Consider the following 72,089-nt stretch of genomic DNA (forward strand, 5'->3'; position numbering starts at 1 on the left):
GACAAGTAAAATGAACCGAAAAAATAATTCATATTTGGAATCATTAGGAATGTTCATAATTATAGCTTCAAATTCGACAAAAACTCACAGCTTTTAATTCGACCTTATACATACATGAAAATAGATACAAAAACAAACAAATCAATATTTAACTTAGACTTCACAATATTAAAATCCTAAATGTGTCACTAGTTATAATCAATTTCGCCAACAATAAGACCTTAACCAAATCAAAAAGGGAAAAAAGGTATCTTATTTGTAGATTTGGTGAAGTTGCTGTTTTGTCATGACCTTGAGAAAGTGGTAAATGGCATCCCAGAAAGCTTGACACTTGTCATCCACAACAAAGGATAACAATAAAATGTGGAAAAGAGTATCTCGTGGTTTAATTAACAAATATAATAATAATAATAATAATAATAATAATAATAATAATAATAATAATAACAACAACAACAATACAAAAATAATACTTCCTCTCTCTCAATTTAAGTGTCTTACTATCATTTTTGATTTGTCTCTTAAAACTTCAATATTTTATATAGAACCCTACTTATATATGTGCGATTAATAAGGTAGACTCAATACATCAAGGATAAGAAAATCTTTGGATTGCCATTTTAGTGGTTGAAAAGTGCTCGAACGCCATTTTTGTTTGAAGGCTTGGTGTCATTAGCTTTAAGGTCTTCACGAATACTTAAACTTGTTCATTAATAATAAACCAAGAGTAGTAAAAATACAATCATCAAAAAAAAAAAAAACCTAAAATACATTCATCAATTCATGCCCTTGAGTTGATTCTTCAAAATAACAACATCATCATAAATTAAACTTAAAACTAAAATCACAACATTCTTAATCATCATCAAAATAGAAGTCCTCAATATCGTCCTCAGAAAAATATTAGTGGTTTCTTAAGACACATCTTTTTTCAGTAGATGTTAGTTCTCTACCGGTTGATGATGTTTGTTCTTCGGCCAACTTTAGCATGTAAAATCTACATCGTCTTGCCAGCATTCTGTTGTTTTCTTTTCATCCTTTGCACGGCAAGCTCGCAAGTTTCTGGACCTACTTGAGGCAGGGATATGGAGTACCTTGTTGGGATTGGAGCGTTGAGATTTTCCAAGTCACGAACAAGACGTTCTGATTCGGCAAGCCGATGTGCCCATTCTCGGCGTAAACCGCAATAATATTCTCGCGGATCTGAATATTTCACACTGCAGAAATCATCATTACGCTCTATAAGAAGGTGGGGATTTAGCTCATCTAGTTTGAAATCACTGGTATCGCTCGAAAAACTGCTATGATTTGAACTCTCATCATCACTACTATTTGGTTCTTTTGGAAGGAGTACAGACCAAGCTGAGTTTCTACTACTCGACATTGAATACGTTGTAGTCTAATAACAAAAGAAAGTGCTACTTATATAGTTGCAAAACCCCATGTACTCCTAGTTGGGGGTGGTCTTTATGACACTACCTACTTACTTTATATAAAAAAAATATTAATCTTCATCGGACATCTCACAGTCCGAATCCCACTTGGATCTAAATCTTGTGCTACCTTGTACACCATATTCTACCCTAAGGTAACGTATTTGCATCGGATTGTTCTCTTCGCGAAAACGGTTAAGAGCAAAATTATACACCTGTGGAGTTCCACGAGGCATTGACATAGCACGTTTTTTTGGGCGTTTAAGCCCTACTGACGCTAACTTTTGCTCCAGTGCTGCAGCCTCCCTAACACGCCAATTTCATTCCTCTGTCATCATATTGTTGTAACGTTGGTTGCATCTCTCGTTCGGGTTGTTTAAGTATTCAAAATCTTCACCCAATTCTCATGTCCTACCCATTGCGTCGAATATGTTTTCTGGAGTGAACGATATAACACGACTAATATCTCTAAATTGGTCAAAAAATGACATATGAACTCAATTTTGTGTGGAATTTTGTGTGGTTGGTAACTATTCGTCAAATTACGTTATATAACACTTAAAGTTTGATTCGAATTATGACGTTTTTCTGTATAACAGTTGAGGTGACAACATATTGCAGGGGTATAGCACAATAAAATACTGCGTAATGACAGAATAACGCAGTAATTTACTGCGTTATACATATATAACGTAGTAATTTACTGCGTTATTCTGACATAGCGCAGTATTTTACTGCGCTATTCTGCCAGGGTCTGACATAGCGCAGCTAATTCATGTGTTATGCAACACTCCGTACTTAATTTGATTTGACGTAACACTGCAAGACACACTAATTTCATGCATGCGTTGGTTCAATATTCAAACTTCAAATCTTATTAATACAGATTTCGAATGAGAGAAAAAATTCTAAGTTTCATCCAATTTTTAACACAAATTCTAAGTTTCATCCAGTTTTTGCATTTTGTATTCCTCCTAAATTAGTCAAGAAAAATGGAACATGTTCCAAAAAGTAGAGTTTCTTTATCCTGGGACGGACAAATTATATTCGAGGAAAATAATTTGCGCTATGATTCTTCCCCAAAATACCATGTTAAGTTTTCACTTGACTTAAAATTCTCAAAACTACTCCAAGCCTTGTATAATAGACTACAAGTTAGTAGGAGTGATTTTGATTTAAATATAATTGGAAAATATCCAATGTCATTTACGCCGCAAGGTGTAACTAGTTATGGACAGTGGTACATTCAAGACGATGGTTCTTTGATGGATTATTTGAAGGCGCCTTATGATTATAAGGAATGCATAATTTTAAACGTCCTTGAAATGTACATAGAGAAGGTCCCCATTAATCGACTGGAATTCATGGGTAGGGCTCCTCGGGAAGCCCGAAATAGACCTCGCCGGGAAGCCCCGTCTAGAATTCAGCCCGAAGTCACTCAAGCGGAACCTACTTATGAACACAATTACCCTGACATAAGTACTTATGAAGGTATTTTGACGAGTCAAATGCCTCTGGATAGATTAAGTCATCAATTTGATGGACAGTGGTAAATATTCATTTTTTATATTATTATTATTATTATTATTATGTGTAGTGGCACTTGAATGCTACTAATGATATCAATTATATTATTTAGGGGTTATACACCTGATATGGATCATATTGGATGGTCCCCTCAATCGGGATGGATGAATCAGGTTGGAACATCCTCAGCCTATCCAACTATTCAAAACGATGGTCCTTCCTCAAGTTTCAGTGCAGTTGATTACTATCGGTACATCTATTTTTTTTAACATCAAAAGTATTATTTGATGTGTAGTAGTTAAAATACTCTACTTTCTTATGTAGGGAGAATGTGGTGGTTGCACCAAATTATAGGAAAAGACCTGCTATGGATGGTCCGGATTATCCGAATTATGTAGTGACATCATCGAGCGATAGTGAGGAAATACCTAATGCAGAGGAAAGTGACAATGAGAAAAGTGAGGATGGGGTTGAGGTTGGAACTAATCCTCAATATCAAGTAGAACTGTTGCAAGACATGATGAATAATCTAGCACACCAAGAGGAACTGAATTCACAACAACCATTTGAACAGCAAGAGTCGACTCCGGTTCAGCCGCAAAGCCAATTTCAACAGCAAGAGTCGACCCCGATTCAGAGGAATTCCGATGAGATCCCCTGTCTTGATCATCTTCAAGATCGCCCAGATGCCTTTGTCTTTACTAGGTATGATGATCATATTCGGTGAAGTTTGTGGAAAGAGCCAGTGGATCTTTTAAAACAAAAGGCTCATATTGAAAAAGGCATGATTTTCAGCTCGAAAAAATCATTGCAAAGGGTTGTTAAGATTTATTGCATCCAGGGGATGAGGGAGTTTAAAGTTGATAATTCCACACGAAAACTTTGGCGATTGATCTGCAAGCGAAAATATCAAGGCTGCGAATGGATGCTCCATGGTAAGGAAACTGCTGAAAAGATGTGAACTATTTCAAAGTTCTACACAAAGCACACTTGTGATATGGGTGACCTCCCAGATGATCATTGCAATCTAGATACCAATATGATTGCTCGTGTGTTAGTTGGCGACATTGGAAAAAGCCTAAGTTATCCCCTTCGCCTATGTTTATTTTATTTTTGGTGTTAATATAATGTTCCTCGTTGTTGTATGCTGATATTTCAACTTGTTCAGGTTCTCTATTAAAGATTGTATTACAGCCGTCCTGAAAGTATATAGCAAAACTGTTAGTAGGAGGAAGGCATATCTTGGGTGTAGGCGTGCACATGAGATAGTCTACCGCAATTGGGAGGGCTCTTTCAAGAAGTTACCGAGATACATGGCGGATCTACAACACTTCAATCATGGTACTGTTGTTGAATGGAAGCTCAAATCGAAGCCTGGTGTGCCCGGTAATATTTTTGAGTTTGTGTTTTAGGCATTCAAACCATGCATTGATGGTTTTGCTCATTGTCGACCTGTAATATCAATATATGGAACACATGTGTACGGGGTATACGACATAAAGCTGCTAATTGCAGTTGGAATGGATGCAAATGGAGTTATATTCCTTCTAGCTTTTGCAATTGCAGCTAATGAGAGCATTAGTACGTGGGGTATGTTTTTGGACTACTTAAGGCAACACGTTATTAAGGATCGCATGGGAATATGTGTGATCTCAGACAGAAATGCTGGCATAGTGCACAATATGTTCAATTTGCAAAGGTGGCAGCCGCTCATCGTTATCGTTTAAGACATTTGAAGGCAAACTTCCAAAAGGCATATCGAATCCCAGCACTTTGTAATTGGATGTGGGTGGCTGCAACAGAGCATCAGGAGAAGAAGTTTAACCTGCAAATGGACATTATTAGGCGGGCGAAAGAGGAATCCTTCCACTAGTTGAATGAAATTAATAAAGATAAATGGACATTACACCAGGATGAAAGTAGGCGATGGGGTATGCTGACAACAAACAGCTCTGAGTCATTCAATGGCTTGTTGAAATCTGCACGAGGACTACCCGTCACCGCAATGGTGAGAATGACTTTTAAGCAGGTTGTGGAGCGGTTCGTCAATAGATCAAAAGAGGCCAAAGCACATGCAGCAGCAGGTCTAAGATGGATGCCAAAACCGTCACAACTGTTCGAGTACCACAAATATAAGGCTCAGAAACATGACCGGATGGAGTACAACTCTGCAGAGCGCATATTTGAACTCACAACAAGTGTGCACCAAGGTAAAGGAGGTAACGTCCACACAATTTGTGAGATTCCAAGAACATGCACATGCGGCAAGTGGCAATCATATCATATGCCATGTTCTCATGCCTTCAAGTGTTTTATCATAATGGGAAAGAACGCCTCCGAGTACATGGCTGAGGAATATACAGTTGAAAATTATATCAGAACGTATGCTGGAAGGTTCTACCCACTTGGCAATGAGAGTTATTGGCCACCGGATCCATTTTCAATGGTTTGCAAATAAAGCATTTATCCGTAAATTCAAAAAGAACGCATACTCCCGTATTCATAATGAAATGGATGTTCCACCGGGGAGATACACTCGAAAATGCTCATTTTGCAATTATGTTGGTCATGATAAGCGCAAGTGTCCCTTACGGCATGGTGGTCAAACTACATCTCGCGGTGGAAGTAACTCTCGTGGTGGAGGAAACTTTCGTGATGGTAGATCTAACAGTAGTGGCACATCTCGCGGTGGTGGCACATCTCGCGGTGGTGGCGGAAGATCAACTCAAGGGCATTAATTGATGAATGTTTTTTAAGTTTTTTTCTTTGTTTGATGATTATATTTTAAAAAGTTTGAATTTCTTATTAATGAACAAGTTTAAGTATTTTCATATTGTTATGAATGATGCAATTTAATTATTTTGAGATTTGTATGAATGCTGCAATTTTGACTAAAAAATAGTAAACTTAAATCTAAACCCAAGTATTCGTGAAGAACTTAAAGCTCATGACACCAAGCCTTCAAACAAAAATGGCGTTCGAGCACTTTTCAACCACTAAAACGGCAATCCGAAGATTTTCTAATCCTTGATGTATTGAGCCTACCTTATTAATCGCACAAAAATAAGTAGGGTTCTATATAAAATATTGAAATTTCGGTGTCCCGAAGCATGATTAACCTATGGTCAAAGTACGTTAAAAAGTGTAATGAAAGAGGGATTAACCAAAAGGGCCAAAAAAAAAAACACGGACCCCTTTAGCGCAGTAATTTACTGCGCTAAAGGCAGTTTTGTAATTTTTTTTTTTTTGTTGGGGTATTTTGGTTCAAAATGTTTTTTTTTTTGGTCATTTTGGTTCCGGGCTCTAAAAAGATCATCTGCTTTATTTACCTTTTTGTCCCTTTTGTGGGCCCTTCTTATTTCCGCTGACATCACATTCTTTCCGTGAGAGACCGCATATACAATAGTACGGTAATCAAAAAGATAAGTACTTGCCACCATCACGAAATCTTTATATTAAAATAGTATTTACTTTGTTTAATTATATTTTTGGACACCTCATAGCTTCTTCTTTTTTTCGGCAAATTGCTCAAGAGTGTCACTGTGGGATGAATGTTTAATTTTTATTCCCGTTTTACATATGTTGTAAAAATAGACATGCTAGAATTTATGACTTTACGAGTAGCAAAGTGAATAATACATTGTTCTTCGATAAAAGTCGACATATTACAAGCTTTTGAACAAGCTATGATTTGAGTCAACAAAAAACTTATGAAGATCCAATATGATTATGAGTATCGTAACAAAACAGATATTGTGAATATAGCGTGAAGTTCTATCAATTTGTCACAATTTTCATGCTACTATCTTGGAAATTCGGATTAGACGACAAAACTTGGATAAATGATGATGAGCAAACGAATGAGGAAAATGCAGTGTATGAACTTTATGTTGTGTCACATCGAGGTCCTTCCACTGCACTGTGCTTCATGAGATGCCAATTATAATTAGTTCTTAATTAGTTTGAATTATAAAATTATATTTCTAGCCGTCATTATAATTTTATTTCTAATCTAGTCAAATATTCCGACAACGTACATGGGAGTGGTTATTTTATGTTGCGTTTGACAAGGACACCCCCATCAACTACAATAGATTTTGTTTGGTAAGGCATATAAAAAATGGAGTATTTGTTTTGTTTAATCTTGCTCTTCACTTTCTTTGGTTGTTTACCAAAATCCAGGGGTCGTTATTTCTTTCTATTTTGTTTTGTTTTCCTTCTCTTTATTGTGGGGAAGGTGAAATGGAATCTACATTCATATTGACCACTCTCTTTGATATTCCTTTTCAGAGGAAAAAAAGGGGATTTCAACGATCCCTACAATAATTAAAAAGTTGTAAAGAAAAAGGGAGGAATTGGGACCTTGACATTAATGGGTTGTTGAGACGAAATTATTGCCTGTATATATGATAAGTCAATTTCTATATGTTGGTTGAGGACCTTTGAGAATTGTAAGAGTTTGCTTCGTAAATAAGAAACCAGAAGTCCCTACTTTTTTGGCGTGTGGTTCTTGAAATATGCTGCAAGCTTCATTATCAAGAATTTCTGGGGTCTACTTTTTTCATTTTTCACTTTGGCAACTAAAAAGTTTCATTTATATCATGTTTTCCATCTTCTTAAATTAACTTCTACAATCATCTCGACAGAAACATGAATTACATAACATTATTTATATCCGACCACAACAGCAGACACTGACAGTGATGTGATTTCAGTTTAGAGCAAAAAAGTTTAGTTAACTATGTATGTATTACAAGGAACATGCCAACTTTTTTTTTTTTTACCAGACACGTTGTGTATTTAAAAGCTAAAGTGGTTAATTTATCCACGAACCACCCACACTTACAACCAGTGTTTATTGAGATTTCTTGGCTAAAACCATAAGATTTCCATAGAAATCAATAGGAGAAGAGTTTTGTGATTTGAGAGAATTCTAAGAGAGAAGGAGAATCTAGAGGATTTTTACCGGTTGAGTGATTTATTTGATCAGGTGGGTTATTGAGTCCGATATTTTAATAGGTTAGTCTTTTTCCTTTATTTTTTGCTTTTAGTTTATCTACGTGGAGCACACATCAACTAAAAATTCTAGCTGGACCGCAAGTGTTTAATACTAGGCATAGTTCAGAAACTAAAGTAATAATTCCCGTCAAGTTTAGGGGTGTTTTAACCACTTAAGCCTTATTTAAAGAACTCGATCACACTTACAGCTTAATTCCCCCTACTGCAATTGGACGTACATTAAATGATCAAACTTCAGATGTCCGAGTGTATCTTGTAAGCTTGTTTAATTAGTTTATAGTTAATCATGGGTTTGGACTCACTGTTGTCACACTCTCCTCTTGTGCATAAAGAATTTTCCTGTTCAAAAGTCAACATTCAAATATCCTTTTTCATGGCACATTCCACAGCAGGAGTTAACCTTGAACACTTCTCATAGAACCACAACAAAACTTAAATGAAAGAACTCTATCACTTCATTTCTCTTCAAGTTCAATATGCAAACAGAGATAAACGACTTGCATCCGTTGAAACACACGTTTAATTTCTTCGTTTTACTGATGACATCAACTCTGTCTATGTGATTTCAAGGCATAGAAGATCCCTAACCCGGATAAAGTACAAAGGTTACAAAAGGTTACAATAAGTTAAGAGTCGAAATAGTTGCCACTTATAAATCCTTTGAATATTGAAAGATAAGATCCATATAATCAACCTCAACTAATGAAGCGCATGTATTAACTATAGATGAAGTTCCATGAGAAATGATGCGTGGTCTCCCACATCATCAGATCTCCAATACTTAAACGTAGGGGTGTAAATGGTATGGTTCGGACGGTTATTTTATAAAATTTATACCATGTTAATTTTTCGGTTATTTGATTTTGTAGAATCAAAATTAGACTTTTGAAACCGTCTCATCATCTCGGTTTCTTTTCGGTATCGATACGGTTCGGTTAATTTTCGATTTTTTTTTAAGAAAAAGAACATGTTATAATCACCAGTGTTTTAAAAGGCGTTTTCGGGGCGAGCTCTGGGGCGGGGCGTACCAAAAATGCCCCGGGGCGATGGGTCGGGGAGAAAGTCCCAAAAGGCGTACGCCCAGCAATTCGGGGCGTACGCCCGGGCATTTGGGGAGAGTTTTTTTTGTTGGGGCGTAAGCCCAGAAAACTTCTTCAAACTAAAATGAAATTTGTTAAATAAGTCCTTAGTATAATGCCCAAATTCTCAAAAGTCAACATGTAATTACTCAAATGTTTTAAAAAGGAACTGAAACATTAAATTTAGGGATAATTTCAGAGACCTCCCCTCACATTTAACCTTATAACACTCACTTCCCTTGTGATTTCGGATATTACACTCACCTCCCTTATTTTGAATATTTTGTAACGAAATTTGTTTTAATGGTAATCTTTCAACAACATTCCAAAAATACCCTTTTGTAGCATTAATATAATTATTTAATACTCTTACATAACTGATAATCCAAACAATATTTTGTTCAAGTTCTTAATACTGTATTTCATTTAGCTTGAATTTGGATTCACAAGATGAATCAACCGATGAAAAAGCTAAATTATGTTTCAAAATCTAAAGAGACCATAAGAAATTATAAGAATATAAATCAAGGGGTAAGTTCTTTTTTTTTTTTGGGATATAAAATGTTACATGCCTATTTGACCTACAAATATTTATATAAACATTACTTGTTCCAACTAACATCATATATACATTTTAGTGTGATAATTTTAATCACGTTCAAATATAAAAAGTATTTTCTACACGTATTCAACAGATAGTATTTTATTTCTCCGATATTAAACTGTGTTTATTTATAATAAATTATTTTTTGTACTTAAACTATTACATATGTAACTGCAAAGACTACGTCTAAAATTTAAAATGTTTAAGCAGTAGCAATTATCACATTGCGTAGTTTATTACCGGAATAAATAAATGCATCCAATACAAAATGGTGCTAAATGGAGCACTGTAGGTGAAAATTTCAAGTCTAAAATTAACTTTGAAGATTTTCATCCAAAATTTAGTATTCAATATAATGCCAAGAAAGGGTAACTTTGGAATATTGAATAAGTTTTATCACTAAGACAAGTTTGGTTACAAAAAAAATTAGAATAAGGGAGGTAAGTGTAATATCCGAAACCACGAGAGAAGTAAGTGTTATAAGGTTAAACGTGAGGGGAAGTCTCTGAAATTATCCCTTAAATTTAAAAGTCAAGACCTTTTTTTATTGCTAGAATGCCTAATATATGTTCTTTTCCAATTATTCATCTTGTCTTCTACTATCTCAAAAAAATAACGAGCAGTCACTTGTACTTATAAGTAGCGTATAATATATATATATATATCACTTATTTATAGTTTTCTTCAATTTTTTACGCTATTTCACCAATTTAAAAGTATTTATTATAATTATATCATTTTATAAAATACTAAAAATTAAAACCCCATGGGGCTTACGCCCCGTGCCTCGGGGCTTACGCCTCACTGAGGCAAACATAAAACGCCCCGCCTTACGCCCTCGCCTTTTAAAACACTAATAATCACTAATAAAAGTTAAAGATACGATATCATGCATACTTTTATAGGACTTTGGTAAAAATTCTCTAGACATTTTTACTATTTAAAGCGTGATGAATCAAGATAACATGAAAGAAGACAAAAATAAAGATTGATTCCACTATTTTACGATAGAGTAAAGCAACGTTAAGCAAAGACAAAAATTATAATTTAGATCGCATGAGGAGAAAAAATCAAGATGGGACTCAAGAACAGAGTCTACTGAGATTAAATATCCAATAAGATAAATTTAAAATCATATGATAAGAAAGATATCTAATGCTTTGTAACTTTCTATGTTGAAATACTTTGTAATTTACAAGCTAATTACTACTCGAGATGGTAGAACTAATTTAATTTCAATAAGAGTAGTATAATAGATTTTAACGTAGGAACTTTATGTGTTAATTATGTTTCCAGCTTGTAGTCGTTTTCATCATCCCGAACTCAAGCCGAAACTTTTAATAGTTTATTATATTTAAATTTAATATATAGAATATATTTTACACATAAACGTATTTGGTACGGTTCGATTTTTTTTCGGTTCATTTTTTTAAAATTAAAAATCAACCTAATTATTCGGTAAAGTTATAAATTTATATAATAACCGTCGATTTTATTAAAAAAACCTAAAAAAAGGATTTTGTACGGTATGATTCAATCGGTTAAGTCGATTTTTTGAAAACCATTGAAACCCTACTTAAACGTATCCTAGACTCTAGAGTACCAACTTGGTGGTGATATTTTAAGGGTAAAGAACAATTTAGTAGAATATATGACCAAACAAGCCTGTGAAAGTAACTGCAATCATGAATAATTAATCCTTACCATCCCTAGCCAAATTCACATTTCAAAATATTTACAACACTTTTGCATCAAGACGTGGAGGCAAAACGTCTATAGCCGGAAAGAATATGAAAACCCTCTTACAGCTAAAGTAGGCAAACTATAGACTTCTCGTCAGAGTTTTCACCCTTTCATTAAGGACACCTGTGCATGAACAAAATGCAGCTAGCCTAACAGCTCATATTATTTCATTAAGCACACACTGATCGTTCCAGTTCTAAATTTTAGACTCCCCCCAAAAAAAAATAGGGAAAAAAAGAAAAACAGACCTGGGAGAATGCCCCGAGGACAATACTTCAGCATCAAAGGAAACAAGTTATACATTCAGCTCTAATCTCACCCTATATACCACCATCATCATTCGACATATGACGTGATTGTTGCCGCGGTAGAGGACCTGTGACAATGGAGATCCTGTGCAATTTGGCAAAATATAGCAGCACGCAATGGGAAGTTTGTATGTGTTCCATGCAGTGACAACCCCAACAAGAGTCCATTCATCCAAGTTGTTTAATTGTTCCTTTCTGCTGATGTTATCCACCCAAGGCTTGAACCACCCGCGAAATACAATCACATAACTGTATAATCCTCATGTATCCAGCTCTAAGGCTTTTGACAGCATCTCTAATTTCACCAAGTAGTGGATCATCTGAATGTTTCGCGGGAACAGCTAGAGCTGCAAACTGGGATGGAACAACTTCTGAAGGATAGACCCCTCTGTCGCAAAAACCTCAGAATTGTCAGTAAATTGTGACACACAATGAAGATGTTATAATCTTATGAAGAATTGATGAAAAACAGAATTCACTACCAATCAACACAACCTATATGATTGATTGAAAAACTACTTCCATTAGAGATAACTGTTCTGACAAAATTACCAATAAGGAGCTCTGAGGTTATAAAATGATAGATGTTCACAACTCCAGTCAAACTTTGGACATGGCAAGATAAGAAATATGTTTCAAAGCAATGTGTTTGTGCTGCCACATGTGGTCACAAGTGAACCTTAATTGCTTGATTTAATTGTATGTGTACCTTCTTGCTTAGAGTAAAGTAGCCTGTGTCTCAAATGCACCGTTATCTGATCTTGATAATTACTAGATGGTTCCAACCATATAGTTTACTACGTCTGAAATACGCTAGCAGTCTAAAAACCACCAGATTAAGGAGAGTGACGAGGCTAATGTTTTTAAGCTCCTCCAAGAAGACAAGAAGACTGTAACTAGTGGAGCATTATTATGTTGGGATGATACTCAAAGCTCCTATTCCAAATAAATGATACATAAACCACTCGTGCTCTCCTTGTCTCTAACTGGGAAAGAGAAACCAGACAAGCAAAATCGAGACCAGATAGATTGGTGTCCAAAACCAGCTTAAAGGATTTCACTGCGCTCATCTTATTGCCATTGGCGGCAACCAACTTATCCAATTAATTTCAACATTGGGTTCATTTTCTTCTGGTTTTTATAACTAAAGGGGCACTTATAATGCACAGTACATATAACTTAGAAACATGACAAATATGAACTAGTTCATACACCATCTTGTAAGAAAGGTGAAAGCAAAAGCTACAAACCTGTAGAAAAAATGAACCGTACCTATTCAAGCATGACATATCTAGTGTCAGTTTCACCTTCTTGCCAGTATTAAAATTCATAAAATGAAGCTGCAACTCAAGTTTTTCAACTGCAAACGGGAAGTCAACTGTTAGTTATAAAGGTGCACCGTGCTTATACCACCAAAATAGTTTAAATTATCTGCCAATAGCAGTGACTACTAAAAAAATACTCCATAAGGGCAAACTGACTGTTTATGCTGAAGACTTTAAATGTAGTGTGAAAGAGGAGAACAACAATTTGAGATCATGAAAAATGACAACAATCATCAAAAATGCATAAATTAAAATACAAAAAGGATGTGTAACAAACAGGTGGCACAGCCTGATGTGAGACTAATAAGACGAGAAGGAAAACTTCTATGGTGGGTGAGAAGAACAATAGCCCCTCGCAAGGAAGGAGACACAGAGAAACAAGGAAAGCAAATGTTAATCTAAAATTCAACTCAAATTAAATAGGACAGAATGAATCTTCCCACAACAGTACCTTTTGTGACCAAACTTGCAAGATAAGAAACCGTGCGACCAAATAAAATAAGAATGAATACAAAATAGAACTAACTACCCCTAATCCAATAAAATATTTTCACAGTTCTGTTTTACGTGAGACTTTTTATTTTGAAAAATCCCAACATGTTAAACCATTCCATTAATGATATACTCTATGTAACTACTGCAAATTTCAGGATTTTGAAGTAATAAAGCTATTCAAATTTTCTCTCGAATTAGCTTTACAAGATTATTTTAATATTTTTTCGCACCATCAATAGAATCCAAAAGAAAAATTAGCATGCTAAAGTTGCATACCTAATCAAATAATGTCAGATAATATAGGGAAGGAGCATTAAACAACCTCAAACAGTAGTTCTAAACTACTGAATCAGTAACACACGACCGTAAAAGAATTGTCAGCAAGTGCCTGATGCTAACAGGCCTAACTGCAAACAGATATCATAAGCGGAATTTAACAGGTGGGATGAGAAATGAAAGAAAGAATCCAACAACAATACCAGTTGGAGTGGAAAAGGAAATATCAGTCAAATTACGAAATTGTGTTTGTGCCTTTTGCACCTCTGCGACCACATCAAGTGAATTGCCTAAAAGAGAACGGGTAACCTGCACATATTATTAATATAGCAGTATCAATCACAAGAAGCTTTAAGTATTTCGGATGAATTCAGTAAGCAACTCAGCGAGATTCACCGTTAAAGGTTTGCTTTTAAAGCACAAGTTGTCAAACTCAAAGTACCATAAGCAAATTAAAATATGTTTATCACATATTCTTGGGCTAAAAGGACAACTTAAAAAACTGTCAATATTTATACATGGGCCTTTAGATCAATTATTTACTCCCTCCGTCCCATTTTATGTGGTCTTGTTTGACTGGGACTCAGATCATGGTAGAAGGCTAGTAGGTAGTCGCGTTTATCCTTTCTTGCGAGTAGTTGCATTGACCTTTAGTTTCTTGTCCCTTGATTTCTGCGAGTATCTGTTTGCACAGAATGGTTTATCATGGCTTATTCACTTTCGTTGTTTTCATTTTCATAATTGCTTTGAATTGTTTACCCGTATCTAACCTTTCCTATGCTATTTCTTGAGCCGAGGGTCTTCCGGAAACAGCCTCCCAGGTAGGGGTAAGGTCTGCGTACAATCTACCCTCCCTAGACCCCACATTGTGGGACTCACTGGGTATGTTGTTGTTGTTGTTTGACTGGGACAGTCTAATAAGGAAGAAAGACTTTTGAAACCTGTGGTTAGAGCAATTCATATGCATTTGTACAGCTATGAATCATCTCATTAAGGTAAAATGAAATTTTTAAAATTAAATTGTTCTGTATTTAGAAGCGTGTCACTATTTCTAGGACAGATTAAAGAGGAGAGTGTCACATAAATTAGGTAATGCAAGTTCTTACATCTAGACTTTCAGAGGGTTATCAAGCAAGTTCCAAACATAATCCTAGCTAGGAGCCATATATTATTAGGTAATGCAAGTTGGCAGTTCATCCTCTACTTTTTTTCTTAGTATAACTATTTTCATTTTCCCTCTTCAGGAAGACAGACAGTTGTTACCTATTCCCTAAAGAAAATGGACACGTGCAACAACCAAAGTGTGTCAGTGGGCTGTGCAGATTACTAGAATGACGCAAGCAGCGCGCTGTACCTTATCAAAACTACTGCAAAGCCATCTACCATTGCTTTGCGGATACATTAGTTGTACATTACCTGCATTTCTTGTGCCGGAGTCCTAGCACCAAGTTTCTTTGATATCTCGGCCTTTAACACAAATCTCAATGCAGCACAAGCATTGATATTTGGGAAATTCTACAGAGCCAAAATGTAGCACATCAACATAAAACCAAGAGTAGGAAAGAAAGTACAAACAGAACTTTGGCATAATCATGACTTTTACCTTAGTAATTAGTAGATCATTTAAATTGTTAGAGATGCTGATGCTGGAGTCTGGACCAACAGTCACCTTCAAACTGGAATTATCAAACAAATAAAAATCCAAAGACATCATGACATAGAGGTAGATCAGAACTTTCTTCCAGAACGTTAATCATGAAGACTCGCAGGAACGTTGTAAGAGAAACCTTTGAACCAGCAAACCGAGATAGTTGAGGATGACATCGTAATGGCCATTCCTTTTCCTCAAATTCTGAATGACACACATCTAAGAAACAATAAATGTTGTATGTTAGCGAAAGAAGATTTAGCTTTAAGTAATCTAACTCAGGACAGAAGAGACCTGCATATCTTGACGTAGGAATCTACAACACGATCTCCTCATTAAATGTTCTTTTACGGAAATGATGGTATCGGCAGGATTCAGTTCTCCCTTAAGTTTCAAGGATGAATGCAAAGATCTAGTCAAATTTACAACTTTTCTTTCTGAAACTTCCAAAGCCTCCTTGATAGTGGCCACTTTATTATGAGGCACCTGCATTACATAAACAGTCTGTATAGTACTCAAATCATACGAAGATCAAGTTGTCTAAGTCACTGGTTAACTGCATACTTAAATTGGTCATAGCAAGTATGATGAGTTGGACAAGAATAGAGGAATATAACAGTATATATTTTTTTTTGAAACCAATGAAATATAGCAGTATATATGTTGACAAACAAAATATACAACAGTTTTTTGCTAACATCAAGCATGTTATCTTTAATTTCTCGAACTTTTGGGTCCTCTCAAAAAAAGAAGGCAAAAACAATTATTAAATGATTTTTACATCATGAGCAATGGGAAAAAAAAAACATGTTTACACCCTCTCTCACACAAAGACATGCACACGCATAGAGAATGATAAACTATAAGACAGCAACAACAACGTACCCAATGAGTCCCACAATGTGGGGTCTGGGGAGGGTAGATTGTACGCAGACCTTACCCCTACCATAGGTAGGGAGGCTGTTTCCGGAAGACCCTCGGCTCAAGAAAAAGCATAGGAAAGGTTAGATATGGGTAAACAATTCAAAGCAATTATGAGAATGAAAACAACGAAAGTGAATAAGCCATGATAAACCATTCTGTGCAAACAGATACTTGCACAAATCAAGGGGCAAGAAACTAAAGATCAATGCAACTACTTGCAAGAAAGGATAAACGCGACTACCTACTAGCCTTCTACCCTAATCTGAGTCCTCCATACCCTCCTATCTAATGATAAACTGTAAGACAGTTGTTCTTAATGTCTTCATTGTCCAAAGACAGAATCTGGAATATGAGAAATTTTCTTGAATATTAGAAGGTATGAAGTGAACTAACTCGTTATTCTAGAAGCATGGTCACAAAGAAAACAAGCTGTTGCATCTTTCCATCTTTCACGTGTACCACAATTAATTCTGATGAATAGACCTGAACTCCAGACGGTACCAGATAAATCAGTAGATAAAGGATTTATGATGATTAGGGACCTCATGCCCTCACAACAGACCTACAGACACAACAGACAGAAGACAAACTTCAACTGGGAAAAAAAAAAGGAACTAAAGCGATGCTTGAGCCCTCATTACTGTAGAGTAACCATGTACACTGACCGGGACAACTTAACAGCATTTGCCACTGTCAAAAATTGGATGTCAAGATACAACTACAGAAAGCATAATAATTTACATATTAAGTCTCTGGAAATTGATCAATAAGTCAAGACATCGAGTTGGCGATGGGTGAAATTCAGTAGTACAATTTACAGTTTATGACATATGCACTCATAACATCAACAAATATAGCCTAGCTACACCTCCAAATTTTTAGCTGAACAAGGAACACCAAGAACGGAGAAAGTAATACCGGTCCAGGCAAATAAAATGATAGATTAAGAAGGGAAGTTTTTTCATGTTAGCTTCATTCCTTATTGAACATTTCCTTCCTCTTTTAGACGGCAAATATAATCAGCAATTGAAAGTGTCCTAGGAAATGATCGGCACACCAGACAGCAGAATGTAATCAAAATTTGATGTCTATAGAGTACCTCCTGTACAGCTTTTTCACAGGCTGATGAGCTCTCACTAGAAATTGCATCACCCAGTGTGCCTCTTGAGACAGTTACAGAATTATGAAGCAAATGATTGATGTTTGACATTTGAGACTTCTGAATTCCAGAATTCAACAGTTGACACTTTTCCTGTATGCCATAGTGAATTATGTCAAAAATTTGACAACGTGATTATGAAATTAGAGATTGAGAATAAATAGTACCAGCAGTTTCTCCTTCTTCACATGCCTCAAGTGAAACTTTGCTTTCTCATGTAGAAGCTGACATAACAACATTATTGCTTCAACAGCTCTGCGTTATCATCACAAATTAGAGAGACGACACACTTTCCAAGCAATCAGATGTCAAAATGAAAATAAAATCTTTTATGTTGGCAAAGTAAAGGTGGAACGATAAATTTACCTTTTCTCCTGAAAATTGGAAACGGACGTTTTCTGAAAAGATGAGGAAATCAATGTCAATAGCTACTAAAACTTCCCGTCTGGGTGTTAAGCTAAGTTACTCGGACTCGGGTGCGGGTGTCCGACACGGGTATGGATCCCAAGGTCGGATCCTTCATGATCAAAATTTTAGAATTCGGGGATACGGATCTAGGTACGGGTACGGGTGCGGGGATTCGGCAAAAATAAATTAAAAATCTAAAAATATAACTATAAGATTATGCATAATTATGAGATATTATGTCGAAATACTAATATGTTAATAATTAATTTAGATATTATCCCTCTTTTCTATGAGAAAGAAAACATTTATAAATAGCATAATTAGGTTAATTAATCAAATTTGTTTACTTAGATCATATACTTATTTGTAATATATATGAAGTTAATTTAAATGAAAAATGTGTGCCTTCAAAGCATATACAGTTATATTTAATTTACAATCAAAAAATTATTTATTATTTAGATTAAAACTCTAATTATTATTGGGCAATTAAAATTAATCTCTAATTATTATTGGTACAATTAAGACTCTAATTATAAACTTAAAACTCTTGAAGAGATAGTACACGTAATGTTTATCTCATAAGCCAACGTGGCAGCATATTAGCAAAGGGTTAATTAACAAATTGGTCAATCGCTAATTAGGCCTCTGCGTCTTCTTCCTCTTCGTTCTTTCTTGCGTCATCTTCTTCGTCGTTCTGTCTGAAACTTCTTCCCCAAAGCTTCTTCCCCAAAACTTCTTCCCCAAAGCTTCTTCCCCATCGTTCTGTCTGAAACTTCTTCCCCAAAGCTTCTTCCCCATCGTTCTGTCTAAAACTCCTTCCCCAAAGCTTCTTCCCCAAATCTTAACTTTGGGAAATCAAATCTCAATTTTTCCCCAAAATTTTGGTCAACACACCCAATCTCGTTTGACCGCATCCGACACATATCCCATACCCTTACCCGTGTCAGTGTCATGTCAACACAGGTACGCCGCCCAAACTGCCTAGTCCGAGTAACTTAGGTGTTAAGAAGAATGCATATAATATTTGATTTATTATTATTTTGCTTTTCATTATTTCTGAAACATGAGTCGGTGTATCCCCAAGCAAAGAAACCTGAGTGAGAATTTGACTGTGCAAAATCTCGTAAGTTTTTGCCTTCTCCATCCGGCTGACAATGTCTTCCACCAAATCAATCTACAACAATTTATAAGCAAATAATAATGATGATAAGACAACATGAACTAATATCTGGTTATTTTATATCTAGGAGCAAATTTTACCAACACAGATATTTCTAAAGCATATATTGAAGAGAAAAGACTATACCGCTGGCATAGTAAGCCTTTCTTTTGGCAACGATATCCACTCATCTGCATCGATCATAAATTTGGAAATAATCTGCAAGGTAAAGAGGAAGCTTTTTCATTTTCTGAGCCCCTTTCTTATGAAAGAAAGAGTGCCATCAAGGCAAGTAATATAGAAAGTCCATAAAGCAATCTTACATCTTTCCTCTGTCTGAGTTCAGGATGAGCTCTGACCATTTCTTGTCCAATATCATCAGGATGTCCCAAGGTTCCTGGATTATTACCAACACCTCTCTGGAGTTTTGGGCTCCTTTGAGACGTGATAATTTCATCTGTGTGTTCCATATCTCCAAATGTCAGCTCTTCTCTGCTTCTTTTATGGGCAGAAGAGTTTTTAGATCTTCCAGCTGATTGATTGAATGTAGGAGATTGCTCTTGAGGATCAATTTCAATTCTAGGGATGCCGGCTTCACTCTGAATATTCCCATCTAGCATTGCTGAAGATAGATGAGAGCTCCCATCCGTGGAGATTCTTGAGTCCTCATTGCTTCTCAGTTCATTCATTTGATCAAGGAGCTTAGCTTCTGTGCTCTCAGTCCCGTCTGGTTGCCTTAACACGTTGCTGCCTTCAACAACTGGTGAAAGTTCTTCAGTTCGTGTGGAGGAAGAATGCCAGTTGCCAGCCGTTCCAGTCGAAGAAGGTCCATCTGTCACATTACCTATTGAAGATGCATTTTTTACAGGGCCAAAGCTTTTCGCATGTTCATCATGCAACTTTGATTCTTTAAAGGGGCTAGACTGATGTTCAGTCCATGTTGATGACTTTGACTGCAAAGACTTTTTTGGAGAAGAAAACAACTTTTGAGCAATAGCAGTCACTTTCTCCTGCCCTAAATTATCAACCAATGGGGAATCAGTTCTAGAAATCAGTGATATCTTGTGCCTGAGGTCATCAGGTGTAAAAGTGTCACTTTTCTTCCCTGACCAAGAAAACCTTGACGAAGATGAGGGGTCTGTAAGCTTGACCAGTTGATCCATGGGGAGAATACAAGCATCAAGCTGATTGAGAGATTTCCCCTGCTTTTCAGGACCATGAGATTGTTCACATTGAATTACACCATCACTACTTGAAAGAGCCTCACTTTTACTGCCACCCGATGTGAAGATTTTTCTTTCTCCCTCCATAAAAGTACCTGAAAATTGCTCCTCTGTACAAGTCCTAGAGGCATCCAGACATTTGACTCCCACATCTAGGCTCCTTTTCTTCAATATAGAATCCAAAGGTGGTGTTTTTGGAAATTCTAAAGCTCTGATGCTCATATTGGGGATTCTGTCACCACGAGAAGAAGAGAGTGCAGAAGCCTTAAGTCTCTCAAGTTTGGAAATGCTCCTCTGGAGGGATGCTGAACCTGTCCAAGTTCCTCTCTTTTCATTGCTCAAAAAGGAAATGGGATCTTCCAGGAAAGACATTGTGATTGAATTCTGTTTGACCGGTGAAGGACTACGCATAATTATTAGTCTTTGCGTAGCTGGTGAGGAGGACACTAAATCCACCAATGGAGATTCCGCGCCACATGGGGACCAACAAAATTCACCAAGCTCACCATTGTTACTACATAGGGTTTCACTATTTCCTACCACAGAATCATCCTTGACAGACTTATTATTCTCACCAAAATCCTGCAATTTATACAACAAAAAGCCATGAAGTCAGCGCCTTGGGAAAAAGAACAGTAGCTTAAGCCTAACTTCCTGACCCACCAAAAACCTAAGTTGCTCAGACTTGGGTGCGGGTGTCTGATACAAGTGCAGATCTAGAAGTCGGATCCTTCATGATCTAAATTTTAAGATTCGGGGATACGGATCCAAGTATGGGTACGGGTGCGGGGATTCGGCTAAAAATAATTCAAATATCTAAAAATAGAGTTATAAAACCTAAATTATGAGATATTACGTGGAAAACTTGAGGAGAATCTCGGAAGGAGATAAAAGGAAAAGAAGTGACATAGAAATTTCTCTATACAAGGTATTCCATTTTCTTCAATTTCACCTTAGCTTTTGTTTAGATTACATAAATCATTGAATATGTCCGGAATTTCTCTGTCGATCTTGGTCAAAGTACCCAAAATCGGTTGACCAGACCTGTTTGACAAATTGACAAGGAATATAGCCCCAATGCAGCATGTATAGGATAGTAGAAAACGCATCCCTAAACAAGACACCAACTAATTGACAATTCAACAAGGACTGTAGCCCCAATATGGCATGTACAAGACTGCAGAACACTGCATCACTAAACAAGACACTAACTACCCATAGATTTAAGTTAATTGATTAAAGCACCCCCGCAGAATTAAGAAACAATACAGAAGCACAATGACCAGGTATTATAAATTCATTTGAAGATACATGGGATTTACCATAGGTAAAATATGACTGACACAGGAATCACTCTAACCATTTTAATCTGTCATATTTTAATCTATGCAATTAGAGAACTAGAGTCAAGAGTCCAATGTACCTTTTGTTCTAAAAGAATCGATGATGGCAAGTAAACGGTCATATCTTATATTTGAAGTCATCTTCTATCACCTATCTTATCATCTCAGCATCTAGAACTTCAAAGCGGGAAACACTAAAGACATGAATATTATGTAAAATGGAAAATGATGAAGTATTTACATAGATGTAAACTAAAGAACAGAGGTATAGACAAGCACCAACCATGCGGTGTACCAAGATTGTGTAAACAAAAGAACTCAACAGGTCGAGGCCATTGATTATGCATTTAAGCAACGGAATTAACAAACTTGGGTACTCACATTACTTAACTGCTTCGGCGACTGATTTACTCTATCAACATAATTATCCGGAGCTGGAACAGTGGATCTAAGCACTGAATCACCATCAACAACATGAGAAGGAAACCTATAACCATCATCTGCGTCGATTTCCTGGCACAAAGGTTCAAGTTGCATATTACGACTAACAACTGCATTTGCTTCTTGTTCTCCATTTCCACCTAAATCTGTCACTGTACTTCTAACCTCCATTTTCTTGCTTGTTGGTGACTTTGAAACAATGGTGTCTCCTGAAACAGAAACTGCATGAGATCTCTCTTGGCCTTCTGCTAAAAGAGCTTCTAAATCCGGAGAGAGTCTCCCGTAATCATATCTTCGCGAGTTTTCTCCAATCAGACTCATGTCACTCGAATCACTAATGCCACTAAAATTGGCAACGGGCATAGAAGATTGAGAAATTGGCTCCTTGGCCATTGTCAGTTCCATGGAACTACGCTGACTGGTCTGTGTTGGTGTTTTCTCTTCGAATGATACTTCTGTTGGGGTCTTCAAGTCTATCCCTGAATCTGATCTAACAAATCTACGGAAGTGCATGGAGAAAGCTGTTGAATCCATAGTAATATCATGATTTTCGTCTGACGCTGCTGAATCTGATAGCCGGCCTGGCCTTATAAAATTGGGAGATACTGGGCCGAAAAAATTATCTTCTGCGCAAAAGAAAGGCCAAACAAAACACTTCTGTCACACACTAAAAGGGTTTAACATTCCAATCAAATCAACATAATTATGTCTAATGGAAGAGACCCCTCAAAACTGAAAATTTTAAACCACTAGACAAAAAGATGCTTCTTTTTCCAGAAGACTACAAATTCCTTCAGGATAACAAATCTATTATCATGTTCACATGCAAAAGCAGCTATCCTGAAATGAGATCCTTTCACAAAATGTGGTCCAATTTAAAAGGGAATTAAAGGATACAGAAAACGGATGAAAATAAAAGGAGCCAAAATCCTAATTATTGAGTCTCTCAAAATAACAAGAATTCAAGCCATAAAGACCATACATAACCTCTTCCTATCTCTCATAGATAACCTCTTCCTTATTTTGAGAAAGACATACATAACCTCTTCCTATCCCCAGCAAGAAGATGATCAACCCTAGGTACACGCATGCTGTAGTTGTACATTGTGCACATAAAGTATGTTCTACAAACAGGGCGGACCCATGTGGATGGGTGGGGGTGCTGTGACACATATAAGCAAGAGCAGATCCACAACACAACATGTGGGTTCACGTGAAGCCAATTGCTTTTGTTCAAACCCCGTATATGTATCAAGAAATCCACTAAATATTTTGACTAGGAACCCAATTATTATTACAGATTCACTTAAGGTCGCTGAAGGAGTCCATAAACTTCAAATCTAGATAAGCCCCTGCCTGTAACTTGGCAAATACTACAGAAAACATGTTGATATTTCTTCAAACTTGACTATATAGTTTGAGTTGACACCCGCATTCAGATAAGAGGAATAGGTGCAGAGGTCAAGCTCCTATTTTCGTTTATCCAGGATTTTGCTTCTTATATTTTTGCATACCTCTTTTTCTTTCTTTTAGATCTTTGCTCCTTTTCTTATACTGTTCTTTGTCCAGACTCCCTATTTTTGTTTCTGTTTGTTTTTTCGTCTTTCCCTTTTCTTCTCATAAACTACTTTCTATGATTGTAACCTTGGACAAAAACACAAAGAAAATGACCTAAAAACACTTGAAATCTCATACGTAAACCGAAGCCCCAACTACTGACCGAATTAGAATTTCCATCTTTCAAGTTTGAAAACTGTTGGTCTCTTTGAGAACTCTAATTTATCAAATTGAAGATTCATTTCTTTTGTTTATTAGATCCAAAAAAAATCTGTTACGGTGTTCAATTTGATTTTGAATTTTTTGGCATTTAAATCATGATGAGAGTTAAACTCTTGAACGAAGAAGGGAACGGAGACATTGTGTTGGGAGATTTGGAGCACTCCAAGAGGTGTTGCGATTTTGGATATTGTAAGAGTATACCGTTGAGGAGCTTAAGGGTGCTATTCGTAGGATGCGCTGGGGAAGAGCGACCGGGCCTAACGAGATCCCGGTGGAATTTTGGAAGAGCGCGGGCATGGCAGGTTTGGAGTGGCTGACTATTGTTTAACGTCATTTTTAAGACGGAGAAAATGCTCGACGAATGGAGGTGGAGCACGATGATTCCTTTGTACAAGAACAAGGGTGACATTCAGAGTTGTAACAACTATAGGGGTATCAAGCTGCTAAGCCACACTATGAAAATTTGGGAGAGTGGTGGAGATGAGAGTGAGGAGTGGTGTGTCTATTTTCGAGAACCAGTTCGGGTTCATGCCGGGGCGCTCGACTGCAGAAGCCATTCATGTTGTACGGAGACTGGTAGAGCAGTATAGGAAGAGGAAGAAGGACCTACATATGGTATTCATCGACTTAGAAAAAGCTTACGACAAAGTCCCTACGGAGGTTCTGTGGAGGTGCTTGGAGGCTAGAGGTGTACCATTGGTGTACACTAGGGCGATTAAGGACATGTACGATGGAGCCAAGACCAGGGTAAGGACAATGGAAGGAGACTCGGAGCACTTTCTAATGATGATGGGGTCGCACCAAGGATCAACTGTTAGCCCATTTTTGTTTGCCTTGGTGATGGATGGACTGACATAGCAAATCAGAGGTGAGGTGCCATGGTGTATGTTATTCGCGGACGATATAGTTCTGATTGACGAGACTCGCAGTGGAGTTAACGCTAAGCTGGAAGTTTGGAGACAGACTTTGGAGTCTAAAAGGTTCAGGTTAAATAGGACCGAGACAGAATAACTGGAGTGCAAGTTCAGTAGCAGGACGCAGGAGGTGGATGGGGAAGTGAAGTTGGGTACTCACGCCATTCAAAAGAAAGGAAGTTTCAAGTATCTTGGATCTATTATTCAATGAAATGGAGAAATTGATGATGATGTCACACATGGTATTGGTGCAGGGTGGATGAAATGAAGGCTCGCATCCGGAGTCTTGCGTGATAAGAAGGTGCCACCTAAACTTAAAAGCAAGTTTTACAGACTGGTGGTCAGACCAACTATGTTGTATGGGGCGAAGTGTTGGCCAGTCAAGAACTCTCACGTTCAGAAGATGAAAGTTGCGGAAATGAGGATGTTGTGATGGATGTGTGGCCATAATAGGAGAGATAGGATAAAAAATGAAGACTTCCGGGACAAGGTGGAAGTGGCCTCTGTGGAGGATAAGATGCGGGAAGCGAGAGTGAGATGGTTCGGGCATATGCAGAGGAGATGCACGGATGCCCCAGTTCGGAGGTGTGAGAGACTGGCTATGGACGGTTTTACGAGGGATAGAGGTAGGCCGAAGAAGTATTGATGAGAGGTGATCAGACAGGACATGGCACAAGTCCGACTTACCGAGGACATGACCTTAAATAGGAAGTTATGGAGGACATGGATTAGGTAGAAGGTTAGTAGTTAGTTGAGTGTGTCATATTAGTAGGCGTAGTATTATTCTTGTAGTCTCCTGTCTTTTGAATTCTGATACTATTTGGTGTTTCTTGGACTTGGATTATTGTATTTTTTATTTCCCTTTTCTCCTTTTCTTTTATAGACATCTTTACCATGCTTTTATATTATTTTTCCATGAATTTTTATACTGCTTTGAATTGCTTGTTCTTGTACCGAGGGTCTACCGGAAACAGCCTCCCTACCTCCCAAGCTAGGGGTAAGGTCTGCGTACATTCTACCCTTTCCAGACCCCACTTTGTGGGATTTCACTGGGTATGTTGTTGTTGTTGTCATCATGATGAGAGTGTTGTAAGAATACAGATAATATGGATTTGTTTTTCAAGATTTGGTTATAATACTATGGGTGTGTTTGGTACGAAGGAAAATGTTTTCCATAGAAAATGTTTTCCATAGAAAGAAGTGGGTTCCTTACTTATTTGCTAGTGTTTGGTAAGTAAGGAAAAAAAAAATCTCAAAAGCATTATACGTAATCTAGCAAAATACTATGGGGGTGGGATAGGGTGGAGAGTGGGGGTTCAGGGGTGGGGTTGGGAGGAGACAATGAACTTGAAATATCACTTGTAGAACTTGTTTCCCTATTTCTATTAGGGAAGTTATTTTGTTCATCTTTAAGGAACTTATTTTCCTAGAGAAAATGATTTTCAAAATATATTGACAGCCTCTCTACCTCACAAGGTTTGCGTACACTCTACCCTCCCCAAACCCCACTTGTGGGATTACACTGAGTATGTTGTTGTTGTTGCCTGACCAACCAAACATGAGAAAATTAGAAAATGTTTTCCTCCATTCAAAAGACACCCAGTATGTTGTTTAAATTAATATTTCGTTCCAGAGAATCGTAACCATTTGCATTATAACATTTTGATCAGAATACATTGAACTCTTTGTGTTGCTTTTTCAATTAATTAATTATTTAATAAGACGGCCTCAAATCATCATAGTTCAAATCTAGCTAAGAGCCCGTTTGGATTGGCTTATAAGTTGGCTTATAAGCTGTTTTCAGCTTTTTTGAGTGTTTGGCTGGCCAGCTTAAAGTCATTTTATGCTTAAAATAAGCTCAAAAAAATAATTGGACCCATTTGACTTAGTTTATCTAAAGCAGCTTATAAGCTGAAAACAGCTTATAAGCCAAAAAAAATAAGTTGGACTACCCCAACTTATTTTTTTCAGCTTATAAGCTGCAAACAGCTTTAAGCTGTAAGCCAATCCAAACGGGCTCTAAGACTGTACACATTGTTCTGAATGCATTCTTCTTCTTTTCATTTGTATGTTTAGTAGACAATTTACGGTGGATAAAATTGCTAAGCAGAGTTAGATTGTACCTGCTAAACTTCATTAATCTTTTTCTAAAACGTTGCTAAGATGTGATATTAAAAAAATGTTAAGGAGATTCCGTTGTTTTATCTATCAATCAGACACCTATTAAGACAATCCAGATTAACCCAAAATAAACGGCCTCAAATCATCATAGCTCAAATCTAGCTAAGACTGTACAAATTGTTCTGAATGCATTCTTCTTATTTTCGTTTGTATGTTTAGTAGACAATTTACGGTGGATAAAATTGCTAACCAGTTAGACTCTGCCTGCTAAACTTCATTAATTTTTTTCTAAAACGTTGCTAAGATGTGATATTAAAAAATGGTTAAGGAGATTCCGTAATTTTTATCTATCAATCAGAAACCTAATAAACCAATCCAGATTAACCCATAATAGAACAAACTGAACTGATTATACTCTCCTTCACAGTCTTCAAATTCTGGGTCAACCGTTGTCTACAAATCTCTATCAACATCTTACATGCATAAATGTAACAAAAAGTCAACAACAACATAGCCAGTGTAATCCCACAAGTGGGGTCTGGGGAGGGTAGAGTGCAGGGTAAGGGTAGAGAGGCTGTTTCTGATAGACCCTCAGCTCAAAAGAAAGTATCCAACGCAGAATTATAACAAAGAGACAACGAAATAGCAAGATACAAAATAAATGCAACAACAGATAGCAATACACATTGAAGCATAAGAGACTATGCGATAACTGAATACTACTACTAAAAAGAAAAAAAGGGGAGGAGGAGGCTAGCTCCCTGCCCCCCAAACACAGGGTGCGACAGCACTCAGCTACCTACCAACCTTCTATTTTAATCCTCGACCTTAGGGCATGTCCTGAGCCAGCTGAAGTTGTACCATGTCCTGTCTAATCATCACCCTATAGATCTTCTTCGGCCTACCTCTACCTCTCATAACTCATCTTACGTGCATAAATCCAGATTAAACCAAAATAGAACGAACTGAACTGATTATACTCTCCTTAACAGTCTACCGCTGACTATTTATCTCTATAAAAATACTATAGAAAGCATGACAAAGCAGTCTGGAAAAAAAAGAAGCAGTAACAATAATTTAATCCAATTACAGGAAACAACATATAGTAACAGAAAGCAACTAGAAGAGTCTCAGAATTGCATGCATATAAATGCAGAGATATAACAGGACGGAGCACTTGCCATCATTTGAAGTAGCAGAACCAAAATTACTTCCAGGAGAAGGCGATTCCATCGGTCTTAAAAACGACCTAGAAACCGCCATCTCACCATCATCATCCTCATCCTCATCATTTCCTTCTTCTTCCTCTTTAAACTCCTCATCCACCAATTGATCATCAAAACCTAAGTTCACCATCTCTTCACGTTCACTGCTAATTTCAGCTTTGTTCTGGTCAGGAGGTGTTTCGTACTCTTCATCACGGTCGAAGAAGTGTACAGATGTCATCTCAGCAAAACTCACTCTTCGAGCTCGTTTTCTCTGCATCGCTATGGTTGTACCGCCGTCTGAATTCTCTCCGTTGATTTGCCGGCGGTCCTCGCTTGTACCGCCTCCGCCGGAGACTGCCGTCGGCGGTGGTGCTGCGGTGGACGACATCGTAAAGATTTTTGGAATTATTCGTACAGATTAGGGCTCGGTTCTGCTCACTACTGTACTGGAAGAGAATGAGTGTGATCTTTTTGTGCGGGAAAGGGGAATGTATTCCGTTTTAAATAGAGAACTCTAGATTTAATTAGCATCCTGACTTATGCAATGTAATTGAGCCCTAATTTGTTCCGGTATAATCCTACGGATTTCGAGAATCAAACTTATTAATTTTAATCGAGTATTCAGATAAAAAAAAATTAAGTTTTTTGAAATAAAATTTACATATTTGAAAATTATGCAATAATCACAATAATTGGCAATTCAAAATATTTTAAAGACATGAAAAAACTGCATCAAAGAAAAACTCGCTTCAATTTAGAAAACCAGAAGGTACCACATAAATTGGGACGGAGAAAGTAGCATTTTATAGTAAAAAAATTCTGGGGTGGCTAATTTTTACCCTGTTAGTTAAGTTATATTCATTTTTTTTGCAAATAATTAACTTGAAGTAATACATATTGGCAAATTTTAGACAAGGTGATGACCTTATAGAGATGAAAGTCTTCTCATTTCGTCAGCTGACATATGTTAGTCATATAGCATTTAAAGCGAATGACTCTGTAAAATTATGTCAAAACTTCACATATTATGGATAACGTAAGGGGGTTTCCTTACCTTCGGTCTCATTCAAGACCTGATCAAATTATTTTTCTTTTTTACTTTTTGTTTATCGTGTTTTTCTTTTATTTCCATTTGTAAAGCAATCGAAAAGAGACCATAACCACACGAAAAATGTTTCATGAGCAAAAATTCGTAGCTGACGCATAGCAAGCAAGAAAATTCAAAGTGAGCAATAAGGTTCGGAGCAGGAGCATTAGGGTTGGCGACGACCGCTGCATGGTGGAATTTAGCAAGTTGTCGAAAATCAACACCACCTTCTTGAGCAAGAGTTGTGGTCACTGGATAAATCTGGAGAAAAAAAACTTCTTATAAAAAAACACGAATTGCTTAAGTAAGATTGTCACTTTTTTTTTTCGATGTACTGGTATGCTCGCAGAGAAAAAGAACATAAATCTTTTAGAATACGCTTCACCCTCAAGAAAAGATCCTCAAAGAGCATACTCCCCAACCATTAAGAGAGTTTGTAAGTCTATGATGATAAGAAATGGCATTTTAAAAATCAATGCCCAGAAGAAAAAAAAATTATTCTCATTTCCTCCGGGGAAAGAAGTCATTGGCTGCAAGGGAATTTACAAGATCAACTCTAAAGCATACAGCTCGATAGATAAATATAATATTAAATTAGTAGCTAAATGATTCCTTTTAGAATGGTGAGTCGACTTCTCAAAGAGTTATCTATCATTATCTCTTTTTTTATTTTATTCTCTCTTTTATTACCGACCTTCTTCCCTTGTTGGTAGTATAAGTCTTCTTATCCAAGAGGACACTTTAATCTTGCTTCGAAGGCCCACATAATAATTGTTATTGCCTTTAAACTTTTTAATATGCTGTTGCAAAAATGTATAACACCCCAAAAAGTTCAGTTGCACTCATATGCACTACCGTTGGAACTGGGTTCAAGCTTTCCCCAGCCTATTCTCATTAATCGAAATTTTGCAGGTACAGAAGTACAGTAGATTCTGAAAAACCACAGTATCCTTTTCTTGTTTATTGAATATGTTTTACAGTCACAAAATACACATCGTGTAAAACTCACCAACCTGTTAATCCTCACACATTGAGATTACATGTAGGATTCTCTCAACTTCTTTTGTTTTTCAACGTACTGTTACAAGGGACAATATATATGATGTTCAAAGTTAGTTAGCGAAGGATTTGTTTCTCCATCAAATTGTCATCTGTAGTGGAATCGTTCGCTAACTGAGTAGGTGGTTCTTCCTCCTTGTTTGCTTTAATTATATCTCTCGTTCTCAAGAAGCTCGGTTGATTGGTTGAAGCTAGAAGTCTTGCCCACATTCTGTCCGTAATCACAACCTTGTTTTGTTTCTCAATGATTCTCTGCAAAAGTAGACCATAATCAAAAAGAGCACAATCACTGCAGAAGTTTATTAGTATATTAGTGCTGCCAACCTTGGGCACCATATATACACTTTTTTTTTTGGTGAAGTAATAAAATGTCATTAGCAAAGCATCAAGAAGATGCAAGGTTACAGATGAGCAAAAAGCTGCTTCAAACAAAACATGAAGCAGACTTAGCAAAAACCTGTAGAACATTCTAAAGTTATCCCATCTCTACTGTACTAGAGAAAGGGAGCTAACAAAATCCAGAAAGTTATCCACACTGTTTACAGGGGCAAAAAAATGCCAACTGAAAAGACTAACTAAACACCTAGACTTTAAAATGCAAATAGGAGTTGAGATTCCATCAATACATCTACTGTAAGAAGGATATTGTGTCGTCATCAACAATGACAACCGATTATATGTAATACAAGAGATACGAGTAGAAAATGAACTCACATTAAAGGGTATGTAAGCATGTCTGCTATTGACAGGACCAACAGTAAAGCCTGTGTAGCCAGCCATTGCTCCATGCACAGCGTTTTGAGCAAGAAGAGTGCAATACACATTGTCAGATGCATTACTCGCAATAGCCCGAATCATGTATGTGGGATCTGCAAAGAGAACAGAGAAGCAGGTTGTTAGGTCCTTTCTAATTTCATCTGTAATTATTAGAAATTGGCATTCAAACATAATTACCAACCTATATATTTAAGATTAATGACCATCTTCTTTTGTTTAGAGAAATGCTCCTGCAAAAAGGTCCATAATGTTTAGTACCTTACAAATAAGTCAATATGCATTCTCATTCAGGACTATCACTGCACACAATGTAGCTAGTGTTCAACTATTCAATGAAATTTGGAATAATATACAACACATAAGGAAAGCACCACATTCACTTAATGGAGGACGAACATGGAGTTCATTAAGTAGATCCCAACCATGAATTGTACCTTTATCTTTTCCGAGATCCATAGCCCAACATCATGTAAAAGCTTATTCCCTGAAGCATCAGTGGATTTCAAACTCTCAGAAACTAGCTCTTGCCCGGCACCTTCAGCTATGACTATAACCATGTGTCCATTTTCTTTGAGCCTATGTTCTATATACTCAAACAGTCCACCACGTCCTTCAAGATAGAAAGGGGATTCTGGAATCAAACAGCAGTCAACATCTCGACTAGCAAGAGTAGCATACATGGCTATGAACCCTGCACAATGTTAGAGAAACGTAAACCAGACTACAGTGGATCAGCATTGCCATGTATATGTAGCAGTATCAACACGAAACTCCCTTGTTGAGGGATCAAAAAGAATCACTCAATCGGCGATCTGAAATTACATTTGAATAAATGTTGCATATCCATGAACGAAAAAGAACTTGTTAAGACCTTAAAGAAGTTCTGAGGTACTTCTTAAGATTTCCTTCAGAGAAGGTATAGCATGTGGATCAAAACGCAATTCAAAAAGTATAGCATGTGAAGATTACCACTATCCCGTCCCATTAACTTCACAAGGCCAATTCCATTCTCAAAACTGGTAGCTTCAACATGAGCAGCACTAATAGCACGTTGGGCTTCCTCAACGGCGGAATCAAAACCGAAAGACCTGTCAATAACCTGGAGAGAAGCAGAAAGATCACTATTTTAATGTTATTTGCCCACTGAAATTTGGATAATCTACATGAGAAAGTAGTTACCGGTATATCATTATCGATTGTTTTGGGGATTCCAACAACTGCAACATTGAGACCACGTCTTCTAATTTCCTGTAGGAGAAGAGGCAGAATAAACTTGAGTGACACAGTTCCATTATTTTCTCCGTCAACACACTAAATATTACATCACATCAAGTGGGTACATTAGAATGATCAGTTGATCTAAAAGATGCCCTTCTGATGCATTATTCTGGAATGGTTACGGATTAATGGCTAAGAAGGTCTACCTCAAATATCACCGCTGCCCCTCTCTGGGTTCCATCTCCTCCAATTATATAAACCTTGAAAACATAAGGCAACATGAATGTCTCTACAGTATGTGCAGATTAGATGGAAGGGAAATATCCTGAGTTAGTTCTCAAATAATTATTCTCTATGTTTTAGTTTTACCTGATTGATACCCCGGTCCTGAATGCTATCTACTATTTTCTTGGTAACATGACCTCCTCGAGATGTCCCAAGAATGGTTCCACCACGTTTATGGATGTTATTCACAACCTTGGGTGTCAAGGGAATCGTGTTTTTGGAATAGAAACCTCGATATCCTCCCTACACATCCAAAAATTTCATTAGTTCTGATGCAGATACGCAAAGAACAAACTTTTGGAATTACGAATCAAGATAAAATGTACTGTTAAAACCTAGCGGAAGAGCAAGATGTTAAAAACTTGGAAAGAATAACGAATCCATTTCAACCTTTTTTGATTGTTAAGTTTGATTTCAACCTTACTCCTTGTGTTCCTAAAATTCCCAAAGTTATGCATTATACTTTGATTGAGAGAACTGTTAATCTAGTTGCTGCAATCCTCTTCAAGATGAGTCTTGATGCTACTGGTTCTACAACTATCTATCAAGCATTTCGATGAGCAGAGTTTAAGACAAGGTAAACCAAGTATGTAACCACATAAGTAAGTTGCTTTATTTTCATGAGGATACATGGTAAAATTGCTTAAATGTATTACTGAAATCTATACTCACATCTATCCCCATGACTCTGGTTACACCATACATATTGTATAGGCCACATACTATTTCCCTGATAACTGTGTTGAGACCAGGGCATAAACCTCCACATGTTACAATACATGCATAAACATCATCTGGCTCAAAATAAACCTGAAAAATCATCAGCAAGGTTCAATTTGACAAAACCATAGAATCTGGATGCTGAATGTGCTGTAGTTACATCAGATAATTACATACTTTTTGGCGAGCACCAGCTCGACGAAAATGTGTCCCCCCTGGACTGTTCTTGTGGACAACAACCTGTTAATTTGTGGGCAAACATGTAAAGGATATACATACTATTCTCTCAAAACATCATGAAATTTTAAGTTTGTTTCCGCAGATCTTAGTTGATCTTTGTTTATGTTCTTACAGGAATACACGGCATGCACTTATGAAGGAGGCAGCAAATTCCGCCAACGCTATAGGCATTGTAATTAAGACAAATTCACATGAATTTTACCTCCGCATAATGGTTACTATTGCACAAAAGTCTAGGCATATTGTCATACTATCCCAGGACCTAGACAACATATTAGCAGCAGCACTATCAAGTGCTTCTCCAAATGATTAGAAGGTAATCCCCAAATATTTTTCATTTCAACAGAACTGACCTTTTGGGCAACTGCATCATCCACATCGACAAAATACTGCCTGGAAAGAAGTTAAAATTTGGTTGATCAGCCTGATTCTCTTGCACTTTATAAATAAGCAACCAGCACTGAAGGAGAATATAAGGTGACTTACTTAACGACTGAATATGAAGGATGATCCTGCAATGGATTAGGATATGTCTGCAATGACGGGACAAGTATTTAGTAATTGATCAAAATAGAGACTCTTTATCCAGCCTTTATCAAAAGTTAAAAAAGAAAAAAAGTAGAAGAATAAAATCTTTATCCCTGAGAGTACAGATGGAAAGGATTGGAAGCACAAACACCTCTTAGAGCAAAAATTATGTTCAAAGGAAGAATGTCAAGCTTAAGATATCTACTACAGTAGTTTCTTTCCCAATTATTCATCATCCCTGAAACTAATCAGAACTGGTAATAGGTATTATCCTCTTCTAATGCATTACTATACGTCAACATAACAACTTCGACTCATATGATCCACTAGAATTTTTTTTCTCTTATCATCCACTAGACTAGACAAACAAAAAAGTTGTATTTGTACAGAAAGAAGAAAAATCGACAACAAAGGAAAGAGTAGTTGAACTTTCTCACTTAAAGTAACCGAAAAGTAAATGATTTGCCATGTTAAATTAATTAGAAAAAATGTAGAGACAACAAAAAATCTTTACCTTTCCATCAACCGCTTCTTCATAAATAAAAATATAAATATAAAGGAAGTATCAACTTGATCATAAACAAATATAATTCAATCATATTGAAAAAGTACCAGTTTTGTTCAATATTGAACATGGCCAATATCAAATGGAAGATTGTGATGAAGCAACAAATCATCATAGTCCAACTTGTATACCAATTAATTGAAGAGATAAAGGTCAAAAATACCTTTTCACGGGTTTCACGCCCCAACTATCAGCTCTTTCTTTTTCCTTACTGAACTATCACCATCTATGTATTAAACACACCTATAGTTGAGTAGATGGTAATAGTTCAAAAGGGAACAACGGATAGTTGGTGTATGAAATTCGCGAAAAAGTGATAGTTGTGTATTTGACCACTAACTCTTAAATGAATCTAGATGAGGATTCAAAAAGCTTATCCACTTATCCTCCACCATCCATTTTGGAAAAGAGAAGAAACAAGTCCAGTGTACATGGAGAATTAATTAATCAGAGCAGCTTTATTGTTTCTAAATCATCAAGACATAATTAAGTAGGAGATAAAGGGAAAGAGAGAGTGTACAGGAAGATTAAAAATATAATCAGACATGATAAAGTGTTCCGTACGGGAAGATTAGGAATGTAATCGGACAAATGAGGAACGTCCTCAAGAACATAACCAGCTTCACCAGTCACGATCTTCTGCTTAGGTGCTTCTCCCCTTGAACCTTCTTTCAAACAACCTGAACTTATTATATTCAAACCAGTCTTCTTGAAACTATGATCCAGCGATCCCATTCAATTCAAAATCTAGTTAAAGATTTATCTCAAATGAACTTGCACCCTTATTATCGTGTAACTCTTGTATCGATTATGAAGCTAAAACCACTAGACCAATGCCCAAGCTGTCTCTAATTAGCAGCCTCTTGAACTTTCAACTAAAAATGGTCAACACATATAAATACAAATACGTGGGGTCTTTTCTTAAGTTAAAAAAAGAAACAGGTGGCAGACATTTATTGAATTATCTCGTGGGTTTTTTCGGCTTTATGGACAGGAGTTCCCGAAAAGTTAGGAAATTAGAAAGGAGAGAGAGGCATGAAATGAGAGGACTGAAATTGTTATGACATTTCCGTAATTGTTTTGAGTCTTCTGGAAATTAGAAGATCTCTACTGATATTCTAGATTCTGTAAAATGTGGACTTCCGTTAATACAAAAAAGAGGCGTGACTCGTGAGATCAATAATGACTTCACACTTGGAATAAATTACTACTAGTAGCTTAGCATCGTCGAGGCGCACACTTCTTTCTTTTTTCTCTTGAGCAATCAAGGGTGAATTACTTAAAAGGTCATTTAACCGTAGCAAATTTACTATTAAAATTATTAATATTTAATTTATATTAATAAAATCACTCAGGTTAGAGTAAAATATCAATTAAGTCATTATGATTAAAAAACTAAAGAATAATTACGTAAATCTCCCCTCAAATTTGATTTTGTTTAACTTGCCTCCTTTGTGGCTATGCTTACCTCTCTTATTTTAATTTTCTTATAATATTTTTTAACCTAATTATTATTAACACAAGAAAATATAATTTAACTAATTTGTCAATTATGATATATTCTTTTGTTTAATTAATTTTGCAAATGTTTTTTTAAGAAAAAAATTATTTCCAACTCCATTATTATTCACGTGACATATATATTTAAAATCTTTTTTTAGCTTGATATATCTTAGATTTAAAAAGTTATTTAGCAATGAGATTGCCGAAGAGGCAGAGGCATTTGTTGTCGAATTCTCAAGATGAAGAAACAAAATCATTTTCGGATTTCATGTTTCTAGGGTCTAAAGCTCTGTTAATGGAAATTTGCGATTTTGATGATTTAAAGGAGAGGATGAGTGTTAGATGATGAGCTTGGGAAGCTGTAAAGAGGTTTGCGTTACAATGAATCAAGTAATAAAGGCCGGTCATTTTTTCTTAGTAGACATATTTAGATGCGGATTTTGGATCAATCACCTTATAAACCATTTTCTGTTGGATGATATATCAAGATAAAAAAAGATTTTAGATATATATGTCACGTGAATAATAATGAAGTTGGAAATTACATTTTCTTAAAAAATGTTTACAAATTTAATTAAACAAAAAATATTTAAAAAAATTGACAAATTAGTTAAATTATATTCTCTTGTATTACTAATAATTAGGTTAAGAAATTATTATAAAAAAATAAAACAAAAGAGGTAAGCATATTCACTAAGGAGGTAAGTTAAACAACATCAAACTTGAGGGGAGGTTTATATAATTATTCCTTTAGCTTTTTCGTTATAATGACTTTGCTGATATACTACTCTAACTTGAATGACTTTATTGATATAAAACAAACATCAGTGACTTTGATAGTGAATTGGAATAGTTGAATGACCTTTTAAGTTATTCACTCAGCAATCAACTATCCCTTGTCAATTTGCCTTTGGCCAAATACATAGATAGCCACTCAAATAGCTTGTTTGGCCAAGCTTTTAAAATCAGTTTGAAAAATGCTTTTCAAAAAAGTGTTTTTTGTGAGAAACAATTTGTGTTTGGCCAAGCACTTTTGAACAACAATTAGTGTTTGATCAAGCTTTTAAAAAATGCTTTTAAGTGCATTTTTCTCAGAAGTGATTTTTAAAAAAGTGCATCTGGAGAAAAGGTGTTTTTTTTAGCTTCTGAAAACTGCTACTCTCCAAAACACTTATTTTCTCTCAAAAGTTTGATCAAACACCTCATTTTTTTAAAATAAGCATTTTTTGAGAAAAATAAGATCTTTTAGAGAAAAATAAGCTTTGGCCAAACAAGCTAAAAGTTGGCATAAATTTTCATGTTGACTTCTTTATTGAAGCTATTACTTATTACACGTCGTTTGATAGATGGAATAAGAATAATAATTTTGAGATAAAATTGGGATTAATTTTATTTCATATTTGGCTTGGCGTATTAGTTAATTGCAGAATAACTTTTACACTAATAATCCATGGATATTTCTATCTCATGGGATATTCCACCATTGTACCAAACGATCCCTAAGGTATATCCTCAACGCGGCACAAGGAGTGAACATCACTTGAAGCTAAGCACGTGAGTACTGAAATGTAACCTTTTTTGTCCTTTCTTATTCCTCCTTTTAGTCTCCTCTCAGCTCACCATATCTTCACCCAAACTTTGTATCTCAAATAATGGATAAAGAGAATTCCTTTATCAAACTCATCAAGATTCCAAAATTTTGAATCACTATAATATGCCCCACTACAAATTGGGTCAATAGATCATCTTTCAAAAAGGAAATGAAAAATAAATTAAAACTGCAAAATCATAGAAAGTAAATTCCCAACTCAAATTGGTGCCTTGCGTGATGAGGTATAGCTTGATGGAAAAAAGAGGAACTGTGAATTAATGGGGGCAAATTGGAGATTCTAGGATGGGTGGTAAGTGGGAGGTGATGGGTCTTGTTATGGAGATATTAAAATTTCAAGTTACTTTCCTTTTTTATATTTACTGATGTGGCTCTTTCTCAGTGGTTACATTCCACAGAATTTGAACTTCACACACTTATTTGTTTTGGAGCTGAATTTTTTGTGTCCAATAGACACTTTGAATATACTTTAAATATTTAATAGGTAATAGTTTCAATTAAGGTGTCAAAATGAAAATATGTAAAACTTTAAGGAGCTGTACATATGTGTTTGGCCTTTGCCCTTTATTTGTATGTATACAGTAATAACAACATATCCAGTATGTCACAATAATAGTTGTTATTTATGTTTTAATTTATGTGATAGATTTTTCTTCTTAATTATAAATATTATAATATAATTTTTGAAATTTTTATTTTACTTCTAGTGAGCTAAGTTATATCCACATAAATACTGATTTGTCTTGGATTCATAGGTTTGCGAAGTCTTTTCTTTTTTAAATTCTGTCTCTCTCATAATGCATCACAAAATTGGAACAGCTAGAGTAAAACAATTTAAACTCATTCTTAATGATATTCTCACTCAGTGGCGGAGCCAGGATTTATGTCAAGGGGGTTAAAAAATATAAAGAAGCCATAAATGAAGAAGCTAAGGGGGTTCAACGTCTACTATATATACATAAAAAATAATTTTCACCTTATATATACAGTGTAATTTTTCGCCGAAGGGGGTACCCCCTCGGCTCTATCTACATCCGCCACTGTTCTCACTGATGATAGGCCAATCTAGTTACCATTGAGAATATATATAGTTTCACAACACCTATAAAGATTGTCAATTTCACGCAATATCAAAAGGTTAAAGGAAATTATATGAAAACCTCTATATTTACCTATATTTAAATTAGTACCGCATGACTTTGATACATGGAATTTCTATATACACATTCAACTTATTAAATTAATCAAGTTTTTTGACCAATGTCATAATCATGCCACAAATTATTTAATGGACCTTTATTTTGAAACTAGATGGCCAGTGCCAATCATGCTATGTAAATTAATCAACTATTTCAACAATGTCATAATCATGCCACAAATTATTTAATGAATCTTTATTTGAAACTAGATGGCCAGTGCCCGTGCACAGTACGAGCGTATTCCTAACATCATTATTATGAAAAAATTAAAGTCGTTACTGAAAAGATAATTCCGCACTTGTTTCAATTATTTAGCATGATTATTATTAAGAATGATATAATGCTATCAAGCTGATGACATATTAACAATATAATAACACTTCATATTATTACATTTATTTGAGGAACAAAGTTATACAAAATCAAAAATATGTATCTACAACAAAACACATTCTTTAGCTTACTTCCACATATGAGAAAAACTAACAAAGATGCAATCTTGTAAAAGTCGATCATTCCAAAAACATTGTTGTATATCATCTGGGGAAAAAGAGACAAAAATGTTATCTTCGAGAAACATATGGTGTCGTAATTTTGAAGAATACCCTTCTCTGCAGATCTTAAATACTCTAATTTTCAGGGTAGTGAAATACAGTTGACATTTGGAGTACACATATATATATAGATGACATGTATTCTAGAATTGCGTTAGATAATTGAGGGAAAGCAGAATGACTAGGATGCATTAGGTTGGCATTTTTTATATCATCCAAGAGCAAATCCACTGTCTACATATCAAAGTGGATTCTATAATTGTTGGAGACAGAATGGTCTCTCTAGTGAAGTACTACTGAATTATGTACATAAATAAATGTTATACCATGAAACAGTATAATACACCAACAAACAGTTTCACACCCGCTCGAAGGAAATAAATATGAAAGATAATAGCAAAATTTAATGCAGTGACAATTTACCTGTTAACCGTAAATATGTAGCAAACGGTGCAGTAATTCAATATGTCCAACAATGGACATATTGATATTGCATTGTCCAAGCATTTGTTAGTCACCTCATACGTCAAATGAAAGTCAGTAAGTGAACTCGCAGATGCATCTGCACAAAGATAAAAAAAAAACACATTTTTGGTTTATTAAGTTAAAGCATACATAAAACTTAGAAGTACAAAATGTACGTAGAAGTTTGAATTTAGTAACATATGATATAAACTACAATTTCTTTACTACTGTTCAAAAATTTGCTGTTTGGAAAATATGAAAGATAAAGTAGAAGTTCTAATTTGCAGCATAGCTTATAGCCTGTTTGGTCAAGCTTCTAAAAACAACTTATTTTAAAAAGTATTTTTTTCAAAAAAGTACTTTTTGCTAAAAGCAGTTTGTGTTTGACCAATTAATTTAAAAAGTACTTTCGAGCAGTAATTAGTGTTTGGCCAAGCTTTTAAAAAGTGCTTCTATGTGTATTTTCTCAAAAGTACTTTTCAAAAAAGTGCTTTTGGGCAAAAGCTATTTTTTTTAGCTTCTGAAAAACTGCTTCTGCTACTCCTCAAAAGCACTTATTTTCTCTCAAAGCTTGGCCAAACACCTCACTTTTTTTAAAATAAGCACTTATTGGAAAAATAAGTACTTTTGGGGAAAAAATAAGCTTGGCCAAACAGGCTATAGACTGGAAAAGAAATTAGCACATGCTAACGGTCAAATTAAATAATCTTCGATTACACTAACGTTCAAATTAATAATACCTACCTTACTGCCTGAGGCATCCGCAGTAACAAAAAATGCAAAAGGCATCTATGCTCTCAGAAATCAAAAGAGAGTTATTAAGCACCATTATTTTGAAAACAACGGAAACGCCTTTTGTATAAAGTTCTATGTATTTATATAGATATATCATATGACTATCATAAAGAATACTTGTTTATTTGAATCATATGAGATAGGCAAACAACTTATTACGCAAGGACAAATATTACTCGAGAAAGATAAAAAGTAAAATAAAATGAAAACTTCAATCACCATATTACAAAGGTTTAATCCCAAAATATTTCTTCATTGTCTGTCCATATTTGTTATATACTCACCTCGTAAGGTTATTTAAGATCCTCCAATGAGCAGTTAGGAGATAAAGCTAGCACATAAACACTATATATGCCTACATTAGGTAAAACATAAGTTAGATGGGCAAGTGTGGTCACAGGGCCCAAACAAGTTTTTTTTTTGGGTTCTAGACCCCAAGTTTTAATTATTAGGTATTAGAACCCCTTTTATGATTAGTGCTAATTAAGTGGATACAAGTTATAGAGGCGTCTAAATAAACCCCCAAATTTTAAAAATAACACTTTCGTCCAAGGATCTAAAAAATAAAAATAATAAAATAAAAACTATTCCAAGCTTTCAAACCAGTCCCCCAAGTTTTAAAAAATACCCTTTTGATCCTAAGTAAGAAATAATAAAATAAATCAAAATCAAAATCTAAAAATATATTTTTTACCTTATAAAAAAATATAAAATTATATACCTCTCTCTCAATTCATTCCCACGTTTTTTTCTTCTAGCATCTGAAATATACTCCATTGACAGCCATTGTTGGAGCTTGAACTTCAAGCTTGAAAAAATGAGTTTTCGAAAGAGTGATCATTTCAAGTGGGTGTTATTGGATTTTGTTGGGGATCTTTTGATGAATTTAAATTTCAAATTTTAGAGAGTTTAGAGAAGATTTAAGGTGGTTTTGGATTAAATTTCATATTTGAGCTAGAGGATAGCCATTGTTGAAGCGTGAGTTTCAAACTTGAAAAATGGGTTTTATGAAGGAGTGATTTATTTCAAGTGGGTGTTATTGGATTTTGTTGGGGATCTTTTGAGGAGTCTAAATCTCAAATTTAAGGGAGTTTTGAGAAGATTTAAGGTGGTTTTACGTACAATATCATATTTGAGCTTGAGGTTGAAGATGAATATTTCAGATTTATAACTATTCTAATAGACGAAACAACATTTATGAAATAGACCAACAACAAAAATACATTCACTGCTGATTTTGACTTCATGAATGTCTTGTACCGCTTAGTCTGCCTCATGTCTTTACCACAAAGAGGTCATTACCCATCAAATCCTAGCAATACATTTTGGCCTTCTCATGAATTAGAGATTGACAGTAGTTGAAATTAATTAATGAGGTACTTTGGGACAGGAGAAATGGGTACTCAAAAGAGCTATGTTATCACACTTGCATACTCTTCTAATACGCCAGTTACAAGTTATCAGAATATACAACCTAACACTTGCTTTTGTAACCAAAGAAGATTTTTTTTAATAAGAAGTGAACTAATTTTAGATAATAAAACTTATATTTGTAACTAAACAATATGTTATCACCATGAAATTTGTTATACCCCCTATTTTATACGTCGAGTTATTCATAAAAGAATCGACGCAAGTTAAAGACGGAACCCTTCCCGGACACGGAATAGAAATCCTTAATTTCTCAATTTTTATTAGAACATAAATTTGTTTATAAATTTTACTTAGTGTAAACATATTAATGGAGATTAGGGATTAATTAACCATGATTGGATTATTAAGTGGGGATTAAGACTTAAATATTCACTAATTATGCACTAGTGGTCGTGTGGGCCCCACTGCCACATGACCAAATCAGATTTTGGCCCATGCTTGAGTTGGGGGAACGTGTAAGACCCTCTTGGGCAGCAAAATGGTCTACTTTGTTGACCAAAGTTCAGCCACAACTCATTTCCCAACTACACAAAGTGGAATAGGAGAGAGAAGCTCCATTTCACAAACATAGAAACTTGGAAGATAGAGAGAGAGACTCTCGGCCATGGCTGGCCAGATTTGAGCTCTCCATTTTGATTCAAAAAAAATATTTTCCAAGGTGTTTCAACCCTTGGGAAGGTGCATAGCAACGTGGAGTAGCCATTGGAGCAACAAGAACAAGTATTAGTTCAAGTCATCAAATTCTAGCCAAGTTGAGAAGTTAGATTGTTAAGATAAGAATTGATCATCTTTTTACACGTTTTTAGTAAGGATTTGAACGTATTGTAGATGTACAAATGTAAATTGAATCCATGCAATTAGGTGTGTTGATGTTGGAGCATGATAATAGCCATGGAATTATATGTGTTGATGTTGAAGTATGGTTGTAACTTGGTGAACATGAATTGCATGTATAAAATTATGAACGTTGGTGTTGGAATGTTAATGTGGCCGTAGGGACTGTTTTAGTTGAAATGGGTGGGCTGATTTTATTTAGTCATTATGGTTGTTGCTATCATAAATTACATATTAAAAGGATGAAAAGAATTAGAAAGTTAAAGGTGAAGTTGTGTTGATATGAAAATAAATTGAATCCATGAAATTATGGGTGTTGATGTTGAAGCATGGTTGAAGCCGTGTAGGGGCTGTTTTGTGTAGAAGGTGGTGAACTAATTTTACTTGGTATTTTGATTGTTGTTATCATGAATTTTATGATGGAAATGAAGGTATTTAATGGTAAGAGTTGGAGCTAAAATTGTTTGTGGGTTGTTGTACGGATTGTAGTGATAATAATGTAGCTTATTTGCGTATGAATTGATGATGTAGTTGTCGTGTGGCTGCTGGTCGTATCTCACTGAAATTATATGAAAAGAAGACATGAAATAATGTGTAAGAATCGTATGTGGTTTGCTAGATATGTTCGTAAGCGTTTGCAAGAATTCCGAGCATCTTTTGTGTAATAGTTAGGGGCTGTTTTGGATACGTTGTTGTTGATCTTGTTGCGCTTGGAAGATTAATGATAATTAAGATTATGCATTGTATTGTATGTTGGTTGGGCTGTTATAAAGTCGTTTACATGAAAACGTTAAGGCTACAGACTATTAGGAATAACTTGAAGACGTAGTAGTCGTATGTGGATCGTTATTGAATGTTGTGAATGTGGGTTGTTTGGAATATTGCGTGGGCTGTTTGGAATGTAGTGCGGACTGTTCGGAGTGATTCTTGCATCCTGTCTTGAATAGCCTCGATATAGTACTTAAACGTATAATTATTGGCGTTAACTTGACTATTATGTAATTAGTTTGGGATGTAAGGAAACCGTCGTCTAAATTGTTTAGAAAGGAGTTGCTAACGTTGGGAAACGTTTTGAATCTCCCCGTAGCTTAACCATAATTCTTGACGTCTTAATATAGGTTGAAACTTTGGGCAGCGTATACGTGTTGTGTTACGAATAAACGCCAAAGGTATGTGAAGTTAACCCTTCTTTCTTCTTGGCATGGCCTTTGTGAAATGAATAGACGATATATATACGATTCCAAAGAAATTCCTATTCCTAGAGCCACTAGGATGGCTAATGATCTTGATTCCCATAACTTATTTTTTTTTTTATGGTTTGATATGTACATATGATTTTAAAGTTCCATTTTGATATAATCCATGTTATATCCCGTGTCTTCACACCTTTGGAAAAATTTGGAAATATTCTTGACTTGTAAGAAATAAGATCATAACTAACTTTTAGTTGACATAGGAGTTGTGTATGAAAGAATATTAATGTGGAAGTGTCGAGGAAGGCCAAGGGCAAAAATTGGAATTTCGGAAATTAGTTTCGGGAATTACAAAATAAATTTATAGCCAATTGGGCTCACAAAAATGGAAAGAAAAATGAGGCCCAAGAAGTTGAGGGTGGCCGGCCATGGACTTGGTCTTGGCCCAAGTCCATATAGTTGATCATGTGACTAAGCATGTGATCAACTAAAATAAAGGGGGGTCAATGTTCATGAAAATTCAAGAAACAAAAAGAAAAATTGAAGAACACCCCAAAAGGAGGCTCTCGGCCGAAACCCTTAGGAAAGAAAAAAAATTCTAAGTCCTTCAATCTTCTTCTTAAAATCTTGTTCTTCTTGTATTGGTAGCAAGTTCAAGACGCTCCCCGACGTGATATAATTGGTTTAGCGAGAGGGCGACGTTTGCGGCAAGATTGAAGTTTGAAGAAGAGGTAAGAATTTATCCCTTATTATTGTGTTATGAAGTATTGTTTGTGTTGTAGCATGTAGAAATGAATTGAAATTTATGTTGTATTCTAGTTGTGTGTATGATAGAATTCATATGGAGAATGAAAGTTGAATAAATTTGGTTGAAGTTGAAATATAGGGGTTTGGCCGTGTGGTATGGTGTTGGAAGGATGCCAATGAATTAATTTTGTTTAATGTGTTAGTTGTGTTATTGTGATGCTTGCAACGTAAATGAAGATAAAATGATATAAGTTTGTATTGAAATGGAATGTAGAAGCTTATGTCATTTTAGTACGATCTTACGGCATTGCGAAAATGAAGTTGTTAGGTTGCAAGTCATGATGATTATTGATGAATTTGGAAGATGAAAACATGTCATGAATATGTATGCCAAAGATTAGAAGTTTTGAATGAGTTATGACTTCGGCGGAAAGTTCGTATATTATGTATATCGTGTGTATAATTTAAGGAAACGATATGAAGCGCTTCTAAACTATGTTGTGATGATCTAGTTTGATAATGAATGTGAAATCATTGAAATTGGTTTGGAAATTGAAGTTGAAATGAAGATAATGGCATTATGTCGGCAAGTAGAACTAGTGTTGCCATATTGTGTTTCTAATGTTTGTTGTTGATGTTGATGTTGTTGTTTGGGTTGTTGTTGATGATTGTGAGCCGAGTTAAATTCTCGGGGGTGCTATATGTATAGGGGAAGTGCTGTCGAAATTTCGGTAGACAAATATGAGTTGAATTGAATTCGTAGCATCTATAGCTTACAATTGGTAAACGTGACCATTTGCAGATTTTCGACGAAACGGAGAGTGAGCTTGGATAGGCTTAAAAAGCTCCAAAGGTATGTAAAGCTACCCCGATCCTTCTTTTGGCATGCCTAAGTGTATTAGGATTGAATTCGGGCCTCGAAAGACTTTCTGCCCCTCGGAATCCGCAAGTGAAAATATCACTTTTTCTTTCAGTAAGATTGAACTCTTTTGGTATGTTTTCTTGGAAATTATGCAAACCTTCTCTAAACTCCTTGGAAAGCTACCGAATGTCCGTAGAACCTTTATAGGTGATCCCATAAGCTTAAAGGGCGTAATTTGGACCCATCGCCTTGCTTGTCCCGAGGTGGGCCCACTATTCCCGGTTTTGCCCTTAATGTACTTAAGTCTTCTTTTCGAATAGTTCTTAAAAGAAACGTTTTGACTACCATCCTAGTTACCTAACAAACGTTGTTTTAAATATTCCATTAAGTCTGATAAATTATTTTGATACTCGAAACTCATTTACTATGATTCCTTCCGACTTCATTGGATCGGTTTGTCTTTGATATGCCTCATCGAGTCTATGGAAACATTTATGATATTTTAATTGCATTAGTCTCTCACTACTCCATTCGTGGATGCCCCAATGTTTCTCACACTGAGCCCGGGCCAGGATATGTTGTCAAGCGTGATCCTCTGCATTGTTCGCCGTGCCTCGATGTGAGGGGGCATGTATACGCGTACATGGGTTTGTGGAGTATGCTGTGCCATGTACGCTTGTTCTGATATGATTTACTATGGCCATCTGATATGATATATTATGTTACGGGGTTATGCCCCTATTCTGATTCTTCTGTGTTGTGGCACCAGCGTCGGGAGGGTGGCCACGTTCTGTCTGCCGAGTCCCTTGGCAGGGGCCGGATTTGATATGACATATGTTCTGTACACACTCTGCATGTTTTGGAAATATGTATCTGATACTTTGGATTTTCCGTTTACTTTCTGTATGTTCTGCACCAGTTATGATTTTGTTTCTGTAACTCAGGCTTTACATATTCAGTACATATTTCGTACTGACCCCCTTTCCTCGGGGGCTGCGTTTTCATGCCGCGCAGGTACCAACGACAGGTTTGCTGATCCGTCCGCTTAGGATCTCATTCTGCTATTTTTGGAGCGCTCTTTTATTCAGAGCCATCTTTTGGTATAGTATGTCACCTCTATATATGTATATTCTCGTTCGTGGGTACGGCGGGACCCTGTCCCGTCATATGATTCTGTCGGTCTGTTAGAGGTCTGTGGACATGTTTGTGGGTTGGGATCTTTCCGTACAGCTGTGTGTATATGTTGTGTTTGGGCGATCCCATTCGCCGCGGCGGCCGGTCCGCATATATTTAAATGTTACTCTGTTGGCCCTGTGTGGCCTTTGTTGGTATTTTCTGCGTGCAGGGTATATGGGATAGTCCGTAAAACAAAGGAAACTCTGCCGAAATTTTTCTGGAAATTAGCTAAATTTGAAATAAAGCCTCGTCGGCTTCTGCTGTATATTAGAATGTGTTTGAGTGCCCAGATCGGGCACTAGTCACGGCCTACGGGGTTGGGTCGTGACAATCCACAGGGACATCCGAAAGGTATTTGATATGACTATTACCTGAATTTGCAAATGGTGTTTCGTGTTGACTATTCTATTGAGTCCTTGAAAATGTTTTTAAATTGCATATAGTTTCTCACTACTTTGCTCGTGCATGCTCAATATATCTTTCACCGAGTCCCGGGCTGGGTATGTTATCGTGCACAGTTTCACTGCATTGTTCACCGAGTCCCTCACTAGAGGGCCAGGTACGGTATATATATACATGATGACATGATGATATGATGATATGACGATATGATAATATGATGATATGATGACATGTTATGGCGGCCAGGAGGGCATATGATGACTTTATTCACCGAGTCCCTCACTAGAGGGCCGGGTACGGCATATATGTATATGATATATGATATTGACAAGCATGATTATGTTTCAAAGGCAAGTGTTTTGGTATTCTGAACATTGTACTTGTTTCCGGTACTCCTTATTTCAGTTACGATCCTTTTATTGTATTTCCCGCTTTACATGCTCAGTACATATTCCGTACTGACCCCCTTTCCTCGGGGGGCTGCGTTTCATGCCCACAGGTACAGATACTCGCTTTGGTGAGCCTCCAGCTTAGGACTTCCCTTCTGCTATCTTGGAGAGCTCCGTTGTTCCGGAGCCCAGATTTTGGTATAGATCCTTTTGATCTAAATATATGTATGTGTTGTCTAAGGGTACGACGGGGCCCTGTCCCGTCATATTTCACTGTTGAAACTCTTAGAGGTCTGTAGACATGTATGTGGGTTGAATTTAGATGGGATCAGTTGTGTGTATGATCAGTACGCGTGTTCTATCGTTGTAGCAGCCTTGCCGGCTTGCATATATTGTCATGTTTTGATACCAGCCTTGCCGGCTTACTTATGTTATTGTTTCGTAGAGGCAGCCTTGTCGGCTTGCGTATATATATATAGTTGGGACGTTCCCACATGTTATGACAGCCTTGTCGGCTTACGTTCTGCGTTATCTGTTGATAGTTGTGACTCTTCAGGAGACAGGTTGCGGCACATATTACTCATTTATGTGACAGCTCCGAGGCTATGCTTTGGTCTTCATACGTTCCATGTTATGTTTGTGTTGATTGGTCATATAGCTAACAGGTGTGTATACGGGTGTCCAACTCGGGCACCAGTCACGGCCTACGGGGTTGGGTCGTGACAAAATTAGTGAAACAACACTAGAATAATCTAAAATAATGATAATTAATGAGTAATGTTAATAATGTGTTGAGGAAAAAGTTATGATAATCATAGCTATATGTAACAACTTGGAATTGGTGACATAACTATATGTGAATATGACATATTGTTTTAGCCATATTGCAAATGGTTATTATACTACATATGATCTATATTAAAATTGATGACGTAAATGTGAAATATACTTGTCTTTATTGCAATAGGTGAAATAATTATGCGACCAACTTGTAATGTTTAGATTAATAGCGAACGACTTGTATAATTTCATCTTTTGTAACCAAAAAAAGATTTTTTTAATAAGAAGTGAACTAATTTTAGATTATAAAATGTAACGACCCGTTTGGTCGTTATAGTCCTTTCGGTACTTTTGGCCCTTCCCCGAGCTTGTTTAGCTCACATTTGACGCGAGGGGACCGTTGGCATGCTACCCGAGATATTTGGATATGATTTGGGTGACTTTTTGGGAGATTCGGGCTTAAAACGAAAAAGAGTTGACTCAAAGTTGACTTTTGGGAAAATGGACCTTTTTCGGGAATCCGTCGATTCTGAAAGGTCCGGATGGTCTTTTAGAACATGTGTGTATGTTCGGTTCGGTTCCCAATGCGCTCAGGTGCATTTTGGGACTTGGGTTGGGAAGTTGAATTTGAGGTATCGGGGGTTGACTCGGTCAACGAGACCTCTGTTGGGAATTTCGAGGCCACGAGCGCGTTCATAGCCTGTTTTTATATATGTCTGCACATGTGTGTGAGCAGATAGCCTCGGATGATAGTCGGGATTTCGAGTTGAGATTGTGAAACTTGGGGGAGTTCTGGTGTCAATTGCCCGCTATAGCGGTACTATTACCGCAATAGCGGTGGCCATGTCGCAAAAGCGGCCTAGTGCATTCACTAGTTGATTGTTGCAGCTTTCTGAGGGAGCGCTAAAGCGGTACCGCCGCAGTGGTCTAGTTGTCGCAGAAGCGGGTATCGGGCAAATAGTATCACTAAATGAGTGTTAAAAGCCCTAAGTTCCTCATTCATTACTATTCCAAAAACTTAGTTATTGGGAGCATTTCAAGGCGATTCTTGTGGGAAAATCATTGTGACTTCTATTATCTCGAGGCTCAAGGAAGGGGAATACTAAGGTTTGATTTTGGAGACTTTGCGGTTCGGCTCTCCAGGTAGGTTACGCTTTACCTTATAGTGAGACTTCAATTAACGAAGTGTATGTTTAGATGATATTGTCGGATAATGCATGTAAACCTTTGGGTATGAAGTTGGGTTGGATATTGCCTTAGGTTGAGCCTTGTTGAATGATTTGGGGGCTAGCCACCCCGTTGCGTTGTTGACTTATCTTGTTCTATTTACTTATTGGCTCGTTGCCACGTTGAGACATCGGATATTGGTGATTAGTGATATATCATGACTATGATATTGCAGTTATTTACTTGATTTGATATTGAGATGAGAATTGTGATTCCATTGTGGCTTACTGTGTAGCCTTATTATTGATGTTATTTGTGTGCCCTGTGTGGTACTGTTTGGGGATTGAATTGGTTATTGATATTACATTGCATCGTATTCATACTCATTTTCATGATATATTGATATTACGTGGTTATGGTACTGATGGTGATAAGTGAGAGAGTGTAGCCTCTGAGGTCTTTGTCGGAGAGCGTAAAACAGAGATGAGTGTACATTGCCCGAAGTTTCTTACCGGGAACGATTGGGTGTCTAATGCCTGAGGTCTTTGCAGGGATCGTGAGAGTGTCCGATGCCCGAGGTCTTTGCCGGGGTCGTGAGAGTGGTACATGGACTTTGCGGGTCCTCCATGGGTCATGATCGCCGAGATGTGGAGTTATTTCATCCGGGACATGTTGTACAAAGGGCATATGCATTGCATTCATCATACGTACATTATTGCATTGCATTGTACTTTCTGGTTTCTGGTGATATGTTGTGATACTATCGTGATATACTGGTTCAAGTTGATTAGCTGAGACTTGGCATAGTTGGGCTTAGCTGCTATAACATAGGTGATAACTTGTTGTGAGATGATTGTGACGTACTGGTTCGGGCTGATTATACTGAGACTTGGCACAGTTGGATTTAGATGTTATAACATAGGTGATGACTTGCTTGTGGATATGGATTCGTTTGACTTGTACTTGTTGTCTTTATATACGTTAGCTAGTCTTAGTCAGCCTATGATACCAACCAGTACTTGTTGTTTGTACTGACCTACACTTGCTGCATTCCTTTATGAATGCGGAGTACTAAGTGGGATCGACCTCTACTCCTCGTGGCTGATTGTCGAGGATTTGCTGATTCGAGTCTTTCTGGGTGAGCATGATGACGTTCGCTGCCCGAAGACTCTTCCTATATTATTATGTCTTTATATCCATTCTGAGACATGATTTGAGACTATTGATGTATTATTATGATTCGGACTTGTAGTATTTAGTTAGATGCTCTTGTATGACCAGACCAGATACTGGGGTGTATTTCTTTTACTTCAGCACTTTCTTATATTATTATCGTGAAACTTACGTTATTCTATCCTCTTCCGCTTTGTTTATGATATTTATGATTGTTGGGATAAGGGTTCGCTTACCGAGGTGAGAAAGGTAAGTGCCCGCGCGACTTAGTGAAATGGGTCGTGACATAAAACTTATATGTGTAACTAAACAATATATTATCACCATGAAATTAGTGAAACAACACTATAATAATTCAAAATAATGATAACTAATGAATAATGTTAGTAATGTGCTGAAGAAAAAGTTACGATGATCATAGCTATATGTAACAATTTGGAATTGGTGACATAACTATATGTAAACATCACATATTTTTTTTAGCCATGTTGCTAATGGTTACTATACTACATATGAGCTATATTAAAATTGATAACATAGTTATATGCGATCAATGTGAAATGTTCTTGTATTTATTGCCATAGGTGAAATAATTATGCGATCAACTTGTAATGTTTGGATTAGTAGTGAACGACTTGTATTATTTCAATGATATTAGTATTTATATCAATATTGATGTTATTATTTTGTTAAATATTCATTTAAATGCCAACAATGATAAGTTTCAAGAATTAATTCACCAATTTTCAAGATAATTTCATCTAAACCGTTGGTTGCTTACAAAAATCATAGTCGCTTCTGATAACCGTAGTCGCTTCTAGCAGAATCTTTACTCAAATCTGTAATTTACTGAAATAAGACACATTTGTAGCTGCTACATTCCATATAACACCCCCTTATAGAGTAATAGAATCCAAATACAGTCTATTAGAAGACACACTTATGAAACCTCTCCTGATAAGGTGTTGCTTCACGAAAAGGTGCCTTGTAAGGGGAAAATTAGACCGGTCCTGATAGTGTATTAGAATAGCAATGGTCCTTGTGGTGTAGTAGAATCAAAATACAGTCTATTAGAAGACACACCTATGAAACCTTTCCTAATAAGGTGCTGCTTCACGTAAAGGTGCCTTGTAAGGGGAAAATTAGAACGGTCGTGATAGTGTATTAGAATAGCAATGGTCCTTGTGGTGTAGTAGAATCAAAAGAGTCTTGTAGAATCTTTACTCAGGTCTATAACGACCAATGCAGAAGCTTATTAGAAACTATAGGCCTGAGTAAAGATTCTACTAGACTGTTCATGCAGTGTCGTCTTCTTCCTTTTGGACGAACAACTGTTGTAATTTGATCCGAAATCATGTCAAATCTTAACCAAATCGCTTCAAATTTCATATATGAGCTCCCCTCCACGTTCAGGTTCTTTTGAGATATCAATGATGTGAAATAGAACTCGATTGCGATAATCCAAAATTTGAACAATCATCTTCTTCAACCTTGGCTTTTTGGGTTCTATAAATCCTGATCATAGTATGTTTTTCGTCTGTATTTGGATTTTGATATTATCTATCAATGTTTATGTTCAAAGCTAGCTGTTTTTGAAATTAACTTGTGTGTTGAAAGATAGTTGCTTTTTAAATTAATTTGTATGTTGAAAGGTAGTTTCTTTTGAGATTAATTTGTGTGTTGTGTAGGTTCAGAGTGAACTGTGAATATTGTATTAAAAGCAATTACTTTTGGTGTGCCGATACTTACATTAGTTCATAATTGCAAAGTTTCTGTCTTTCTTAGATGTCAGTAAATGGATTCAATTTAAAATCTTATTTGGCTCATTTTCCCGGTGATGCATTTAATTTTTTCTCGAGGTTTTCGTGATTTTTAAGAAATCTAAAGTTGTTGTTTATTAGTTGTATAGGTTCATCTCTATGCAGTTTAGGTCATGCAAAACATATTCTAGGGAAAAAAGTTCTTGGCCTGAGTTGCAAAGTTGCTAAAAAATGGATCCAAAATCATGTCAAATCTCAACGAAATTGCTTCAAATTTCATATATGAATTCTCCTCGATGTTCCAATTTTTTTGAGGTATCACTCACTCAAAACGAAGCTTGTTTGCGGTAACCCACATTTTTGAATTAAAGCTTCGAAGCTTTATTAATGGTCGTCAATGGCTTCCAGGTCCTCCTTCACGTTTTTCAGCAACCAAAATGTATATATACTTCAAGTTTAGCTTCCAACAACGATTACACACATAGAAGATGAAGGAATGAAAGAATTTGAGAGTAAATGAACGATTTTTGGGGAAGAAGAACATGGAAGAAGAAAGAGAGAAAGAGAAAAAGTTTAAAACTTAACCCCAAAGTTTTTAAAAATACAAAGAAGCCCCCATGTGTTTGCTGATCAAGTGACTAGTAATTTTTGGACCAAAAAAATATGAAAAAAAGGGGGCCCAGCCACTTAGAAGAATACTTTAGGGGTCCTGCCACCTTATTCTTCCAAGTTAGATCAAGAGAATTGTGTGCTATCCTGGCAAGCTATAGTGCAAACATTGTTATAATTACTTGCAAGGTGTGAATATAATCCAATAAAAGGTTACTCCAACTACGTGATCGCAAAGACCAAAGACTAATGAGGTGCAGAAAGATACATATTGAATAGAATTTCAAAAGTAAATAAAGTGCAAGAAATAACAGAATTACCCAGATAACTGTCAGTTTCAAGTTTTTCAATACTCATTTTCTTGAAAATGCCAATTTGTGTATGTGTTGTTAATAGTGACATAGTTATGATATGAAAAGTTTGCTAAAACTACTCCCTCCGTCTCAAATTATCTATCGTGGTTACTAAAAATAGTTGTCTCAAATTATTTGTCGTGTTAGAAGTTCAAGCCACAATTAATTATTTTTTCCCATTTTACCCTTTGTAGTATTTTGTCACTAATGAAGATCGACACATAAATAGAGTACATATTTAATAGAGAGAGATTATAACTTAGACATAAATAGGGATAAAGTATTCAAATATCCCTCATAATTAATATTTCTTAAGATGCGTGTAAAATCAAAGAACAACAGATAATTTGAGACTGAGGGAGTATCTAATAAGAGGATGTCACGACCCAATTTGGGGTCGCGCGAGCACTTACCTTTTTCACCTTGGTAGGCGAACCCTCTCACTGAATAACACACCAATTAAATATACACAGTCCATTTAGACCAATAGATATTAGAAATAACAGCGGAACATCATAATACTTTTAAATAACTCAAGTATTTAAGAGATTACAGCAAGTAAATGATTACAGACTCGATCCAACTTTCCATGACCTGGTCTAGACTAGTACAAGAGCGACTAATGATTTCAGATTACCACTACATTCTAGACTCAACCTCCGTCCCGAAATGAAGTGGGAGGAGGCCTTCCAGATAGGCACCGCACATTTTCGCTTCATATCACAATCAACCACCTGAAACAATCTACAACCAAAAAAGGTGTAGCAGTGCAATATCAATACAATCCACGTGTACTGAGTAAGTGTCATAGGCCGACAATGGTTAGTAACACATATTGGTAAAAGAATTCACAAAAAACCATGATAATCACTAAATCAAGTCATACGTCTATCTACCGCACATCATAACATCAATACCCTTAAATCACAACTGCTCTCTAATAACTACAAGTCAATTACCACCAGTGCAATTTCCCAATACATAAATCCTTAGATCGTTCATTTTAGTCTAGGAGTCAAATCATCGTTATAACACCTTTTATCCTACATCACTTAGAAACCAATCAAATAACTAATTTTACGGAGGGTTCTCCAAGATAATTCAACCGGTACAAATCAACAAGTATAAATCAAATGTAATCGAACCTAGATACACGTCATCGCCTAAGTAAAGCATTTAATCCCTAACATGCCGAGTCTGAACACATCAAGTCCAAGTCCAAATCCAACATCACAAGTGCAACACCAAGCATCTCAATCACAAACCATGGTGCAATGCAATGCAATAATGTATGGATGCAATGCAATGCCATGCAAATGTTGTGTACACATGTACTCCGGACGGAATTATCGACGTCTCGATAGCACAACCCAGTGTGACTCGCGAAGTCTAAGTGCCACCCGTCTCGGATCTTTGTCAAATACACAGACGGGACCCCGGATCTTTGCCCACGGGGGTTCTCACCGGCACCACTCTGGGGGACCCGCACTATCAACGATTTCGGAACTAACATAAGATATCGGCCATGCAATCAACGATTCCGAAATTAATCATCGGCCATCGGCCATCTCACGTTACTCAAGTAAAAGGGTTTTTATCAAATATCAGTTTCACTCAATCAACGATTCCAAGATGAACATCGGACATCGGCAATCTCACGTCACTCAAGTAAAACTGAGCCCAGCTCATCAAGTGTTTCATCAAATATCATCAATATCTCAATAGTGTATCATGGCAATGAGAGTGCGTGCAATGCATGAATCACATCAATAATCATGCTCAATATCACCGATACCAACAAGGGGTATGCCAACAATATATCCGAATCACAAATACCAACAGTGGGTATGCCAATAATATAATCGAATCACAATTACCAACAGTGGGTACGCCAACAATATATCCGAGTACAACTACCAACAGTGGGTATGCCAACTATATCATAATCAAGATGATAAAACAGAATCCAATATCTACCAATGACTCATGGCATCAAGCCGGCACAATAGAATAATCAATCACACATAACGGGGTGGCTAACCCTAAACACACAACATGTTAATCAAATCGGTGCACATTATTACTACTTCCCCTAACTCAGCCTAGTAGCTTAAACAAATAATTTCACTTTCTACTCACAATCATTCCTTACAACTTAGTCGAGAACTCAGTCACAGTCTTCGGTACTTTCTATCCTTCCATTTATATCTAGGTTCGCTATTAATGGTTTAACACAATTAACCACATATTACGGAATTCCCATCGTGAGACATAGATAAATGACGTACCATCCACTACTCCCAAGTAATATAAAATCCACCAATATTCAAGAAACCACATCAAGCATCCTAAGGAGTCTACAGGCCACAAGCCCGAACACACAAATCACACAACAATATCATCCTAAGATTTCATCCTACATCTCCAATTCCTACACATGCATTCTCCGTTCCTTCTAATACACGCATATATGAAACTAACTGGACTCTACCGAAAAGGGAAGTCATAACCTACCTCATGGCTGAGCGGGTGCCACGAACATCCGTTGATTCTTCAATTCGATCCCCATATTGTAATCCACACGAAAAAGCTTGGAGACACCCATGAGATCCAAGAATAGAATTTTTCATTAGGGTTCTTATCAAAAACTTCGAATTGATAAGGTAGATATGGGAATTTATTCTACCTTTAGATTCACTTTCGCAACACTAGATGTTCAATTAACCTCCATTCATAGCTCATGACATTATTCTAAGTCACTTAGCTAGGTCAAGCTTACCATTTTTATCTATCCTTTAGAAACCCATTTGTACTCCAATAGGGAAAATGAATAATTAGGTTAGGAACCATGTTAGGGTGATGAACAAGGGGAAAAATAACCCAAAGATTTCATATTCAAGAAGAACAAAGAATTCATCTTTTTGAATCTTAAGAGATTGAGATACCCATTCTTGAGATTTCTAGATGAGGTGTTCTTGATAGGATTCTCTAATGGGAAGGAAGAAATGGGAAAGGCTAGAAGCATTACTTCTTCCAAGAGAACATCAAGTTTTGCTCCAAAAATACTCCATGGGCGGCTGGACTCTTTAGGGTTTGGAAAAATGAGGTCAATTCCCGAAATGTTACTTAAATAGGGAAATTAACTACTCATAACCGCTGAGGCGGTCGAGTCACCGCTCCAGCGGGGCCGCTTCTACGCCCAAGGTACCGCTGGGGCGGTCCTTGATGAATTTTCTATACCGCTTTTGCGGTTGCCCAACCGCTGCTGCATCACCGCTGGGGCAGCCTGGAAGTGCTGTAGCGGCACTACTGGGCCCAGGTGGCCAGGATCGAATTCTTTACATGCAACTCGTAGGATTTTCCGGTCAAGTTAACGTTCCCCCAAAATGCAAGAGGGTCCAAGTATTACTCAAGGAGTAAGAATCACGAATACTTCGGAATTCACAGTAATGACGAAACGGGTCGTTACAGAGGACCTTTTTGTTGTTCAGGGACATTCTTGAAAATGTAAATTTTTAATTCCTGATTCTACTATTTCCATCTTGTTATGACACAGGATTAAACCCACAAACCGACCTCTCCCTTTACTCATCCCTTCTTCTTCCCTGTTAGTGGTTACAGATTTTTATATTGCATGATTTTCAATCAATGTGTGATAATATACTACACGTCATATCTTTAGGTTTCCCTTATAATTATTGTCCTAATTGTGAGAGAAAAGTTTATAAATTTTCAAGTAACATTCAACTGTCAATGCTTCATGCTTGAGCTCTTCCTAACTTTCTATTGCATGATTTTCAATCAATGTGTGATAATACACAACACATCATATCTTTAGGTTTCCCTCCTAATTATCGTCCTAATTGTGAGAGAAAAGTTTATAAATTTTCAAGTAACATTCAACTGTCAGTGCTTCATGCTTGAGTTCTTCCTAATTTTCTCATTTGCTCCCTTTCATCTCTTTTGAATTCACTTATAGATATATATGGATTGTCGAAGAACTGGAAAGCCCTATTTCTGTAATGCAAATGTCTTTATATCCATAATAACAATACCCAGCTGGTTCACTATTAATATGGTTAATGTTACGATCCAATACAATATTCTTTATTGTTTCCCTACGGTGAGAACGGATGGCATTGCAACATCCAAAAAGTTGTGCAAGAATTCAACTCCCCAATAAATCATTCTTCTTCCAAACACTAGATAGCATTAGCCCGTGCAAGCACGGGCCCAACTTTGCATTAATTTGTGTATTTTATTTGGGAAAATGTTAGTATATGATTTGTTGAAAGCAATATTGTAATTCAATAGAAGCAAGTTTTGATTCTTGAAATGTGCGGGCTCAACATTTTGCATTAGATTATTTTTATTTGCACAAACGTTATACAATGAAATATCAAAAACAGTGTAATTCATTACAAGTGCAAAAGAAGATCAATCATTTAGTAGCCCAGGATCATGGTTAAATTACAAACTACTCTATACTTATACAGGTCACACCAGCTTTCACTGATCCTCCTCTGGAAGCTTTCACTAATCTTCCTCTGGAATTAAGACAGGAAAGCAAAAACCTTTCAGGCATATCATTTGGGTGAAGCGGGCCTGTACTTTCCTTGAATAGTATGAGCAGATGGCTTCAAGCAAATGATATTTTACTCTTTACAGAACCCAAAGTCTTCGGGATGTTATAAAGCCAGAAGATCTAATTGGCAGCGCAATCTTTGAGCAAACCGCTTGAAAGAATGCCTATAGTCGACATCCCTGCACTTACACAGAATGGTTTGATCGATTAGAGTAATTGATCTGTCAACATTTTAAATCATAATCTAAGAAAAAATCTTTCACTAAATAGCAAAGACGTTTATATTGTGTAGAAGCAGTTGAACACGAAGTCTTAATGATCGTTCTTGCTAGCTGGACCGTACACATCACCCAGAAAGAAAGTCAAGAGTAACAGAGAAATCAATAGCATGCCATTTCACTTCCAAACAATTGATTAATCTTCCACCAAAACATAATGATTTTGAAATACTACGTAAAGAAAGAGTAAGCTAAGCATTAGAGAAGAAGCAGTCTCTTAAAAGGCTTTGGCATAAAGCCAGTAGAAACTTACCAGCAAAATGGTCCGTTCGATTCTTGCTAGAAGTTCTGGAACGGATATTTCACTCTTCTCGTGATGCATGAGTTTAATATGTGAAGAGGAAACTCAACAATACCATAGTTCTAGATGTGGCATAAGAACTCAAGTATCATTCTATCACTGCTCCGTTGAATGCCTCCAAATATTTAATCCTGAAAGCAAAAAATGAGGGGAAAAAAATCGAGAGTCAATAAATACTCTTTCGACAAATGGGGAAAAAATAGGACTATAGTAGCTAGTGTAACAAAATATGACGAATACTTAATGTTGAGGCAAGCAACTTGGTTAAGAAAAGAGAGAAAATGAGAATAGTTCCCAAAGAAGGAAGAGAAAATGCAGATCAAGATAATAGAAATAGGCGCAACAGTTGAGTAAGCAGCCAATAAAAGCATAGATATATGCAACAGAAAATTAAATGAAACAGCATGTGAGAGGACTGCTAAGCAAATTTGCTTATTTTTATAGAATTAACAGAGCAAGTCAAATTTACTTATTTTTATAGAATTAACAGAGCAAGTCAAAAGCCGAACTTGTTTTTGAAGGACAATTCTGCTAAAGAAGAAAACATGCAAAATAACACGTTGTTGGTTAATATTCAAAAGAAACACATAATCTATCTAGAAAGATAAATAGACAAAGTTAAGAAAAGTACGAAGATATAGCTGCAAAATCAGAGGAGCAAACTATGATCCATCTACATATTTAACATCTACAACCTTCTGGCTTGAAGATGTAAAATAAGCATCCGACAAGCTTACCTCATGTTGAAGATCTAAATTTATTAATGAAGATCTTTATTTCCAGCTTTAAAGGACACATAAGTTAGTTCCACATAGTAGATTATAATTCCCAAAAAAAAAAACTTTGCTCTCAGATTTGATTTAAATTAATACCAAGAGGCAGACGTATCGAACATGAGCTGCTTCTTGGCTATTGAGACCATCACATGTTGTAATTTCCAAAGAGGTAAAAGGTGTACACTCCAATAACACACACACACTAAATGAATTTATTCAATTGCAAGGTAAAAGTAATATCTAAATGTAAGTACATTGGTTCCAAGCAAGAAAATGTTTTATTTCTATTACCATAAATCTAGTTTACAACATTTTAGTAGTGAAATCAAAATTAGCTTAAAATAACTAACAAAACTTATAGACACATATAAAGTACTCAAAAATTACCTTTTTCAATAAAAAGGTGTTTCATTCTCTAGTCTCTCACAGCGAACAGAGATTTTGAGAACAAACGGATGGCGTCCAACGATCCACTCCTCATCTAGTTCGCCTAGATTTTCATCAGCCTCATTGCCTCTATAAGTCCAATTGTTTCTTGTTCTCAGTCCATTCTTAAAAGTTAGAACAAATTAATTTATTCTGGTTCTTGGTAAAGGTAAAATTACTCACTTTGGCAACTACAATCCATCTCAACGCAGAATTACTTACATGTTAGTCAGAAACACAACAAATTCATAGACAAAGTCGAATTAAAATTGAGATTCTATTTATATCAATTTTTTCTTTGTCTTGGGTTCGAAAATACTGAAAAGAAGTGATGGTGAATACGACGTAGCAAGGGAATAAGATGTTGTACTTTTCCTTTGGTCAGACCTTTTTCTAGAGCCAAGGATCCATTCTATTTGGTTTTGATTTTCCGTACTTAGGAATCGAAAAATTCTTTTTTCAAACATAGAACAAAATTTCATTTGTTTTGCTAAAAATGGAACTTTGTATCCACCAATTGAGTGATGTCGGGTCACAAAATCCCTTGAAATGCTTTTTCTCCAAATTGCCCCATAAAAGCACATAAAATGTTAAAACTTTGTTAGTCTAACTTTGTCAAAGAGATATGGCACATTTTTGCAGGAGTCGTCATTAGTTGAGAAGTTAGAATCGCCCAGACTTTGAACTTTTTTATTGGATTCTTCTCTATAGTTTCAGATCATTAAAGAGGCTTTTAAAGTCAAGGCATTTAATTCAAGGTTAATATCCTACTTATATCTCATTAACATCAGTCATTAAACTTGAGCAAAAACAAAGAGCACTGAAATTGCAGATTGAACTTTGTGAAGCATTAATCATTTGTAAAAGAGAATAAAATTTGATTAAAAGATATATAGCTGGTCTTAACTATATATCCACCTAAACAGATTCTAATGTGGAAAATACATGTTTGACAGTTACTTTTACCTTTGATCTGTAGAATTAGGAACCCGGTTCCAGTCCGGTCCTTCAGGGAATTCTGAAGAGCTGCATCAGGCGAATAACCCTAATTTATGTGAAATTGCAAGAGATTCCCCAATGTTCATTTCTTGTCCAACTCCTGAAGATATTTCATGAAATTTTATACAGCTCCTTCAATCCTGTTACACACCATCACAAAAAGTCCCAGCATTTTGCATTTGCAATTGACAACAGACATAATACACAGTACATACCATCAAACCTTGTAATGGGTGAAGGCATCTTGCACCTCCCTTTTGAGAGCTTCCACGTTCCCATGTCTAGCTACTTCAATTTCTATAAATCTTAGAATTAAAACATATCCATCAACCAAAAATATACATCAATCTTCAAATTAAGAAAACAAAAAAGCATATAGAATACTGAAAGAAGAGCCATCCAATTTGAGGGAGGTAAGCTTAAGGGGTTGCTGCCGGAAACTTTTCCGTTCAAGTTTAAGGAGAAAATTCTATGTGTGGAGAATCCAAGAGAGATGAGCATGATCTGGCTATTCTCATAAAAAAATATCTGCACAAAGGACATACGGAAGATGCCTCTCCAATAACCAATACAGAGCCTCAGTTACATCATCTTTATACCATGCCTTCTTGTTGTGGCAAGCCTGTTCCGTTATCTGCATTATGCTATTAAGTATCTTTCAGAATTGTCTAGACTACTTTCTTCCTCGCATTTTCTTAAGGTGATTTACATTCCTAGCAATTTCTGAGCAGAGACACCTGTAGAATTACGTTGAACTGATCAAATAGTAGTGTCCATATCTCAAATAGAATAAATGCAAACTTGTCCCACTAATATAGTGGAAAATGAAATTATGTTCTGCAGATTTTATTGGTGAAAGGCATATATTTTCAAACATCATCAATCGTTGCACATATGATTGTAATTGTGCCGGTTTAACAAAAATCTGATTTACTGAGAAGATCACTTTCATCAACAAAGGTCAAAGAGCATGTAATGATAATCACTATGCCAAAGGAGCCAAGAAAGACGATAAACATTGGAGCTAACCGTAAGAAAACTTCCAAAGTGATAAGTGAACAACACAGAACAAAGGGGTCTAACAATTCTCTAAGTCTTGACATTTTGCGCTCATATCTGTTGGACCAATTTCTTCTATGTTTACAGCTAAGGATAGATCCCAAAAGAGTGTACATCATTAATGTGGTTCATCAGTTTCTCTCATAGCTACAGTTTCTCTCATAGCTACAGGTAAAAAAGAGCAAACAACTCAACACAGTATTATTTTTTAATATTTTTATATGTTCATGGGTGATCAAACAGTAGTCTCGACATGAACTCTTTCTTTTCTGTTTTAGCAGATGGAACACTTATCATTGGACATTCTTAATGCAAGGAAGTATTAACTAACTACACAAGGAAAGGGCCAAAAATACCTCTAACTTATGAAAAATGGGTCACAAATACCCTTGTTGCACCTTTTGGTCTAAAAATACCCTCAACCTTTATTTTTTATTCAAGAATATCCCTCCTTCTACCTTTTGGTCTATAAATACCCTCAACCTTCCAGAGTTACAGAGCAATCTGAATCATTCTTATGGATTCTCTTGGCTAAGTATTCTTATTATGTTTATTTGTCAAAATCATAAAGTTTTAGAATCATGGATTCTTGTAGACATATTTTAGGGGTATTTTTGGCCCTTTTCCGTACTATATATATAAATCAAAGTTTGGAAAAGAAGTTTTTTATATGACATCACATTTCAAGCTCAGCATCCTAGTGAGGTAAAGACAAAAAATTATTACAACGATTTTAAAGAAACACTGTAGTCGAACACTTGGAAAAAATAATCCATTATTAAAAAAAAAAAATCTAAGTAAAAGAGCTCAAAGACACAGAGCGTCTGTTCTGTAAAATCTCTATAGTTTGTTACATCTAACAGTCAGTTTGAAAGAGGCATAAACATTTTAATAAACCATGAAAAATGAGTTAGCAGAATAATGTGCGAACTGGGAATGCCATAGGAACATGGCAAACATGTGATCTAACCTAAAGATCACCATAGCCAAAAGTGGATTCAACCACACCCAAAAACAGCAGGAAACATACAAACGAAGAACAAAAAAATTAAATAGCAGATAGATTATAATACTAATCTAAAAATTGTAAGAGGCAACAAAGAAAACAATCAACACCAAAAGAGAAGAACGATAGAAGGGATTTTGTGCTGAAGAAAATTCTATAATCCGTGGAGAATTTGAGAGAAATGAAAAGGCAACAGACAACTGACACAATAGATTAGATATATTCACACACTGTAGGAATAATGAGGTGGATGCAGGAACAAAAGGCACGTAAAAAGCATGATTAGCTATCGCCTAAAAGACAAAATGACTAATATACCATTAATAATCAATTCAATGGACAAAAAACTAACATGTCGAAACCAGGTGCTAAATACTCAAGGGCAAGAAATTACAGCATAAGTTGCCCACAAATTTGCAACAAAATAGAGAAATAATAAGGGAAATCAAAAGCTCAAGGACAAACTTCTATTATGAAAGAAGAAAGACAATAAAAACTGAGATTTGGGCTAAGATGAAGAGGTAATTGAGATGATGAACACCGCGGGAGAGATCTATGAAAAAATATGAAAGAAGGAACTTTGTAATATAACTACGCGCGCCACATACAACAACTAATGCACACATGATAATAGCTACCAGGTTCTTAGACTCGTATGTATACCCACAAATTAAAAGTTTGGAGCTAAACTAACTAAAAGACAAAAATATTTAACATCAGAAGGGCTTATTATACTTGTATATATCAATTTTCCAGTTCTATGCTTCAGTTATGGGGGATTATTGTGCTTCTCTTTCTTGATTATTGCTTTGTTTGCTAACCCATACTGTGGTTCTCAAATTATGCCTTTTTGCTGTTCCAGAACAAAAGCCACGTAATCATTAGTTAGCTGATCTATAAACGCGTAAATAGACCTATAAAAGTGAAGAAAGAAGATGGACCTAGAAAGCCATACCCGTTGCTTTACTGGAGATATCGATGTCCGGGTCAACGTGCTTCAGCACCTTGAAGATGTAGATCATGTAAGTCTCAATCGACTTCTTCCGCCTTCTTCTTCTTATCACCGCAGGTTGCGTCCTTCGGGACTCTTATATGCCGGAGTTTTCTTACGAAGGACGCGCCGGTGCTTCACGAACAGGACACGTTGCTTCATTCTTTAAAAGTCGAAAATGCCCTCGAGATTAATATGAATGACACATAGTAGCCATGTCGATCCTAGAGGCCTTACTCACGCTTCTATTATAGCTTACCCAAAAAAGGAAATTTTATCATTGCCCCCCTGGGCAGATACAAATTTCAAGCTCGGATCCTCAAATCCGAACTCTATGTCCTAAAGTTTGAGCTCCGTAGTTAAAAGTATATATGTCATTTTATATTTACTATAATGGCTTGAAGACAAACAAATTAAAAATCTTTCTAATCTTTGTTATATTTATCAACAGTGCATAAATTATTGAGATTGTTAACTAATCTTACTTTATTGGGGAAACAGCACCTTCAAGGCATGTAAATATGCATATACTCCTTTCTGCTAACAATATAATCTATCAATCTATCGCAATTCACAAACCAATGTTATATTCTTATGTTACTTTCTATTGTTGCTTGTAAGATGATTAGATAGTGATCAAGATTAATAGCTTTTATTCGTATGTCTTCATTATAAATCACAGAGTTTTAAGTCACTTTTTACACAGAATTGAACTTCAAATACATACAATAATATTTGAAAAGAAAAGGTAAAATGCGAAGATAATAAGCATGATATATATATCCTTTAAGTTTAAAATGTGGAACTTAAACTGAAGGTATGTGTGTCCTGGAATTTGAATTGTTTTGTTAAAACTTCAAGTCTGTGTGTCCTGAAGTTTGAGCTTTGGAATTCGAACTTCAGGCTTGTGTGCCCGAGATTGCAAGACTAAAAGTTTACATGAATTCCACAATCAGTAGATGCCAAAGATATGCCATCTTTCACTTCTTAGTATCGACTTCATAACATCGTTAACTTTTGCTCCTCTTCTATCGGGAGGAAGATGTTATTATCAAGTAACCACATCAAGACTAATTAACTAAGTCTAGAACATATCTTCCTCTCCCAGTCTCTCAAATTTATTCACAAAATATCGACCCTTGAGTGAATTTTCAATTTGACTCCGTTGTATTCAAGTCTAATTTGAATATCTACCAATATAGTACAGATTTTTCATCTGCAAGATGTGTCCATTAGGAATTTTCAGACCCCAAAAGTTCAGATTAGATGCCCAACCAAAATAAACCCCTCTAATAGTCAGAAGAAAGAGCACCGTAGAAACATAAGTAAAGAATTAGAAAGAAGATTTGGCATAAAAATTGAAAAATGGGCAGACCTGAATTGAGGCTTTGACATCTTTACAATGAGAAATGAAACAACCCTTTGATGCGCAGACCTCTATGATGTTCTCTCATCAGAGAACTGAAACAACTCTGAGGTTTTGAAGAAATAGACTAACGATGGTAAATTTCTAGATCTATGTTGTGTTGTCTATTTGGAGTAAAAGCCACCTGGAATGGATTGAGCCTACAATTTACAGGTAATGCAAACTTACAGTAACCATATGATAGAATGACTAAAATGCCCCTTGGACGACGAAACCATGGTATAACTCGTTTTTCTATATAGTAGAAATGAGCAACTTCCAAGTGTAACTGACATGTGTTAAATTGATGGACTTCTTAACATCGAAGAACAAAATCTTGCTGAAAGAAAGACAACAAAAAAACATCATCAATATTACTGTTACAAATTTCAAATTAGAGATGATGAAGAAAATGAAACTTTACATTCCGGGAAATTATTCCAACAATATTCTATAGATGAATATATAAAACTCGAAACACAAAGATTAGACTTTTTGTTTTTTAATTAAGATTCGTTTCGGATTGAAATATTGGAAGGACGAGTTATGGATCTTCTAAGACATGGAGAAGAGAAGCTTAAAAAATTGGCAAAAAAATATTCCTTTCCGCCAGCTTTATTAGAGGTCCGCAAGAGATATGCATGTCGATACATGGATACCATGCATTAGTACAACACTTTGAAAAATTCGATACTTTCTGACGGGGACATGTAATCCTTCCTGACCAGAAATAAAAGATTTCTTATTACCAACTAATGAAGTACAAAATAGACTTAATTTTTATAAAAGCGAGTGTTAAATTTAACTCTGAATCAAAGAGATCGAAAGCAAAATGGTGATCATCAATTATTCGAGACATTGTTTAGAGACAGAGAGAGTATTTGAGAGAAGTGCACCAAACAGTCAAGTAAGCGAGGGGAAAAGTGTGATAAGCATGAGTACCAGGTGACATACCAGTCGTTAGATTAAATTTGATAGTTAAGATTGATAGTTATTCTCTAGCCTATATTTTTGTTGTATATATAAGTGTTGACTCGTTACTAGTTAGGGGTTTTATTGTTGGATTTGCTAAATTTGGTATATTTGGATATTTTGAGATTTACTTATTATTATTATTATTTTAACTGAGATCTTTACAGAGGCATAAATTAATTATTATTTTGACATGTGGATATTTTATACTTTTCTATATTATAGAAAGCCTGGTTTCAACATGGTTGCTTCCATGGTATTTAATTTCAATTTAAGGGTAAGTCTGTCATTGCAATTTTATTTTGGCTACGTGGACATGGCATGTTCAATCCAAGTGTCTTATGCTTTAACAGACCAGAACACGAGTCACACACGTCACTTTCTTGTTGTTTCAATTCAACCAAAGAAGCCTCCAACTCTCTACATCGAGAATTCTCTTCCAAATCTGTCTTTTGGATTTCTATACATGTGGATTTACCGTGAATCTTCCTTCAAGTCAGTGGTTTCACTTGGGTTTCTATACAAGTGGGTCTTCTTCTTGCCATTGTTTATTTTTTCTATTTCTTTTCTATATGTACCTCAATCTTTTTTCTTTTCAATTTTCAAATTACTATTTGATTTTGATTTCAAATGCCTATTGCTCTTTCTTGGTGTTGCACTCCGATTATGCTGGGTAATGCCGGATTGTTACTTAATGATTCCCACAGTATCGAAGTATATTCATAGGCTTTCAACTTGCTCGACACTATAGGTTTCTCCGGCAAATTCCTGTTAAAGTCAAGTTGGGAGTTTGCTCCCGCACAATTCTCAATTCCCAAAAAATAGCCAATTTATATGCTGCCTTTGTGTTGTTTCTTGATGAAAGAGAACTCATAAGAGTGAGAGGAAGAGAAGATAAGTAGCACTTGGAACAAAAAAAAAGTAAGGTAAAAACTTCTATTGTAGATAGCTATTTTGTTTATGACCTTTTTCAGTAATGCTTGACTAAGTGTTTAATTATATGACTTTCATGATTTCGTCAGGGAAGCTTTCTAGCAGAGCATATTTAGCTCTAAAAGTTGGTATCTGGATAGCCTTAATGAAATGAATTTATCTGCCTTTGGAGAACTATGAAACTACCAAGTGTAGAACTATGAAACTACAAAGTATTCTATCTGTCAAAAAGCAAAAAAAACAAAAAGGTCATGGATTATGTGCTAGATGTAACATTTTGATTCTTAGAATCGATAGTTTGATTGCATTCCCTGTAGGCAAAATGCAATTGTGTGAAGCGTCGAAACCTACTTCTAACAACTTTTTGTTGATGTGATGAGAACTTTAACCAAAAGTATTGAAGAAACTTAACACATACTTCATGACCTTTTTTGTTTTCTCTTCAAATATCTATTGATATGTTTATTCACATGATATGAGCCTAATAATGTAGTTATATATTTAAAAAGGTTTTCTTCAAGTAATGCTGCAACTTTTGGTGTTGGTGCTATCCAGGTCTACATCAAACTTTAGTTTGCTTGCTTAATTTAATTTAATTTAATTTAATTTCATATTCTGCCTAATACAGCAAAAGGACACAAAAAGTCTGCTTCTATTTTCTTTTCCCCATGTGACATTTGTATCAACCTTTTCCTGTCATATATTGATTTATTTCCTTCATAGCTAACATACAACTGAGGAGGATTTTTCATTTTTATTTTTTGGGTTGTTGCCACTGCTACATGGGTTGGTGGATAAAACTGGGCATATGCTTTTACTGATTGTAAGTAAGTAGAATGACAACAAAATAGTGTCATCTGGTGATAAACATTTGCTGAGCTTTACTTTGCTTTTAATTATGTTTTCTGTTTAGTATAAACTTTTGTTTGGATGGTTCCTATTCAGTTGTCTCAAAGATTTTGCTATTCTAAAGATTCACAAAAAAGTATTCAATTGGTGGAGCGGTGACTACATTACCCTTAGCTTTGCGATTGTTTGGAGATTGAGCTGCTTCATATGAAGCATTTTTCTAAATAATCGGTGCCTCTTTCTCCACATAGTTGGGTTGTTGATGCAGGTTTTGGACCTTATTTATAGCTTGAGATAACCACCTTTGGACTATCCTCTTGTACCGCTGCTATTTGCCTCTGTCATCTGGCTTGGTTCTAGATTACCCATTTTTTGCAGGAGCCCCCTGGTCAGTGCTCTCTCTATAGACATGTCCATATTTAACACAACTGAGACAAAAGAGTGTTCTCCAATCATAAAGCACTGATTGAAGAAACACCCTCCCAAGGGTCAACCATTTCAATCTCATCTGGACAAATATTGTTAGAGCAAAGCATTTGTGACTTCCTCCTGAGAATGCTAAAGCATTTTAAAGGGCTACTGCATCTGTCAAGTTTTGTACTCTCCTCTCACAATAATGCAGTATTACTTTTGCAACATGAATAACCATAGTACAATTCAGTGAAGTAGTTAGCTTCTTGATGAAATGGTTGGTTGGACCATATGAAATTGTATCTGTTTTGGTAGACACTAAAAGAGTAATCCCCGTAGTTTTTCATCTGAACTATTAACCTTATTATGCTCCCTTATTATTCCGGGGGTAGATAGAGGTATTACTACATAAGGCACTTCCCGAAAGGAGAAGAGAAAAGCATGTGTGGAGCTCATAGTAACCCGAAATTAGTAACATATAACCCAGGCTTTTGTTACTTGCTGTTGATTTGAATTTGCTTGAAATTTCAAGTTGATGTCCTCATTCTCAAGTAAATTTTGAAGTGTGAACTATTATGCAATGTCTAAGTAAGCCTTATTTCTGCATTTCATCTCTCTTCTTTGAGACATAATCACTGACAATTGTTCATTAACAACTTTGCAGGTACTTTTTGCCAAAAGCTACTAAGAAGCAGCAAGAATGTAAAATACAGGACAGAAAATGCACCACCGTCTCCATGATGTAGATAGTATAGCGTGTAAATAGTTTTTCCATATATGATGTAAATAATGCAGCCATAAACAATGCAACACTTCCAATCATAATATCCATGAATGGATACTTCAACTTAAAAGTGTCATCTTATAACTTCACACACATTACACCATCTTTCAATATGGAAATGTCACTTCAAGTAGTATGCATTTAGAGATACAACTAACCATCTAACTCATTAGTCATGAATGACATCTATGTCATTTAACTCCAGCTCTAAAGCACCCCCTCCCAAAAAAGAGAATTTAATTTTCAAATCCAATATGTTGGCACGGGCCGTTGCCCCCTAGTCATTTCAATATTGGATATAAGACGGCTAGGGTTTGTACAACGTAGTTTCATGTGTTACAATCTTATCTTATGTTTTTTTCCGTTCTATCATTTTGTTACCTTAACATATTGGGTCTGGGAATAATACCCCCACATCTTGAATGGGACAATAAATTCTCTTGATCTTAAATCAATGTCTAGAAATTAATTCAGTTATTTCGTATATATTTTAAATGTCAAAAACGACCCCATTAGTATGTATTGTGACATATTTTTCAGTAATTAAAATATTTAAGTAACAGTACTTTATACTCAAATTTATACATCTTTATTTTCTTTTGGTTTTTAAAACACGACATTAGGCTTCACCGTACGGTTATGTTATTTTAGAGCTCAAATTTTAAAATGTCTTTGATATATCTCGTTATTTATATTATTATCAGTATTTAAATTTTACTACAACAAATAAATTTTTGTAAATCATTTTTATATTTTCATGTTATACCTACATACTCAAACTCTCAAAGTCTAATTATTTTGTAAACTATTTTATTGGTAATACTTTGAAAAAAAAAATTCGAATATAAATATAGTTACTAACTGATATATTTTAAATAATTACTTGAAAATGTTAACTGAAATAAGGTTCTTATTTCATAATACAAGATATGAACGAGGTATTATTTTTTAATTTCAAATTTTTAGGATTGTTAAATAAAATTTACACACTTATATACAGTATTGATGAATATTTTTTTGGCAATTTTTCATTCTTGATCTGAAAAACTTATAAGAATCTATCACAAATTGAAAGTTATTTTGATATTATATTTTTTTTTGGAAACTATTAGGCTTATGATATGTAAGAGTGATATGGAAATAGAATAACTTTTTGTACAAATTGAATAGTTGAAATAAAATTTCATTTCTTTTTCCGATGAAATAAAGTTTTCAACACTAGTAATATTAAATAAAACGGTCAACATAACCTGGAGCTCTACAAAAAAAAATCATGCAACAAAATGAGACTTTAAATATTAAAAAAAAAGAGGTATGAAATTTAATTTTTATACGATGTTATTGCTTAAATTTTTTAGTCATTTAAAAGAGAACATGTTATAGTTCGTATTAATTGAAGGTCGTTTTTGACATTTAAAAATATATGAAATAATTCAACTCATTTCTAGCCATTGATTTAAGATCAAGGAAGTTTATTGCCCATTCAATATGTGAAGGGTATTGTTTCCCAAACATAATATTTTACTATATTATAGAAAGCACAATTGGGAGGACGAACACGAGTATAATGGAAATTACAAATTTTTGTCAAGGGCAACTTTGTAATTTTACTATCTAATTTAACCCTTTCATTCTATTCAATTTCCTTACACGTGGCTGGTCTTGCATTTTTTGTGGGACATGTGTCTTTCACTTCTATTTTCCTACCTACTCCTCTAAACTGAGTTACAAGCTTCCGCTTTTACTATTCATTTTCCTCCCTTTTCTTCTCCTGCTTCTCTGGTTTCCCCTATTCACTCTTTGTACAAATAGAAAATCAGTGTAGTAATGTGTCTATTTGATGGGCTAACACGTGGATCTCCTAATTTTTGCAACAGACCACGTGTATTCCACTTTCATCTATTCCATTTTGGTGTTATATTGGTCATATATTGGATCTCTGCTCAAACAAAAGTAACTAGCACACAAGTCTCATTGCTTCCATCTCAATCTAAGTGCTTTTCTAATAAGTTTCTCAGTAACACTCTTTCAATTTTACTCGTGTTTCTACTGACTGCAATGATATAAATCTCACCTTTTTTGTTTGTTGTGTTCCACTTCTTTGATGGGTATATAATGGATTATCTGTTATTTTGGGAACATAATCTTGTGAGAACTTCTAATTTTTCTGCCATTTTTTACTTATTTCCTTCATTGGGGGGAAATCTGAGGTTATTACGCTAATGTTCTGCAATTTTGGGTTTATATCAATCTTGGGTTTCTTCCAATTTTCCAATTTTGTGAAGGGAAAAAAAAGGATAACACCAGTTTAAGAGATTGATTTTTCCCCTTTGTTCAAGATTTTTCTGAATATGTCATATTATAACCTTTCTTGCTTTCATTAAATGGCACTCCTTTTAAATTCAATCTGTGAGTTTGATATCATCAACTGTGGTTCTATTTGCTGGTCATGAAAATTTGGTGTCACGACCCAATTTCACTAAGTCGTGCGGGACACCTTAGTAGGCTAACCCTTAACTCAACTTTCACAAATAATATAAAATAGCGGAAGAAAGTAAAATAACGTAAGTCTGACAATGTAATATAGATAAGTGCGAAAATATATGAAATCCAAACCAGTATCTGGTCTCGTCATACAAGAGCATCTAACTAAATACTACAAGTCTGAAAAATAATAATAATAATAATAATA

The 72,089-nt window shown here is 35.8% G+C and overlaps 2 protein-coding genes and 2 long non-coding RNA genes across 8 annotated transcripts; 1 reads left to right on the top strand and 3 right to left on the bottom strand.

Annotated features, from left to right (window-relative positions):
- Nucleotides 1-11,550: 11,550 nt before the first annotated feature.
- Nucleotides 11,551-28,641, bottom strand: LOC132620450 (uncharacterized). Of its 2 annotated transcripts, XM_060335125.1 has the most exons (15): nucleotides 28,113-28,640; nucleotides 22,058-22,743; nucleotides 19,434-20,915; nucleotides 19,258-19,329; nucleotides 19,045-19,125; nucleotides 17,907-17,938; nucleotides 17,708-17,795; nucleotides 17,481-17,633; nucleotides 15,752-15,943; nucleotides 15,597-15,676; nucleotides 15,413-15,485; nucleotides 15,226-15,324; nucleotides 14,013-14,118; nucleotides 12,986-13,073; nucleotides 11,551-12,101 (listed from the first exon to the last, which is right to left on the bottom strand). In XM_060335125.1, exons 1-15 carry the CDS (start codon nucleotides 28,525-28,527, stop codon nucleotides 11,918-11,920), a joined length of 3,831 nt encoding a protein of 1,276 aa, XP_060191108.1. In that variant the 5' UTR covers nucleotides 28,528-28,640; the 3' UTR covers nucleotides 11,551-11,917. The 2 variants fall into 2 exon arrangements, with proteins under 2 accessions (XP_060191108.1, XP_060191109.1); XM_060335126.1 differs by lacking the exons at nucleotides 11,551-12,101; nucleotides 12,986-13,073; nucleotides 14,013-14,118; ... (1 more) ...; nucleotides 15,413-15,485; nucleotides 15,597-15,676 and adding an exon at nucleotides 16,775-16,864 and having other exon boundaries at nucleotides 15,806-15,943; nucleotides 28,113-28,641.
- A 1,515-nt stretch (nucleotides 28,642-30,156) lies between these two features.
- On the bottom strand, nucleotides 30,157-35,702 carry LOC132616814 (ATP-dependent 6-phosphofructokinase 6-like). Of its 2 annotated transcripts, none has more exons than XM_060331494.1 (13): nucleotides 35,183-35,702; nucleotides 34,012-34,058; nucleotides 33,879-33,918; nucleotides 33,463-33,525; nucleotides 33,238-33,375; nucleotides 32,650-32,808; nucleotides 32,487-32,540; nucleotides 32,242-32,310; nucleotides 32,032-32,161; nucleotides 31,497-31,753; nucleotides 31,244-31,292; nucleotides 31,000-31,154; nucleotides 30,157-30,537 (listed from the first exon to the last, which is right to left on the bottom strand). In XM_060331494.1, exons 1-13 carry the CDS (start codon nucleotides 35,351-35,353, stop codon nucleotides 30,343-30,345), a joined length of 1,527 nt encoding a protein of 508 aa, XP_060187477.1. In that variant the 5' UTR covers nucleotides 35,354-35,702; the 3' UTR covers nucleotides 30,157-30,342. The 2 variants fall into 2 exon arrangements, with proteins under 2 accessions (XP_060187477.1, XP_060187478.1); XM_060331495.1 differs by lacking the exon at nucleotides 35,183-35,702 and adding an exon at nucleotides 35,139-35,180.
- A 22,320-nt stretch (nucleotides 35,703-58,022) lies between these two features.
- LOC132619076 (uncharacterized) lies at nucleotides 58,023-63,355 on the bottom strand. 2 transcript variants are annotated; one of them, XR_009574505.1, is made up of 4 exons: nucleotides 61,211-63,346; nucleotides 60,955-61,127; nucleotides 58,739-58,917; nucleotides 58,023-58,386 (listed from the first exon to the last, which is right to left on the bottom strand). It is a non-coding gene; the product is annotated as an uncharacterized LOC132619076 (long non-coding RNA). The 2 variants fall into 2 exon arrangements; XR_009574504.1 differs by having other exon boundaries at nucleotides 60,955-63,355.
- A 3,362-nt stretch (nucleotides 63,356-66,717) lies between these two features.
- Nucleotides 66,718-69,473, top strand: LOC132618758 (uncharacterized). 2 transcript variants are annotated; one of them, XR_009574294.1, is made up of 2 exons: nucleotides 66,718-67,346; nucleotides 69,278-69,473. It is a non-coding gene; the product is annotated as an uncharacterized LOC132618758 (long non-coding RNA). The 2 variants fall into 2 exon arrangements; XR_009574295.1 differs by having other exon boundaries at nucleotides 66,718-67,341.
- The last annotated feature ends 2,616 nt before the right edge of the window (nucleotides 69,474-72,089 follow it).

Source organism: Lycium barbarum, chromosome 11 (assembly GCF_019175385.1).
Source record: "Lycium barbarum isolate Lr01 chromosome 11, ASM1917538v2, whole genome shotgun sequence".
In the NCBI taxonomy this organism is placed as follows: domain Eukaryota; kingdom Viridiplantae; phylum Streptophyta; class Magnoliopsida; order Solanales; family Solanaceae; genus Lycium; species Lycium barbarum.

Excerpts from the sequence above, each read along its gene's own strand:
- LOC132620450 (XM_060335125.1), bottom strand. The coding sequence starts at position 28,527 with ATGTCGTCCACCGCAGCACCACCGCCGACGGCAGTCTCCGGCGGAGGC. Across the intron at positions 20,916-22,057 it reads CGCCGAAGCAGTTAAGTAAT|GATTTTGGTGAGAATAATAA; the intron begins GTGAGTACCCAA and ends TATAAATTGCAG. Across the intron at positions 17,634-17,707 it reads TGAAGAAGGAGAAACTGCTG|GAAAAGTGTCAACTGTTGAA; the intron begins GTACTATTTATT and ends TATGGCATACAG.
- LOC132616814 (XM_060331494.1), bottom strand. The coding sequence starts at position 35,353 with ATGGGATCGCTGGATCATAGTTTCAAGAAGACTGGTTTGAATATAATA. Across the intron at positions 34,059-35,182 it reads ATTACATTCCTAATCTTCCC|ACATATCCTAATCCATTGCA; the intron begins GTACGGAACACT and ends CCGTCATTGCAG. Across the intron at positions 32,162-32,241 it reads CAATCGATAATGATATACCG|GTTATTGACAGGTCTTTCGG; the intron begins GTAACTACTTTC and ends GCTTCTCTCCAG.